The 71827-nt window shown below is 47.1% G+C and overlaps 3 protein-coding genes across 3 annotated transcripts; 1 reads left to right on the forward strand and 2 right to left on the reverse strand.

The window, feature by feature from the left end:
- Positions 1 to 36632: 36632 nt before the first annotated feature.
- Positions 36633 to 38536, reverse strand: dand5 (DAN domain family, member 5). Its single transcript, XM_066710378.1, has 2 exons — positions 37974 to 38536; positions 36633 to 37490 (listed from the first exon to the last, which is right to left on the reverse strand). Exons 1-2 carry the CDS (start codon positions 38457 to 38459, stop codon positions 37221 to 37223), a joined length of 756 nt encoding a protein of 251 aa, XP_066566475.1. The 5' UTR covers positions 38460 to 38536; the 3' UTR covers positions 36633 to 37220.
- Positions 38537 to 44015: 5479 nt separating this feature from the next.
- Positions 44016 to 45729, forward strand: gadd45gip1 (growth arrest and DNA-damage-inducible, gamma interacting protein 1). The gene is made up of 2 exons (XM_066707960.1): positions 44016 to 44449; positions 45086 to 45729. Exons 1-2 carry the CDS (start codon positions 44058 to 44060, stop codon positions 45387 to 45389), a joined length of 696 nt encoding a protein of 231 aa, XP_066564057.1. The 5' UTR covers positions 44016 to 44057; the 3' UTR covers positions 45390 to 45729.
- Positions 45730 to 46303: 574 nt separating this feature from the next.
- On the reverse strand, positions 46304 to 59151 carry LOC136752544 (tetratricopeptide repeat protein 39A). Its single transcript, XM_066707961.1, has 18 exons — positions 58932 to 59151; positions 57173 to 57277; positions 54438 to 54569; positions 53715 to 53791; positions 53461 to 53528; positions 52852 to 52916; positions 52282 to 52381; positions 51910 to 51975; positions 51386 to 51494; positions 50947 to 51014; positions 50739 to 50798; positions 50250 to 50411; positions 49860 to 49951; positions 49414 to 49534; positions 49067 to 49178; positions 48567 to 48681; positions 48303 to 48419; positions 46304 to 48071 (listed from the first exon to the last, which is right to left on the reverse strand). Exons 1-18 carry the CDS (start codon positions 58967 to 58969, stop codon positions 47954 to 47956), a joined length of 1725 nt encoding a protein of 574 aa, XP_066564058.1. The 5' UTR covers positions 58970 to 59151; the 3' UTR covers positions 46304 to 47953.
- Positions 59152 to 71827: the final 12676 nt, after the last annotated feature.

Raw genomic sequence — 71827 nt, forward strand, 5'->3', positions numbered from 1 at the left:
AGTAGAACCATGACTCTCCCCAGGCGAGGGCCTCCATGCTGCCGTGTTGGCGTCTGCTCACTTTTCAGCCTGGCATTCGGTCTCGCACACGCGCACTGGCATAGGTTTAGTAGTGGGACATTCAATTGTCCTCCACACTAACATGTGCCCAACTCCAACATTGACAGCGTTCCCCTCCTGCTCGATAACAATATTGACGTGTCAACCACACCCCAGCTTAATAATTCCCCTCCCTTCACACCACCCCCACTCAACAACTCTGCTCCCCCCTTCGCAGAGGACTCAAAGTGTATGGCCCCCACCAATTATGAAATGAAAGCAAAGCCCTGCACACTCACTCACTGGAGGGTCAAGGGCCGATTGACAGGCAGTGTCTCCCCTCTCTTTCTCTCGGATCCCCCCCCAAACCACTCCAGTGGAGACGGACGCCCAGGTGCCACTTGAAGTCGCCTGTCGATCTTGATTGAAATGTCAGAGGCAATCGGCTCGGCAGGCATGACAGCGGCAGCAGACGCTGACGCCTGAACTGGGTATCAAGAAATTAACCTCCATTTAACTAATCCTTGTTCCCTTAATCGCCATTAATGGGAAGCGGAGGCGGAGACAGGACGGCACTGCACGGGCCTCCCGAGACCCAGCTTCGCACTCCGAACTGTTGCGAGGAACGAGCCGAGAACTTTGACATAAAGAAGAGGAAGAAAAAGATTTAGGAATGCTGCTACTTTGTGATACACACACACACACACACACACAGAGGGACACTCATAAGAGCTGGTAGACTTGTGTAAACAAAACAAAATAGATGAGGAGCTACAAAACAAAAAGTTACGGGTCACCTTAGCTGCCCCATGTTTTAATACTAAAGTGCACTAGAAAGTACATAATTCATTCAGTCAGCATCCCAGGGCCAACATACTTCTTGAGGGGGTGCAAGTTCGACTGTCTTGTGTTCGCAGCACTACACTTAACCATATGTGACTCTCACACTCCGACTTCCTGGTCTCAACCGGAAAGAGGAAAAAAAAGGAAAACAAACAAGGTGTCCTGAATCTGACTGAAAGTGAATCGGTGGCTGGCTCTGTATGTGACTGTGACCCGACCTGTCATTGGTCATACATAACGTGTCCTAACAAGGGCCACCGCTGCAGGTGGGCTGTCCTTGTGTTGGGGGAGGGTCGGCCTGAGGGTCTCAACAAGGGCAACAAGGCCCAGTCCACCCTCTCCCCCGGGCTCTGGGAACCACACAACCTTGACACTGGGGAAATATTCCAGAAGGAAACAACACAACTCTCCCAGCTGATGGAGGGGTCTGTTGTCAAGCTCAGAATGGTTTCTCCCATCAGTGTGTTGTGTGTCTTTTTATTTTATGTGTTTATTTTTTAAACCTGCTTTTCTGGCCCTCTCCCCTCTTCTCTCACTCCTCCCTCCAGCTCCTCCTCTTCTCCCTTCCCTACCTTGTATGAACCACTTCTTCTCTCCCTCTCTTTGTCCCTTTGTGTTTCCTCTCTCGTTCCCTCCTCCTCCTCCTCCTCCTCTACATTTCTCTCCATCTTCCTGTCTCCTATTCTTCTCCTCTCTTCCTCTTCTGTCACTCTCCTCCTCCTCTGTCTGCCCGACTCCCTGCTCTCTCTCTCTATCCCAATGTACCTCTATCGCTCTGTCTCTCCTTCGCTTCCTGTCATCCCCCTCTCTGTCTCTCTCCATCCTTCCTCTCTAGACTGGAAGGCAGGAAGAGGGGCTGGCATATGGAAATGGGCCATAGGGCTGGTGTTCCCAGTCTCCCCCTCCTCCTGCTCCTTTCTCTCTCTCCCCCCTTCTCCCGCACACGTGTTCCAGGGCTAAGGCTGGCCATGGCAGTGCCAGGCTCCTACGCGACGTGGCATCATGAATATTCATGTCCGCTCCCACTCAACAGCAACACTTGGTACAGCACATGGCCCGCCAGCTGTTCAGGCAGAGACGGGCATCTGTGTGCGGGGCGAGGCGGGCAGGCGGGCAACACAACACCTGTGGATTAACTCCTACAGAGCCAGGCTGCACACACTGCACAGCACCTCACAATACTGTACACACTGCACAGTACAATACTGCACACACTACACAGCATCATACTGCACACACTGCATAGCACAATACTGTACACACTGCACAGCACAGAACAATACTGCACACACTGCATAGTACAATACTGCACACACTGCATAGTACAATACTGCACACACTGCATAGTACAATACTGTATACACTGCACAGAACAGAACAATACTGCACACACTACATAGTACAATACTGTACACACTGCACATCACGAAACAATATTGCACACACTGCATAGTACAATACAGCTCACACTGCACAGTACAATACTGCACAGCAGCACACAATACTGCACACACTGCAATACTGCATGATCAGTATACACACTATACTGCTCAAAACTGCATGATACGGCACAGCTCAATACTCTTGCTGCAGTCCAATACTGTTACTACTGTGCAGTCATGTGACCCTCAGCTTAGCAGCAGGCTGTGTAGAGAGGGCAGGGCACACTCAGCATATTTTAATAGGTGTATTGTCTCTTCCTACAAGAGGGGTCAGCTAATTAATTTGTGTGTATTTGCTGCTGCTCAGGAGGCACAGAGAGCGTGCAGTCAGACCCGGGACACGAGCACGGCTGACCGCAGATCCCCGTCTCCCCGTGGGCCTTTCAGTTCAGCACACAGCTGAAGGAAGATCAAGCGGACCTCTAAGGATCCGACTCAGCCAGTGTCTCGGCCTCCATCGTTGGGTGTGCAAAGAGAAAAACAAAAAATGAATTATTAAGAAACGTTGTTTGTTTATTTTAATTCAAGTACTTCCTGGAAGAGCTGAACAGAACAGGTGTGCTGTGAGATATTTTAACTGATGTAAGTGTGCCCTATTGTATTACATCAATAGGTTACCTACATACACAAAGCGTACACATCTTCACAGAATAAAGGAATACAAATTAATGAACCCAACACTTAAATACTGATAAGAATTTCATATTGTGAACTGTGAAATCGCATTGCTCTTCCAAATGGAAAGACTGTAACCAATACACTACTTGAAATTCTGTAGGCCCCAAAAACAGCCTGAACAAAAACCACAGACAAAACCAAAATGTCAACCTAGGCACACACACCTACACTGGATTCAGTTAACTCTGTGGAAAAACAATTCCAACCTCAATGAAGCCAAGGTTTGAACTCAAACCTGGACCAAAATGTAACACTAAACAACACTAGTATGCTCAATTTAAAAAAATTACTAAACAAATTGGGTCTTAAAATAAGTGTAACCATTAGACCATTCCTCTCTCAATCTGTATCCCTAATTACATTTCAGCTTCGTCAATTTATTTACTTTTGGATTATGCATGACTTTTTCTACCATTCCATTCTTCTTAAACATACAAGTCTTCATTTCATACATATATGGACTGAACTGTCAAAAGGAGATTCCTTAAAGTGTAACACCCCTGTACTGTACAAAATCAGTAGGTCACTTTCTCCAAACTGACCCGTTTTCTAATCTACGGGACACACGAGGAAAATCAATAAAAAAATCCGACCAGAATTACAAGACCCTGTATCTCAGGACCAGTTCATCACTGAAAGAAGGTTTGTTTTAAAGTTTCTAATGGGGGTAAAGGAGGGGCTGGTTCGCCACACAAGATTTTATGTTAAGTAGGATTCATGGAGTCTTGAAAAGGCCGGGACACACCGCTTTAGAAAAGGCACTTGATTCACAGTAACAGCACAACATCTGAATACCCTTCAGCTGCCACTGTAATATCTGAGAACAACGGATTTTTCTAAGCTTTCCAATGTATTTTGAAAGGGCAGTTTATAAATCAGAAGAGATCCGGGGCTCATTCTCTCCCGTACATTTGGTTCTGATCTGTCCACTGATCTTCTCGGGTCAGCCGAATGGGTGTTGTGCAAAATCCCTGACAGGCACCAGTAAACAGACAGAGAAGTTTACGTCAGCTCGCTCTCCACCCTCCTTTTCAATTATCCAATTCCTGTCCCTACTTTTGATTCCACGGGATGATTGTGACTCTAATCCCGATCCCAGTCCCGCGAACTCCACTCGGACAGACCTGCGGCTCGTTCACATTCACCGGGAATCAGCACTGGGACTGGAAGTGTGTCGGCGGACGGTGAAGATGTCAGCACAGCGGGGCAGGGCGTGGCACCGCGAGGACAGGGTGACGCTCACGAGGGCAAACCGACGAACGAGTTCTACGGCTCGTCATGAGAAAAATCTTTTCCCAACTCTGTGTTCTTATTCATAAACAATTCAATAGAGAAGAAACAAAGTTGAAAGTGAATTGATGTTTTCTTTGATTAAAACAAAGGGATCGGGGGGTGGGGGAGGTGGTTGTGGGGGTTATAAGGAATCCAGGACAGCGCTGTGGAGTGTGTTTGCCAGGCAGCCTCTGCATGTGGACCCAGCAGGCTGCCTACTCCAATCTGCAGCCCACACTGAGCCTGCCCAGGGTGGCATCCTGATGCCAATGCCCCCCCCCGCCCCCTACATGCCAACCCAGGTCTGAGGAGCCATCTCTGCACAGCCCAGCACCAGGCCTTCTGCTGTCCTAGATAGCTATTTCTGTGTGAGCCTCTCCATGGGGGAGGGCCTCCTTAAATGTGTCGAGGGCCCAGATGCTTTAGATGCTCAGATTGAATTTTTATTTATTTATTTATTTATTTGTGGGAGAGGACTGGCTGCACTGATGTGACACACACACACACGCACACTGACTGAAGGAGAACTGATGCTCAAATCAGGGATAATCCAATATGATGATGATGATGATGATCTTTGTCACTCTTAAACACAACAGCGTGAAGCACACTGTCACCCACACCGACCAGCAGCGTTACAGGCAGCTGTGCGAGCCGAGGTAAAGCAAAGTGCAGCTCAGGTAAGGGAAGGCCGCAGTGGATCTGAAACTCTTTAAGCACTGCCAGTGTCCAGGGCACTGGCACGGCTACAGCACACACACCGGCAGCATCTGACACAGGACCCGTGGGCTTGAGAGCTCGGTTGGAACAAAACCCAGCAGGGTAGGGAGTCCCCAGGACCAGGGTGGAGAACCACTGCTTTATACGACAGCTCAGTTCGATCACCTGTCTCACACACAGCTGCCCGAGACCTGGTGCTCTGAAGAAAGAAATATGACACAGTGGCATATCCCCCGTGGTCAATGTTACTCTTACACTTTAAGCGACTTATCATGAACCCCAGAAGTTAAAACAGATTATATACAAGACATGAAAGTTATGTCTGGTTTAATTCTAAGCAAAAGGTATTAATCTTGTTAATAACAAGGAATGGAAGACAGGCGGATTTAAATTGTCAGCTGAAAATCATTTCTCCGGACTGCAGAAGCTGAACTGAAGAGGAAAACTGTCACCCTGAAGCAGGATCTGCCTGGCTCTCGCACTGTCAGCAGAGCCGTAGATCACAAGAAACAGGGGTTAAAACACCTGGGATTACGTTTTCTGCAGGGCATCAGCCCCCACCGCTGGTGCTGGGCTTACGTGCGTAAAAATCAAGAAAACAAACCGAAACATAAAGAATGTGCGTGTCAGAAGTGAGAACTGTGCACTACAAAACATCCTTCACATGATGTTCCCACAACACACCCCTCTGTCCCGCTCTGTTCTCAAAAGCAGGTTTTTAAAAATGGTTTTGTAAATACATATTTTTTAATCACGTGGTTAATACCAGTTCAGAAGGTGCTGGTGCCATGTATAGTCAACCCAGTTTCTTCAGTAACATGACCTACACAGCGCAGCACGGAGCAGAGACCGCTGCGCTGCAGACGGACGGCACTGTTCAGCAGGTGTATGAAGCTACTGGCTCATAAAACCAATATTTACAGACTCATAATAAAGTGCATCAATATAGCGATAAATCTGAAGAGCTTAAACAGTCATAAAGTAATAAAAACCTTTATGGATGCCTTCTCCAGTGCAGTGCGTGCAGAGTGTGAGTGACATTTTACTCACCGTGTTTCTGTACATGTGTGACAGATTAATTGAGATGTGCTTTCATGCATTACGTTCTGGAGCAGGTTCTGCATTTGACAGAATCCAATCTAGCAAAGTTCCAGAGGTTTAAAAAAGCTTTAATAAACCATAGGGTATCACAGAGTGGTGCCAGGAACAGGGTATGGCACGGCCATCAGCGATATGGGTATAGAGAGTCTCCCCACCGATTCTGCAGCTTTTGTGTTTTTGAGAAGGCGAAGACAACAAGAGAAGAATAAGGAGTAGGTGGAGAACAAGAAGACAAAAAAAGGAGAAGAAGAACAAGAGTAGACAGAAATAAAGCAATGGAACCCCAATTAAGTGAGCAATGCAGCAATGAAGCAGTTAAACTCCTACCATCCACCAGGATCTGGCATAGAAGTCATAGCACAGCTGCCACCTGATCTGGGAGTCAGAGGTTTTCCGCTCCATTCCCGGAGCCAGACGCCTAATCCCAGCCTTCAGATCCCGAGAAAAAAAAAAAAAAAAAAAAAACACGGAGCAGCGAGGCAACGGGAGTCACCAATCAGGACGAGGCAAAGTGGCAGCGATTGTAATGTGTGTGTGCGAGAGAGAGAGAGAGAAACAGAGTGACACAGAGAGAGGGAGGGAGAGAGTGAGGAGGGAGAATACCAACACAAAACACCTAACGCTCCGAGCAGCTGTGACCACGCGGAGCCAAGTCCCGGCCATATGTAATCGCGAACCTACCTCAGGAAGCAGCCAACCAGAGCAGGGCCGCGGTGCCTCGCACTCCCGGAGACATCTGAGGCAGGGTGGCTCCCCCGCGCTCCCCCAGCCGGGCTCCCTGCGAACAACAGGGAGCAGCGGGGGGTTATCAAAAGAGATCACTTCCCCCCCAGCACCCCCCGTGGGGCCTTTTATCGGCTCACAGACAAGTCCCACTTTCTTTCACGGTTTGGTTCTTGTCGTCGATGCTTTCATGCGACTTGGTGTCTCTCTCTCTTTCCGTCTCTTCTCCCCGGCTGCTTTCCCCAAACGGCGCCGTTCCGACACCAGAAGTGTGGCGGGGAAAGGGGCCGCCGGGTTGGGTCAGGAGGTGGTCAATGGCAGGAAGAGATGTTTTGGATTGGGAGGTGGACACTGTCCTAACTGTGATATCTCACATTTTCCTCCCCACGGAGACAAAACGACATGCAGACTTAATTTGCACTGAAATGTATATCTTTTGCAACAACAGGAGGTCATCCTGAGAGAGCAAGGACACTTGCTAAAAAATAAAAATAAATACAAAACAATAATAATTGCCCAAAAAACAACAGTGAGGATAACTTGCATCACTTGGGGAGCAAAGTTCCAGAACATGTTATTTGGCCAGTGTCTCCTCAGACCGTGTGGAAGAGCATCTTTCTGAGCTCAGGGTTGGGTCAATGAGTTGATTGTAATCGCTATTCCTGTCATTAGGAGACTACCATCGGTGGCCTGCCCATGCCACGACGCACCACAAAACCTCTGCCAGGTCAGGGAAGCGAAGCCTACGACTCCCACGGCAGAGTGACATTGGCCTGTAGATACAAAATCCCCAAAAATCCAGAGCCGCTGCCCACGGCCTTGGTCACCAGGCTTTTTTTGCCCACAGCAAAAGGGTTCGGCGCCAGTACTCCTCTCCAGGCCCAGCCAGCTATGGGGAATGAACATCCATCTCCACTGTGTGCAGGAGCGTTCCTCCGTCATGACCCGGACGCTTGTGACCCTAAGGGAGTGCACGGCCCTGGGAGGAGCGGGGAGCCGCGGGGGCCAGGTTGAAGCCAGGGCAGGGATTTCCAGAGCCGCAGTGACCAGATGGTGTGTAGCAGCACAGTGCTCAGCTGCACGGCCAGGCTGCTCGCTTTGCTCAGCCAGAGCGCGGCCTGACCCCCAACGACAGCACAGCTGATCTCTGAGCAACACGGAGACAGATAAAGAGCGAATGCATATGTACAAACACACACACACACACACACAGGCGTGCGCTCCCTTCTCTCGCGCCCGCAGACACGGCGGCCTCGGCACACGTCCTGCCCCATGTGTTCTGGAGGAATGTAGTCCGGGCCCTTTGCCTTTGATGGGCTCGGACACAGGAGTGTTTGCACATGGCGCTCGATCGCTGTGCCGCGGCATGCAGACATGAGGCCTGCGAAACACAAGGCCGACAGAGTGTGCGTGTCTGTGTGTAGCGTGCATCTGCCCGGCTGTCCACACGTCTACACATCCCAGCTTAACATCGACCAACTGCCCCCCCCGGCCCCAACAGATATGAGGACAACCACTGGCCTCTGACCCCTCTCTGTAGTATGGGTCTGCTCGTTAGGGATTAAAGAATGATTGTAGACAGAAACCAGGGCTTGTTGTGTTTGTCCCGATCTCGCAGTGAAGATTCATACTAAAAGGGCCCAAGCCTCCAAAAGCAGGTAGAAAAGACAGACACAGGCAATGCAGCCACCATAAACAACTTAAAACCAAATGCAAGTGCTTTAAGAAGAACAGAGATTTAGGTCTATAGTTATCGATTACATCTCCCTAACAGGAGGCTCTACTTCCTGGAGTGCGTTACGGTCTTACTGCAGAGCACGGGCAGAACAGAGTGTGTTAAAGTTCTCTGAAAGGGTGCAGTTACTCAGAAAACACACTCGATGTGTAGTGTGACACCAAATAATGAGCATCGAATGTAAATGGATGTGGAGAGCTGCAGAAAAAACGTGCGCTGACTTTGTGTTGACTAAGAACTCTGTGTTGGGGACAGTTTTACAAACACACAGACAAATTCAAATTGAAATGAAATGAAATAGACAACAGGGGACGCAGTTGGAGAGAGGCCGGGATATGGCAGAGGTTCAGGGGGTCAGTTAGGTCCTCAAGGGGCTGAACTTGGAAGGTGATCAAGAGGAAGAGAGCCCTTGGTGGGGATGGGAAGCCCGTGCGCAGTGCTGCTGAATCAGCTGCCCCCCAGCACTTCAGCACAGACCCGACCTCTCCGTGCCGCTCCGCACTGAGCGCGTCTCTTGTCCAATTCCCCGGGATGTCTGTCCGTAAAATGAGTCTGAGATATGAGCCGATCAGCCAATATGACGCCAGTCTCGTTAAAGGGAAGGTTCACTGAATTTTATGCCCGTCACCTTTATTTTTAAAGCATTTTAGATTGTAACGGGCCTGTGTGCAGTTTAAGACAACGGGCCAAATGTCAGTGCACCACCTGCCTGCTGATATAACCTGCTTTCCAGGTCCTACGCACAGAACAGAGCCGTTTGCTTGTTGCAGGATGTTTGCTGTTGATGAATATGCAATGCAGGAAAAAAAAAACTGCAGTGTGGCGGGTTGTGAGCACAAGAAATAAACACCAATTTATCATGTGACCCTGTGGCAAGGTGGGTCGTTTTTACCTGCACGTACTTTGGCTTACTGCACTGTAACTAACCAAGCACACGGCTGCATTTGCCTCGACTCACACACTGCTGTGCCGCACTGAGCACACATCACTCTGGGAACCTGAACCCTTGGGCACCGCAGTCACTGACTTCTGCTGCTTTGTCAGGTTTTCAACCAGGATGACACGCACACATACAACCAATCAATAAATAAATACACAAATACATAAAAAAAAGAAGCTGAAGGGGCGCACCCTGGCCTGGTTGGAGGTGCCGGGTGGGTTGTGAGGAGAGCGATGGCGTGATTGCTGTGCGAAAGCCCTGTTGGCACTAACTCCTAATTTAAGGGAATTAAAAAGCACTAGACGGGACCCTTTTGTGCAGCTCCCATTTAAAACCGGCCTTAATCTTGCAACGCCTCGCTGGGCTCCGTGCAGGAAAGTGGCTGGCTGCCTAGATGACCCAGGGTAAAATGGAAATCACCAGAGAAACTCCTCCCCACCCCCCCCATCTCTCCTTCACAGCCCAGCTCTCCCGACAGAGGACTCTCCGCTGCCCCCTCTCGGCCCCCACTGCGGGGAGCTCAGGGCGCATGCGAGAGACACAGCCGGCTCCGTGCCCCTGGCCCACGCACAACCACACCGCGTCAAAATGCTCCCCTCGCAATTCGCAAGGCAGGCCTGTTGTGGTTTGCTCTTGGTTTGTGTGTGTGTTTGTTTGTTTGTTTGTGGTATTCATTGCTACAGAACCCCAAAGAGCTGAACCACCCATCCATCTATTTCGGTTCCTCGGAGGTCTCGTGGCACTTGTGTGTGTTTTCTTTCCAGGCGTAGCCGCGCTGCATCGGGCTGAAATCTTGTGGCTCGTTTGCTGGAGCCGCTCCCTTCTCATGCCGCCCCGTCTATGCCTGGGGGTTATAGCACAGTGCAATGTTGCATTTTCTGCAGGAAGACCAGTTTGCCATTGTGGTAAGCTGGCGGAGGACAAAGCTGTTGTTTGTGTGTGTGTGTGTGTATTTTTTAGTGTCCTCTGCACCAAGCCACTTTTGTTTGCACTGTGCACCATTTACAGTTCCTGGGTAGTTTATCATTTGATCGTATTTCTGGAGGTGATTACGGCTCAGGATGGCGCACTACAGTCACATGGCAGATTCGAGCCACTGACAACTACCAAACGTTTCAAGTACAACAAACACGGAGAGGAAAAATACAGCAAACTGCAACACAGATTAGAAGGGTGTACTCCCAAACAGTGGGCAACATCACGCCCGGGCCCATTGATAAAATACCTCGGAATCCCTCACAGAGTGCAGATGTGCCGAATCTCCACGGAGGAACCACAGCCATACGTGTAAAAGCATTAGTGGAAAACCTTGCAGCCATAAGCTGTGTGTGTGAGTGTGTGTGTGTGAGAGTGTGTGTGAGAGTGTGAGTGTGTGTGTGTGTGTGTGTGTGTGTCTGCTGCGTGTGCGTGTCTCCCCTGCCGTGTTCTGAGCCAGTCCACTATAATACCTCACTCGATCCCCAGCTGTGAAGAAAACACACCTGGCTGAGCGTCTGAGTGCTCAGCACGCTCCGAGAGAAGAGGAAACGGTCCGTCAAAATCAAGAGAAAGAGGAGGTGGGATAATTAGAGATGAAAGGGAAAACGAGAGGACGGGAAATAAAAAAAACAAGGAAAAAATAACCACCGATTTATGTATTTTTACTTCAACGATTAATAAAAAAACACCTAAACAAACAGAATTGGATTAGCCACGGTATCACAGCCTGGCTGTCGAGCCAAGACGACGTATAAAGGAGACGGGCAGGGAGTGAAAGAGGTTGCGAGGAGCCGGATTCCCAGGCCGCCCATTCTGACCCGGGCACCTGTCTGTCTGAGACGCAGCGCCCCGGCAGCCTGAAAGGGTTAAACGCCAGAGCCCCGCCAGGCCCCCTTACCTCCTTCATGTTTGCATTATTCGTAGGAAGACCAGTTTGCCATTGTGGTAAGGTGGCTGAGGACAAAGTTGTTGTGTGTGTGTGTGTGTGTATTTTTGTTGTTGTTTTAAGGGTGCAAAATGTAAGCCTTAGAAACAGGATACAGAGAACATTCAAGTTTCTCTCTCTCTCTCTCTCTCTCTCTCTCTCTTTTTCCCCTCCTTCTTCTACTTCTTCTTCTTCTCCCTCCCTCTCTCCCTACCCACTGGTTTCACTTATTAAGTTTCAAAGGTTTCTGGGCAACGTGGTAAAAAGTAACCATGGCATTTTTTTGGCACCGCACTGCTCCCCTCGATGGGACTTGGGGTTGCCATGGCATCAGAGGGCACCTTATGAAGCGAGGCATTGTTGCCATTTTTTTTGTAAGAAACTCTGTGCCAGCCTTCTAAATACCCAGACTAGGGCTGCAGAACCCAGCTCTCTCATAGCCATGCCAGGCTGAATACATTATGCCAGTCCTCTCTTAAAGGGTCCCAGCCTGCCTAATGCTTTTAACATTGCGAGAGTGTGTGTGTGTGTGTGTGAGAGAGAGAATCGTGTGGGGCATCGATGTGGCATCTAACACAAAACCGTTTTCTCCGTGCCAAGCTCAGTCGTTCGATCGCACGCTCGTTTGCTCTCTCTCTCTCTCCCGCTTTCTGCAGACTCTATAGCAAGGGTCCCTGCATCGCATTCTCCCATGGGGCCTGTTTCTGCCCCCCACCCCAGCCCCCTAAACCACTGAACGAGCCCTGTACCTTGACCTTTGCTTTGCCAGAGCAGCTTCCCCTAACGTGTACTAATCACATTGGACGATAACAGCACCGGGCTGCTAATGGACTATTTAACTGTAATTGTTTAAGCTGTGTGTTAAATACACAGCAGCCATTCTGCACTACTTTTCACACCGCATTCAGAGAAAGGGGTGTGTAGTGGGGGGGGGAGGTGCATTAGGGCACAAAGCCTTCCACTTTGTGGCAACATTTCCATGCCAGTGAGGAACCACAGCTCTCTGGGCACCACCTGCTGGACGAAGACCGACCTGCCGGCAGTAGCGGTGTCGGGTCGGGTTTGTGCCGGTTCGACACAGAGACACACAGCCAATCTGCCACCGCTTCCCTCGGCCTCGGCAATTTCACGAGTTTCATTTCTTTTTTAATGTTTGTTTGTCATTTTTATTTCTGGGTGGTTGTGAACTTGAGTTTTTTTCTTTTTTTGGTTTTGTTTGTTTGTTTGCTTTTTGTAACCTGCCACCAGAACCAATGACGTCCACCGTGGCAGTTCTAGTAACGGCACAGGCAGACGCCGCCAGCCAATCGGAAGGCAGCACGTCATAACTGAAGACACAGCATCTGCAAACCTGGGAGGCTCTGGCCCAGCCACCGGTAAGCCTCCCCGCAGCCAATCAGCAGCGAGGACAGCAATGAATAGGGTGTGTGGGTTTTGTCCTTATTTTTTTGATTATTATTATTATTATGATTATTATTATTATTCAAATCCCCAGAGCCAGTATAGAAACCAACCTCTTTTACTAATTGAAGAGCAGACTTTCGCTACAGCGAGATATTTCTCTCCGTCAGCATGACTTCTATGGCCGGCCGGGACGTGGGCAGCCAGGCCAGTACAGCAGCCCCCCTACAAAGACGGGGAGCGCGCCGCCTGCCACCATTGCACCCCCCTTCACGCCGGCCCGGCCAAAGCACTGGGAATGCGTGCCTTACAGCTTGTGTTTTGTTTTTCTTCGTTTTCCATCGTAGAAGCCTAAATCTTATGTAGTAAACAAACATCAACAAAAGAAAGGGGAAGGGAAAAGACAATGCTGTAAGAATAAATGTCCAGTATCAGCACATTGCACACAATCGCAATCTGGTTTGTCGTTGGCCACGTAGACCGACACAACAACAACCCGATTCTGCGATTTCAATGTCTCACTACAAGCTGAAAACTTAAAACTAAGAACGTGTTCCAGCGTGATTTCTTCACTGAGGTCCTGAAGCCGAGTGGAGAGACAATGCTGAGCTCTGGCTGCTCTTCGATACGCTGGCTATGAACCTCAGAAATAGAAGGCCGAACGTTTCCCCCACAGCCACCATCCCGACCCTGGCAGAGAGGACGTCCCGGGGTGAGTCTGGAAGCCAAGATGGCCGACCAGTCCGTACCGTGTGTATAACCCAGTGCTCACGCTGACCTTAAACAACCTCCGGCTCTCGATGCTAAATTTCACGCCGATTTTTCCATTTAAAAATAAAAAATAAAAAGCGTGGCAATACAATTATTCTGTAGCTTCGTGCATTTTGACTGGTTCCTTTTTTTTGGGGCGTGTGGGGGGGTATTTTCTCACCCCCTTGACAGAATACGAAAGGGGGGGTGGTTATTTCTAAGAGCAGAAAGGATCAAGTGTGTGTGTCGCCGTGTCCTCAGCTGTGGCATACAGACCCCGGACAGCTGACGGGATTTCTGGGCGATGACTCATCTGAAGTTGCACAGAGAGTTACATTTCCATGCCGGCCCTGTTGCCACGGCCCCGGTTCCCCGCGGACGGCCACCGACTCATCCTGTATCCGCTCGGTCTTCTGTTTGCAAATGAACTTCTAGTCTGTGGGTCTCAGGGGCGGCCTTGAATGACCCTCCAAAACTACCGTTCAGCTCATGGGAAGCGCCGACTCAAGCTACATCGACTGGTATGATTGAATATCTTAAAGACGACAACATATTTTTAATAGTAATATTGGAAAACAAAAGCGCTAACCTTATAGCTACAGCAACAGTTACTTTCCTTTCTTTAGGTCAGTGCATTAAGCGATCCACAAAAATAATTGAGATGACATCAGAGCAGTGGCGCAGCAAGGAGAGGTCAGAGGTCAATATTGTGCTATAGATTATTATTTGATGATTTTAAAGTCAGTTAAAAACAACCTCTCACCTGAGACAGACCGAAGTCCCGACTCCCACAGATCCGCCACGAGGTCACGGGAGATGCCCCCCCCACACTTAGTCTTTTAACGCTGCAGGTGCAAAGACAAAGAGATAGTTTGTGAATCGCTACGATCTTCAACTGCATCGGAATACTTATCACAGGGAAATCTACTTTCCTGTTTAAATCTTTTGAAGAATATATATAAACCAAAAACATCAGCTGTGGTTTCATATCAGATGGAGGACATACAAATGTCTAAATAAATCTATCTGTCAGCGACTTGCAAAATCTGTCTTCGGCACTTTATTAAGAATATAATTAGTGCATGAGACTTGGTTTAATTTAATCATTCTTGGGGTACAGACACCAGACATCTCCAGCAGGATGTGTTGGTTGTGGAAGCCGAGGGGGGCCGGCCACCCGTGTAATGGCGCAGAAGAACACTAATTAAATATAAAATATGAGCTGGTAATTCCCTGCACAGGGTCATATGGAAACTCTTGTCGAGTGTTCATGGGGAACGCAGAACATCGGCTAAACCCACAGAGTAATTCGTCAGTGTTTGCTCTAGACCTACAGTAAAGCTACAAGATTCTCAGCTGCATCCCCCCCCTCCTTCTCGTTTAGTTTCAGTATGTAAATAATAAAAGACAAAATAGCCCCGGGAAAAAATCTTTGTGTTGTTGTTTCTTTTCCCTGCCCATTAGTAAAAACAAGCGTATAATTTTGGTTTGTTTATGATTATTTCGGTTCCAAATTGCCTCCAAACACTGAGTTACTATGTGTGAAAGTCTGGAAATGATTTGCGGTACCAAATCACAGAGTAGCTATTTCAGGTACAAACGTTTGATAAGTGTTAAAACGTTTCGGGGAGAATAACCTTTGACAGGTGCCTGTTCGTTTGTCCGCCTGCAAGATCCAAACGGACCTGACGTGTCGTTCTGGGTCACCGGCAAATCGCGGCCCCTTTTAAATTGGAAACAGCAGCCCTGTCACACGAGCCGAGGCGAGGACTCTGGCGCCCTCGGGTGGGAGCCACCGCTCATTACAGGCACTGCAGTTTTAAGTGATGAAATACACTGAACTGGAGTGGATGAGTGCAGGAAGGGGTGGGGGGAATTACCTATGCAAAAGGTTGTGGAATTTTATCATTTCTACCATATAGCCTTCCATCTTATTTTAACAAAGGTTTTCTGTCTCAGCCGTGTGAAGCAGGGTCCGTGTTACAGCCTGCCTGTATGGGAGTTTAGAGGAAGATGTCACTGCTGTTTTAGCAGGGAAAGCAGATATGGAAACAGAGTCCTTTTGTGGTCCCAGCCAAACGGGACAGTCAGATCCTGACTGCTTTAAATTCAATAAAAAATGTGAGTTCAGCCATCCGTCCAGAAGTGTCACCATCTGGTCTGTGTGCCGCTTCCTGAAACACAGGACGACAGCGAGCCACAGAGACGGCTGCCCCTCGCCACTCGACTGAGGCCACTGACCTCAGCTGCTCTACATGGTGCGGTACAGCTACCATCCATGCCTAAACTATAATGGCCCGTTTTACTACAACCCGCACCACCACCACCGCCCCTACTCCCAGGAATCCAACTAGGGCCACTAGACTGACACTGGAAGAAGGAAGAGAAGGAGAAAATGTGGATGCACGCACCCCTCGTCTAGTGATGGCATGTATGCGACTGTCTGTATTATTATTACTTAGAAATATCCTACATAGCTGCCAGAGCCGTGTTATAATTTAGCGAGAGCCCAGACATAATGTCCGTTAAACCCCCTCTGAGCAGAGCCAGCACAGGCGAGAGGGGCTGGGAGGGGACGGGGGCTCGCTGCGCTCGGGGTTTTGGACAGCGGCAGCAGGAGCAGCTCCACACGATGTATCAATGACGCAAATTTCTGCAAAGAGCATTACATGCTGGTATCCACCAAAATCCCTGGAAGGATTAAAAACTCCAAGTCAATAAACAATTAAAAATCCCTGCTGCCAAAAAAACAAAAAAAACAACAGGGAAAAACAAAACACAGAAATAAAGAACCATGTCTTTTCTGGTTGCTAGCGGAGGATGGAGTCAACAGACAGATCCACTCAGATCTGCAGATGAACAATCTTACAGTGTTTCTAGGCCAGGCTTAAAGCGCAGCACCGCAACAATACCCTCAGCTCGCCAGGGCGGTCTGCGTGCATCTCCACAACGCTTCTCATGGCAGTTTTGTGTGGCAACACCAAGTTGGCGGTGACTCACTCCAGGAACACTTAGCACCCCGGGCAGGGCGCGTCCAGAGGAGCCGGTAACACCCAGGACTGCTCACCCCCACCGCAAACAGCGACATCATCTCATGACTGCCGCAGCTAACGAGAACCTGGGCTTGCACCGCCACGGGCGCCAAATAAACGATTTTATGCAAATGGACACCTTGAAAGTCATATATTACTAGCAGGAGACAACTAAGGCAATGTCTTCTAATGAGATGCACAGAGGTTGTTTTGAAAGGGTGTGCACGCTCTCCTGTGGGTTTGATAATTAACACGATGCTGCTGCTCACTGACATGGAGGTGAAATGAGGACAAAGCAGGTCAGGTCAAGTTGGGTTGGGGGAGGAAAAGAAGAAGGGGAAGAAAGGTGAAGAAAAAGTAGCAGCAGAAGGAAGAGGGAGAGGAAGAATGCACTTGAATATTCAGCCTGCCTCCCTGTCAGTGACCATGCTTCAAAAGGCTTATTTTTACATCTTTATGAAGATACTATTAAAAATATAAAGCATCCTCCAAACACAGCCACCACATTATGCTTACTATGTGAGACAAAATAACTGCTCTGTTTTATATATATACTGTACGATGTCAGCTATGAAGGACTGAGATATAGAAGCCGATCTGGTTTATTTTTCCTGTAGTAAAAAAAAAAAAAAAAAGGACCAAAACAAGACAACACACAAAGATGGTGCCATAACGCAGGAAGAGGAGAAGGGCGATGCGATGCCGTCGGGCAGCTTGAGGTGTTTCGATTTGGCGCAGAGAGGGGCCAGCTTGGCTTTCCAAGAGTACAATTTATGGGACGCCAAAAAAACACCAAAAGATTATCTTTAACTGGCTCACCAAAAACAGACGCCAGATGTAAAACACATACGCTCGCAGTTCAAAGATGGCATTCTTCAGATTTTGTTAGGAGCAAAAAGAACAAGAAAAAAAACACACACACACAAACAAAACACGCCATAAGAAACTAGCGTAAATAACAACAACCCCGAAGAGACAGCGCCCCATAAGAGTCCCATTGTGCCGGCGTGCGAGCCGCTCCAAGCGGCCCTGTTAGCTCGATTGGTTCCGGTGTGTTGTGCGGCCTGTGGGAGAGATCCAGCAGGTGTGGCTCTCCCTCCGAGGGATAATGGGCCCTTTATAAGGAACCCGCTCGGGTATCTCCCAGCCTCAGACCATCTGCATTTACCTTCCCTCGTCTGCGCGGTCTCGACTCGCAGCCAGCCTTCAGAGTGCAGTTTTGTTCAGTTTTGTTCTCACTCTTTTAATTGCGAAGACAAAGCGGCCCTGTTTCAGCATCTTCTCGGGCTTTCAGCTCTCAGATAGGAAGGAAAGAGAGGAGTGGGAATGCAGGCACAGGCCACGTATATCAGATACTTTTGGTTAATTTTCTTTTTATGAAAACATATACTATTGTGTTCAAAGGAGCCATTTTCATAGGCTCCCTTCCATACAAAGCTCATACAAAGAGCTAAAAAGGTCAATGAATGAACTGTGGGAGAAAACGAGTCTGCAGGGAGATCAACAGCAGCCTGGCAGGGTTTCCTCTGACAGCCAGAGAAGCGTCTCTGTATGCAGGCAGGACAGAGCAGTGTATACAGGCCGTAACTTACACAAACATAATTCAGATACATGCCTTATAAGGTGATCGTATAGCAGTTTCCTTATAGAAACTAATCGAAAAGCAACAAGCACAGAAGTAACACAAGGTCAAAGATAGCTAGTTTACTGACAGTTTGCAATTTGGTAGTTGCGAAAACAGAGAATCTGTCTCACCCAGTCCTCAATGTCCCCCGTACCCGTCCACTCACACACAAGGTCCAACAAGATCTGAGGACGAGTCACTCAGGTTTAGTAAACAACTAAGTCATAGAGCAGACCGCCATTCTACCACACAGCAACGCACACAAGCCTTGCCGTGTGAAAACTTGGCCCTCACAGACACGGAGGCCTCTGCCCCTCTCCCCCACAGCACTGGGCAGGGACGGGAGCCTGAGTCGGGCCCCGGATGAGCCGTGGAGGCCGAGCTCCTGGGGTCAAGTTCTTGCGTCTAGTGCCTGCTCAGTTTGGTGCTTGGCGTTTGGTTTCTGTCGTGAATGTGGGTAAGGAGCGTAAGAAAAGCGAGTTCTAATATTGATTTATTTGGGAGGTTCTGCGCTGCCCCAGAGGCACCCTGCGGCAGCTTCACTGTGAAGGGCCAGACCCGAAGTCCGCTGTGACGGCAGGGGGCTGGAGAGGACAGGGGGGTGGGGGGGGCGAAAGGGTTAACGCTGGGCTCTTAGCATGGGATGGCTGGCTTTTTTATCTGTGTAGAAAACAGCTCCGAACAGCAGCGAACAGATTTTTGAGCAGGACGGCAGCCAACACAACCATCTGCTTTGAGTTTCTCTCCCCCACCACCACCAGGCCCCAGTGCCCAGCCCCCAGCCCCCTCCTCCGCCTCCGCCTCCTCGGCCGCCGTGTCTGTGTGCGAGGCGCGGGGAGGCTGTGTACACCCCTGCAGGCTGGCACACACTTCTAAAAGGTACCTGGCTGAAACCGAGGAAAGGGGAGATGGGGAGGGGGAAGTATATAAAAAAAAAAAAACTAAAAACAGCCTGACTGAGATACGAAGCAAAAGGAGGCAGTCAGGCTTCACAAACACAAACATTAACGGCTTTGTGTCGTAGCTGCTCGGCGCTGCTTTTAGTTCTTAGGGGGGGAGGGAGAGGGTGAGTTGCTTTATGCGATAGGAATGTAAAATCCTGAGCTCTGGGGTCCTGGTGCCAACGCTGGGCACCCTGGCATCAGCAGGGACACGGCAGTGAGAGGAATCCCCAGGGAACGGCGGCCTGTAACCAGCTGGGCACTCTCACTCTCTCTCTCTCTCTCTCTCTCTCTCTCTCCCCCCTTCCCTCCCCCTCCCTCTCCGCTCACACGCATCCTCCCTGCCAACCGCAATCCGGCAGCCGCCAACGCCAAGGCAAGCTTTCTCCTCTTTCCTCTCTCTTTTTCATTCTTTTTTTTCTCATAAAAAAAAAACAAAAAACTAAATGTGGTGTAAATCCTCCCCTCTCTGGGACCCCATCCAGAAGGGAAAAGCAGGGACGTTCACAGTGTTTTTTTAATAGATTTTTTTAAAGACCGTACAGAATAGTTGTGAAGCAGACACTCTTTCATCCTCACACACACACACACACTTTCCGAGCCTAACGTAAAGTTCGACTGAGGATTATTCCCCCACGAGGGTCTTTTACGCTTCCGTCGCAGTTGTTCTGATTCAAGGAAGCCAAACCGGTGTCAAGGCCTGTGTCTAGAGGACTGTGGGGCCTCGACTCGGCTGGACACAAACAAAGCAACAACAACGAAAAAAAAAACATTCATCCTCATGCGTCCTTGCGAATGTACATGTGCAGAACCGCTCGGCACCCTGCAGTGTTCAGTACCTGTCTAATAAGGGGTTAATACTGCGAGCGCAAGATAAGGCGGTGCACGGCATACGACCTGGCCGCAGACTCGCCTCCGCTCACAGCACTGGTGGGAAAGCGGGCAGCTGTTGGCCTTAAAAGAGAGCGCTGGAGAAAACAGTCGCCGGGGCTGCCAAAGAGTTCAGCTCCGTCGTTACAGGGTTTGTTGTTCTATTTCTTCTTCTGCTTCTCTTACAATCCTCGGCGCCCTGGCGTTAATCTCTGGCTCTTCCTCGTCCTGGGGTGACCCTGGAGCCATGGAAAGGGATTTGCAACGGAGACATGCACACGCCTAGGGATCCTGGCCGCGGGGGGTGGGGGGGAGTAGCCGTTTGACAGCCAGGAGAGCAGGAAGACACAACGAAGGGGGCAAGGACTGACACTCACCTGGAGGAAGCAAAGCAGCTGCGGGGGGTGGCTTTCCTGCCTGCCTTAAAGTACATGAGAAAGTGTCCAGTCGAGAGGAGGCCATTCGCCCCATAGTTGACTTTTTATCTTTCACACATCATTTATCATTTTTACACATACCTCAATACTTAATGAAATATCAGCATAAGAACATAAGAAAGTGTCCAATGGAGAGCAGCCCATTTGCCCCATTGTGCTCGTTTGGTGTCCATTAATAACTAAGTGATCAAGGGTCCTATCCAGTCTGTTTTTGAATGTTCCCACATTGTCTCTTCAGCCACATCGCTGGGGAGTTTGTTCAGATTGTGACGCCTCTCTGTGTGAAGAAGTGTCTCCTGTTTTCTGTCTTGAATGCCTTGAAGCCCAATTTCCATTTGTGTCCCCGGGTGCGTGTGTCCCTGCAGATCTTTAGCTCACACTGAGGACCTCACCACAAATATACGCACTGGTTACCTCTTGAACTATATAATCTATATTCAACTTCTGCCATTTTTATAGTTTTTAAATTGTACCTGAATTTATTGAATCTTGCATTTCTGTCTACCAAGAAATAAGAATAATAAGTAATAAATAAACCAAAGAGAAACAAGGACAGCCTCTCTCAAAATAAGGTCGAGTGACAGTAGTGCCACACGCATGTGGAGAGTGTGGCAGAGCACAGGGTGTAACACCAAGCATGGGTGGTCCTTAGATTCTCAGGTGACCGGACCGGAGTTTGATAGGGCACGTAACACCCTCAAAAAGTACATTTTACTCCCCCGAGTTACACCGATTCATTGAATTACCAGTTGAGTTACAGCCAGAGGGGCGCGGGTGGGATTGTGCAAGGAGACCCTGGTGCACGTCTGTCTGGAGGAGGACAGAGGCGGCCCGACACCGCCAGTTTACATGACAGATTCGACGGTGCCGACACGAGCCATATTGAAAAAAAACAGTTGAAAAAGCGGGCCTTTTATCCAGGCAGCCCGCTTCCTTTCTACCTTTCAATGAATACGGAAAACGCATCCAACTTTCTTCTTTTCTTTCTACTCGCCCCCCCCCCCTTCATACAAGTCTGCAACATACAATCTGCTCTGGCTGGCTATTGATTACACAAGCCTGGAAGCCCCTTAAGATACACACAAAGTGCCTGGGACCGCCGTGAGCTTTGAGTTAGCAATGGGGTAGAAAATTAAAAAAACACACACAAGGTAACACATTGTGTGGGGATGGAGGCATCTATGACACCCCTCCTCTTTTTGTTTTTTGTTTCTGTCTCGCTCCCCCCCCCCCCAGAAGAACGACTGCCAGAAATTGGGGACTACTAACAGGATTTAAAAGTATGTGAAGGAGTTTCTGTCACCTAGCAGGTGTTTCTTTTTAAACAGCACTCAAAGCCAGCTTTTTTTCTTTTTTACTTTTTTTTTGGCTGATCTTGACTGGGCCTTCTGGGAGTTTCCTTTTTCACTCTCTCTCTGTCTGTCTCTGTCTCTCTCTCTCACACACATACACTCTCCTTTTCATTCATGGAGACGGTGTGAAAGAAGACCTTTAAGGTTCGCCAAAGGGAGACGGGAAAGAGAGGGGGGGAGGGAGAAACAAACAAACAAACAAGGCACAACAACTCAGCGATGGGCCGATGGATCCACAGAGGAAATGTTTGAGTTCTGTAGCGGCCGGGACGAGGGGGAATCTAAATTTAGGAGCTGTGAGTTTTACGGCTGGCGATCCTCGAGACACGCTGGCAGGCCTCGGTGCCTCAGCGCTCTGTCAAGGCCTGCGCTCGGGGCTCTTTACGAACACTGCATTTCACCAGACGTGGAGTTACGCTGCTTTCTGGCTTTAATTCTGTATCTATTTATTTCTCTCTGTCTTTGGGGAAGAAAAAAGTTCCCAGCTTTGTTTTTACTGTTGCAATCGACACTTGAGAAGAAACAAAAACCCCTATGTTCAGCTCCCTCCTACCACAACATCTTTCCCAATAAACCACAGTGCAGTGGGCATTCTCCAGCGCTAGAGAGTGGCCACGGGCTCTTCTGTTTTCCATTTCAGACTTCTGCTTTCAATCGACTGAAACCTTCTCATTATCTGCTCGGGAGGACATATTTAATATTTGTTTTGTTATGATCGGTTACAGATGACGAGTGCACAGCAGCTGCAGAAATGCAAAGCGAAGGCACGGGAACAGGAATATGCCCTCCAGCTGATGGGATCTGCCCGTTAACCACGCGACCGCAATATAGTCATTGGACAATCCCTGGGAAGGGCCATGGTCAGCGTGTTTTGTGCTCCAGCAGACATCTACAATGTATTCCTATATAGTGCCTTTCATCTCAACTCAGAATCCCCAGGGTCTTCACTACAACCCCCCAGCCTCACACTTTATCCAGAGTTAAGGTGTGTGTGTGGGGGGGGGTGTTGGCAGGCGTTGTTTTGTTACAGATACATGAAGGTTCACATTTCTGTTCTTACAATAAATACATCAATAATGCATGGAGATCTACAATGGGATTAGACAGACATGATATAATGCACCATCTCCAGTCCAGGCCCTGTCCCCATCCCTCCAGCCCCATCCCCATCCTCAATCCCAGTCCAGGCCCTGTCCCCGTCCCTCTAGCTCTGTCCAGGCCCTGTCCCCGTCCCTCCAGCCCCGTCCCCCCAGCCCCGTCCCCATCCCCATTCCCAGTCCAGACCCTTTCCCTGTCCCTCCAGCCCTGTCCAGACCCTGTCCCTCCAGCCCTGTCCCCATCCTCGATCCCAGTCCAGGCCCTGTCCCTGTCCCTCCAGCCCCGTCCCCATCCCCGTTCCCAGTCCAGACCCTGTCCCTGTCCCTCCAGCCCTGTCCCCATCCTCGATCCCAGTCCAGGCCCTGTCCCTCCAGCCCTGTCCAGGCCCTGTCCCCGTCCCTCCAGCCCCATCCCCATCCCCATTCCCAGTCCAGACCCTGTCCCTGTCCCTCCAGCCCTGTCCCCATCCCCATTCCCAATCCAGGCCCTGTCCCTGTCCTTTCCTGTCCACAGCCCAGGCTCATTCCTGGAGCCCAGAATCTCCAGGAGGTGCAGCAGGGGCCATAGGCCAACTGAATACATAGAAAGAAAAGAAGGATGAAAACATCTGACAGAAAACAATAAGCACCCCTGCGGTGATGGGAGACGCGATGGATCATCCTTCAAAACATTGTTAAATGTCCCTGCAGCTCTGTACAAAACAGTCCCAACTGAGACCAAGTCCCAAAAAAGCAACAAAAGCAACGCACAGAGCAATGCACAGTATAACATTCCTAAATACTGAAATAAAGGCTTCTTTAGGTACAACATATGCAGGTACATGCACACACAAATATATAGCCTATATATATATATATATATATATATATATATACCACACACACACACACACACACACACACACATATATATACATATACAAACACACAGACATATTTTTCCCTCTCTGTCTCTAAGGTACGGCAGCCTGATCAGTATTTACCCTGCTGGGCGGTCAAAGCGCAATGTGTGCTCCAGATGCTACCACTGATTTCCAATCAACTGGACAGAGGGCTTCCAATGAACCGAGCAGATGGCTTCAGAGATGTGTGTGTGTGTGCGTGTGTGTGTGTGTGCGTGTGTGTGTGTGTGTGTGAGACAGAGAGAGAGAGAGACCGACAGGCGCTCCCAAACAGCTGTGTGAAGCGGATTGCGAACACAGATGTGGATTCCGGTGCTGTTGCGTTGTTGTTGTTGTTGTTGTTTTATACCAGACAAAGCTTTGCATATTAGCAGCCGAATTAAACTCCTGGTGCTGCGTTTTAATGAGGGAACAGAAAGAAGCGTGTCACAACAAAGCAGACTTTTTCAACACATGCCTCTGAAAGGATGTTTCGTGGAAACGCAAGGCCGAACACCGGTCCTAAATGTACTGACTTCTCGGGGCACAGAACAAATCTGTGAAATTATGTCCTACTGTGTCCTACAACTAACATGTCCAAAGAACTCACTGGCATCCTTATATTTCTGACCATCTGGAGCTAAACCGCTACACTGTCTCAGTCAACGTCACTCACAGCACTCGAACCAGGGGAGGCGGGGCCGTGCGCAGTCGTTTGTCCAGTTCGTTAATTATATTAGAGATTGTTTTAAGGCACACTGCTATTTTGAGTAGCATTCATAATAATCTCCTATTAATCCAGCTCAGAGCTTCCATCGTATGTCTGTGTCGGTCTGTGTCGCTGTGGACGCCTTGTTACACAAGGTGCACCCGCCCTCTAGTGGCCATGCCACAAAACTACAGTACAAAAATTAAAAGCCCATTCAAAGATGCACACAAAAACCATATTCTAGGTATTGCGTGCTTATTGCATCATTTGCAATAAATGTGCGCAGACAGACATATGCATGTACAGTTATGCATCCAAACCCATCTGCAGGTATGCGATTGTGCTCCTCGGTGGTGCCTGTATGCCGAGAGCCAGACAGCTTGTGAAATGCGGAAACGAATCGATGCGCAATGCAACAAGCGACAAGAAAAGACACACAAGCTGTGACTGAGCGCTTCTGGTTGCTCGACCTACAGGGAGACCCGCTCTGCAGCTACGCAAAGGTAACCAGGCAGCACTGGGGTGACCCCTCAGAGCTCGGAGCCACAGAAGCATGTGCTCAGCGCTGGCCTGGCCAAGGTGCAGGACAGCTGCGGCCCAGTCCGTTCCTCAGCACCACACCTGCTGCTGCAAACCCCCCCCCACACACACACAGGCCGGGGGCTCCAGCACCGACATAAAACTGCCAGCCCACAACAGTCCTCCCAAGTGCTTCTCATCGCTCCAGAATCGGCCAGCCACTGGACGTGGGACCCCACTGAGGATAAGCCTCTCCTTGACCCGTCTCTGAACACTGCCTTCCCCAAAGCCAGGACTGGGGACCTTGCCCACTCAACTGGGCAGTGTCTTGCCAGTCAGTACAAGGAGCTCCAGTGACTTAGGACACCTTGCAGTATCAACGTTCACAAAACATTCCTCTCGTCTCGCGCAGTTCTCCACTCCTGCACAAAACACGCAGAGTACAGATTTTAAGGGAAGCGAGTTCAAGTCTCACCTCCCGTGCTGGTAATGAACCACAGCTCCTGGGCCAATCAGATGCAAGTTTCTGTTAACGGGAGAGCGGTTCGAGTGAAACCAGGAGAATAGGGCCGAAAACATTTCACCGCCGGATCCCAATCCTTCCCTGAAGCCCACTGAACACCTCTGGTAGCGCTTTTCCACCGACAAGGAGCCGGTGCCTAATCTGGAACCGTTCTGCGATTTTTCCACCGCAAAAGAACTGGCTCCCGGCCACACGGAGCCGCCTTTTCTAGCACCAAAAACTTGCTGGTCTGGAACCAAAGAACCAGTGACGTCAGGGGCCGGGGGGCGGGGTAAAGTCGTCTCCACCAAAAGTGATTTGCTGGAGTTCAGCCGCCATGTATAAAATGCCAGCAGAGACGCGAGCAGTGAGGAGAGTTTTGATTAAAAATGTGCTAAATCAGCAGCGAACAGCGGTCTGTCGAGGAGAGAGACACTACAGTAACAATATGGTCTCACCAGGTCACCTAACTAGTTAGGAGTTGGCAAATGGAAGCAATGAGCTCACCTATGCATGTTAACTCTATCTTGTATTTTATTCAATACAGTAAAAGTGTCTGAAATAGCAAATTAGTGTAAATCCCTTAATGCATCAATACAAATAAATAAAAATAAAAGGCTGAGTTATCTTTGCATATTCGTATAGCTGTATTTTCGTTTCTGCTTGTCTACATGTGATCTCGCGTTGTATTGTTTTGTTTTTACAGTGTATCTGACGCTGAATGAGTTTAATTTTGATGGTTAAATATGGTTTCAAAGACGCAGTCGCCTCGGTGCTGATTATTATTGCCGAGTGTTTCTCCACTTCCACTCCGTGCTTGGGAACGCACACATCCAGTGATGTCAGCGTTCGGTTCCAAAACCGGTGGAAAAGCGGACCGGTTCGCAAAAAGCTCTGCTGGTTCCAAGGCTCTGGCACCAGCACCGGCTCCTTGTCAGTGGAAAAGCGTTATGGGATTAACTGGAATGGCAGGTAGGGTGAAGACAGCAGGAAGCAACTTTTCTTCTCACGGGAGAAACCGCGCCACGAGGAGGAAGAGGCACCGTATTCCCGCCCGGCCAGTTATCCCAGCCACAAGGAGAGGGTGAAAGCCAGCCCCCGATTCAACAGTCAGGAATGATCAGTCGTCCCATGACTTTTGGCACCACAGTGTACTGCAGTCAGTGGAATCTGCACCCCCACGTCTGTCATAAGATCAGCAGGCAGCCCTGAGCTTTAACTCAAGTTCAATTCTTCCTTTCCAATTCTGTTTCCATTCAGCAGGTTAGAGTCTTTTGGGGAGGGGGCAAGAGCTGATTAGGCATACAGAGTACATTACCCTCTACCCAAAGCGTCGCTCCCACCGGGGAGAGGTTAGGAAGATTGGCAGGAGACGCCGCCACCACTGAACCACACACAGGCCCTGGCACGCCGGCACCTTTTCCATCTGTAAATCCTTTAAAGAAACATCACAGTCGTATCTGGTCCATTCGTCCACCCGACAGACAAACAAACAAATACATTGAACACACACAGTGCACAAACAGTGCTGGGATTGTGTATAAAGATAGCTCAAAACCACGAACGGCAACGTGCGCCCAGGTTCTCCACACGCGTGAACGCGGACACACAGAGAAAGCCCCCCCCACCCCCCCGTTTTCAAGTCACAACGCACTCTTCAAGAAGCGGCATTTTATTTTTTGTGCGAGTAAGAAAAGCCAAACAGGTGCACAGCTAGTGAGTTCAGTCGCACACCTGCCTGACTAAAGGGAATACGGATTGTTTTTTATTTTAAATGAAAAAACGGGTGAGAGATAGAAGAAGAAGAAGAGGAGGAGAAAAAATAGAAAGCAGAAGAGTGCCATCTGTTTGGAGAGCCATGTAGAGGGGGGGGGAGACGACAGGCCTGTAAAACAAGAAAAAAAAGCGAGGATAGCCTTCAACAGGACTCAACAGGAAAAGGGGGGGCGAGCAGCATTTGGCACAGAGAAATCAGCCCAGCATTATGAATAAATTGTTCTACATTGACTGTCAGCCCAGCTGAGGCATCGTTCTTAAAGTGGCACTGCTATTTTGACGTAGGTTGTTTGTGTTTTTTTATTTTTTACTTTCTTCACCCGCCCTCCCCTCCCTCTCTCGCTCTCTCCTTCTCTGGTTTGCGGCTGGTGTTGTTCTAATGGAGATGCCAAACTCGTTACTCTAACGCTGGGTGACAAGGGCACCTTGGGTTGCAGATGTTCGCGCCGATGACAGATGGTGCTGGCAAGCCAGGGACAGGGGACGAGCCCGTGCCAGCTTTGTGCCACCTGCAACCCCCACCCCTCCCCCCTACCCTCACCCCCTCCCGTCTCAAGCTGCGAGAGGATTTGCAGCCCCTGTGGGCTGTAACGGGAGGCGTCCCGGGGAGCGCGTCCGGCTCACTGGGCTCTGCGGTGAGGTGAGGAGAGGCCGGCGTGTCGCTGACGTGGGGGAGCGCTCTGTCAGCACCGAGCAGGGGGGAGCAGGGCTGTGCAGCTCCCTGCAAAGCCCTTCAGGATTATATCAATAGAAGGGCAGACATACGCACATAGATGGATAGATGGATGAGCAGGCAGGCAGACAGATATATAACTAGGCAGAGAGGCAGTTAGACAGGCAGGCAGACAGGCAGACTGACAGATACATAACTAGATAGACAGACAGGCAGACAGACAAATGGATAGATAGGTAGGTAGGTAGAGTGTACTACATTCATTATGAAAATTAAAGTGATACTCAGTGAAGTGTTTCTAACATGAAATTCTACGTAAAATGAAGACTTGCCACTAGGAAACTGCAGTCCAGCACTAAACCCACTGTATTGACGCACGGTCGGGACCTCTCAGTGGAGGGCAGTTATCGGGGAACTGTCACAGGCAGGCGATCGTGGCAAACACAGGGCATCCTGCCATTCGCCCTGACAATACCCCCTCTCTAGGGTTTGGACTCAGAGTAACTGGTAGGAGGGTTCACATTTAAACATCAATGCGTGGATTAGTCAGGAGATTTCAAAGTGTCTGCCCATGGAGTGTGAGTGGTCACTTGGGATAAGAGTTAAAGAAAAAAGAAAAAGAAAGAGACTAAAGAACAGCCAAACGGCCAGCACCAACATTTAAAGATGTAACTACCCCACTTCCTAGTTTAACCTCTACCCCTGACCCTTAGCCCAAAACACAATGGAACACCAGCTCACTCTCCCAAGTTCACTCTCGGCCCGAACTTGACAAAATTCATCAGAATTAAACTCATGTAATCGAACCCCAGCCCGGGCCACTCCTTCCGCCCGGCACAAATCTGACCCTATAGCCAAGCCATAAGCTTACAGGCACTGTGAGGACAGACACAGGGATAGGAACTGGGTCAGCCATCGACGTCATATTCATGGGAGAGAACCGGGGAATAGGATAGGATTGGGACAGTTTTATTATGTTAGTTTTATTAATTTCTCAGCGGACACCCTTGACTTACAGCCGTCTTGAGAAACATTTTGCAGGTACAGAACAGAGTCAAGCTGTCCTGATTGTATTTTTGCACTTTAAAATGTTTCGTATGTCGGCTGGATGAGGGGACGTCCTTCACCTCCCACTCTCTCTCCCCCCCCCTCTCTCTCTCAGAGCGCGGTCACAACGTGAAAGGCGGGCGGCGTTCGTGACTCGAGGGCTTGGTGCATTTATCACAGCCTGTTTAGAGCTCCCTGCCCTCCCCGCACAGCTCCCCCCGACCTGGCAGCCAGCGCTTCCTGTTCCCAGCGAAACAACTGCCTGTTAAGAGGCTTTTAAGTGGCCCATTTGGAAGTTTCTCGAGATTCATGTATTTTTTAACATTGATTCACGGCGGTAATTAGAACAACAGGCCCATTCTGCACCTTCCACTTCTACACCCCGAGCTGTCGGACTGAAAGAGCGGCCCCCACCCCCACCCCCTGACACACACACACACACACACACTGGAGACAAAAGGCTGAAAGCTTACAGCTGGATAGGTTTAGAGGGATAATTTAAGTCAAGCTGCACATGGGGCTCAGAGTCCATTATGAACAGCGCTGTGGTTTTCTTCTGCGACTCGGCGTGCAGGATGAGGGGGCGGCAGCCATAATTAGCGCCAGTCACCCGGGGTCCTCTTAGAGAGCTGGAGAGACCTCACATACCCGCAGATCTAGCAACACCCGAATGATTTAAATAAGCAAAAGGAAGATAACAGTCTGTCCTGAGATGGGACTGGCAAAATAATCTTCTTCTCTAAAGCGTCAATCTGGAACTACACAACTTCGAAGAACAACATGCAAACCACAGATGCCGAAGGACGATATTTAAGCAGGCCGAATCGGCCTGCTTAAATATCGTCCTTCGGCATCTGTGGTTTGCATGTTGTTCTTCGTGCGGTTTTCAGAAATGACAAAAGGAACAGGGACGGGCAGACGCCATTTTTCTGACCCGTGAGGAACGTCATTGCGGATTCCTGGATCCCAAAATGAGCTTCCATTTAGAACCATCCTCGCCAGCAAAGGTTAAGATCAGGATCGTAGATTATTATAATTCTTTCCTTTTGTCGTTCCAGCCGCGTCGCTTTTGTATCTGTTTCTGCCCGCCACACAATAAGTCGTTGTCTGCCTTTTCTCTCCGAACGCGCGCAGGGACAGGTTTAATTGCGCTGCGATATGCCAAGCGCATCCTCCATTATGCCGTTGTTTCCCCCGCTCTGTTATTGCCGCGCCGTAATTCTATGTCCCGGCGCTGGCATCCTGCTCTGCCAGCTCTGTGCCGGCTGATGATAATGCCCGGGCCGCGCAGATGCAGGTGGAGACGGAGCCGCGCGTGGCAGCTGTGAGGGAGACGGCGCTGGGGAGGGTCTGCGGGTTACAGCTGGATCGGCAGGCCGGCTCGGTGCCTCCACAGGAAGCAGCTATTGTTTTTCTATTTTTTGGGGGGGAGCTCTCGAAGGAGCGTATACCTGTGCTGATGTCACAATATTATCTGCCCGTTCTTTATCAGGCACAGATATTCGCTCTCGTAGCAGATCATGTTTGTAAGAGTCATCTCTTCTGCTCACGTGATATGAGCGTCCCGTGTCCTAAAGGTCAAAGGTTAGAGCTTTATTTCTCCTCTTCCCGAGTTGTTTAATTTTTTAGCGTCTTTATGCTGGTAACGCTGGTTCTAAGCTTACACTGACATCCACAAGACCCCTCACCGCTGATGCTTTATTTTGACATGGATTTATGTGGGTAGATTTGAAAAATGAATTACCTCTTTCACCCGGACCACTGCGTCTCTGCTGCCCGGTGGGGAACACCCGTGGGAGCACCTCGGCTGGACGTCGCAGTCAAGACGTTCTTCTGTTCCAGAAGAGCTGCAAATGATATAAACCATATTTTACCTTAACCGATACACGCACACGGTGAAAATAAACACCATGAAACCATACCTGCTGCCATTTCGACATTAATGGAGGAAGAGGAAGTTCCTCCCAGGTACCTCAGACAGAGACCTGCGTCAATCACCGTGAAATAAAAAGCTAAACTGTCCTACCACTTGGTCACAGATAAGGTTTCCAGATTCTTAGGTGCTAAGTTCAGTGTCCCCTTCTGTTCTAGAGAACGACCTCTGACTTGGGAAGGAAAGAGCCACTGGCCAACCCCAGGGCCGTGCTCAGAGCTGGAGACCGCACTGGCGGTGGCGGACCACTTCCCCCACATCCCAGTCCTCAGTCCAAGTTTCATATAATTTTTTTCCCAACGGCTGTGAAGAAACTGTAAAGGAAAAGTTAAAACTGGGGTGGGGGGTTGTCTTTGGCATCGAATTCAGGATGAAGGGTTTAGGGGTCCCATGTTGCACCACTTTGCATTCATTTAATAAAATACAAGAGGGGAGGAGGGGGACATGACAGATTAAAAACCAAAACTAAAAACTTTTAACGATCTTAAAAGCGGGTTTAAATGTTTAATAGCGGGCCATATGGATGCATGCGGAGCAGCGCTTCACTCTGAACGTTTTCAATTTTCCCCACAAACGCCTCTCCGGCCCAGGAGAGGGCTGAGTCATGGTCTTGGCCGGATATTCTCCATTAGGCCCAACCTGGGGACTGGCGGTTACGACACAGTGAGAAAGCCCAGCGGCAACGGGACCTGGCAAGCGGAGCCGGGTCGGTGCAGAACGGATTCAAGCCAGCAGAGCAAAGTGGCGAAGGCACTCTTGCAACATCCAGCGTACGGAAGTGTTTAGCGGGGCAGATGTGGAGATGCTTCTGACCAGACAATGAACCACATTTCAAAAATGAAATGAAGCGAAATGACGTCCTTCGGCATCTGTGGTTTGCATGTTGTTCTTCGAAGTTGTGTAGTTCTAGATTGACGCTTTAGAGAAGAAGATTATTTTGCCAGTCCCATCTCAGGACAGACTGTTATCTTCCTTTTGCTTATTTAAATCATTCGGGTGTTGCTAGATCTACGGGTATGTGAGGTCTCTCCAGCTCTCTAAGAGGACCCCGGGTGACTGGCGCTAATTATGGCTGCCGCCCACTCATCCTAACTCTAACTCTGCCTGAATCACAGCCAGGTCCTCTTGTTTCACCACTGTACCCTTTAGGTTTAAGTTATGGTTGATTTTTCTCAATTAAATAATTAAGAATGAGTTCCACCCCACCTTTTTTAATTTTATGAAGCATTTGAAAACTTGCACTAAAGTTAAAAAAGCCCACACATCTTTCCACCAAAGCTGTGCTTTTTTGAATGTTTTTCCTGGTTTCTGGGTCGTGGGTGGGGAGATACAACATACAATAGTGTGAAAGTATACATGTGCAAATAAAACTGCAGTTTGTTTATTATGACAAAACATTCTCAGTAGTAGGACTTCAGTGTTCTGAGCATCTGGATTTGAAGACTCTCTATCCACCTTATTTTGAACTAAACTAAATGAGACAAAACAGGGTCCAGGCATACGCACAGGCGGGTCTGAGTGCCAGGACCGCACACACGGCTCTCAGGGAAGGCCCTGCCTCGGGCCAGGCTGGAAGGCCCCCTCCTCAGGCTCCCTTTGCCCATGGCTGTCAGACAGCCCTGTTTTTCCATCGCGTGCCACTGCAGGTGGTCAGCTGTAAATTAGCCGTGCTGACCTCCGAGTGGCATTTCAGCCTGGAGCACCAGAGGCTTGGGGCCGCATCCCCGAGAGCCACCTCGAAGGTCAGCACCGAGCGGCCGCTGTGACGTCACTGCCGAGGCCGGGCCCGGTGCCGTGAACCTGCCCGGGGCCGGTTCGCAACTCGCCACGAGAGAGTGGAGGCTGCGCTCCGACAGGGGGGTAAGGAAACGAAAAAAACAAGAGTAAGGAGAAAGTGTCATGGGGAACAAATTAGAACCACTTTCATAATGCCCTGCTCTGAGCACGAGGGCTGCGAAGCCACGGTGACACCCTCCGACTGGGAGAACGCCCTTTGAGACTGACAGCAGGACGACGTCATCCAGGGCGTATCGGGGGGCTAGACGATCTCTTTCTGTGGTTTTCCAGACATCATCTTGTTCAGTACGATGGGCAGTTTAATTCCCCTCAAACAAGGTCCCACATGGCATTCCTCAGCCGCTTGAAGGCATTTTCCACTTTGCTCCCACCGCACAGTGACTCGAGTCCCATCAGCCAGGCGGCTCTCACGGCACGCGACGCTCTGAAGCACCGCAGCGCTGATGGGAGATGTCACAGCGAGTGCGTGGAAGAGCGCGCGTCTGCCGCGTTGGCTCCGGAGCCACAATTATTAACAGCTCCTCCTCCCGCGGACCCGGTCACATTTAAGCTCTCAAACCTGGCAGAGTCGTTTCCCCAGCCAAACAAACCCTCTCCCCCCCCAAACCAGGGAACAGTGCATCTTTAATGACGCTGGAGTGCCTGCGCAGCGAGGGAATAAAAAGCTGTGACATCTGTCTCAGTGAGTTCTGCACTCCAGTACGCCTCGTTTGTTGTACCGCTCACTCTCGAGGAGGTATAAAAGAGAGAGCGGGTGGGGGGGGCACATCACAGAGCCGCACAAGCCCCCAAGCTCCTTCCCTTTTCTTCTGCGCACTTTTTTCTTCTGGAGTTCACTTAGCTGATATTCCCAAATGCCATTTAGCGTCGGGCGGTGCCAAGAAGGGACGCCCCCCCTCCACCCCCCTGCCTGCCCGATCATGCGAAAGCCACCTGCCCGTCCTACAGCCCCGCCGTACCACTACTCACACCCCCCCCACCTCAGCTAACTGACGAAACGAACCTCTCCGCCGGCCGCTGGGATGCCATTGTGTTGCAAGGCACGATTGTGGGCCAATGCCTGGGCAGTCTGTCGCAATCACAGGGAGCACTTTAATGCAGGTGGAATAATCTTACACAGCTCAGAGGGCCTGTGTGGGTTGAATAATAATATATATATATATTTTTAATGACAATAATAAAGGACTGAAATTAATATTATAATAGATTGAACGTGTTTTATTTTTCAAATGTAAATACATACAAATAAGGCATGTTCTCATTGTCATGGGATGAAGAAAGCCTATTACACATCATGGGAAAGGCTTATAATTAGTGGAATGACAGGACGGATTCTTGTTGTATTATTGTTGTTGATGTTAACAGTTATAGATGTAGGTGTAGCAGTATTTAATTAGAGTGTTTAAATGTGGTAATAATCTGACTGCTAGAAAATTCAGGATGGGTTAATTGGCCGAGCTACAGTTTGATGCTCACACCTGTACTCTGCACACTGCCATATGAACATGAGCGACAGTGAACGCACAAGACCGAACACAAAACCGAGCAGGCACCAGCACCTTGGTTTCTGTCTGTTTTCCCACGCTGCAGGCCCTGGGGAGACTGGGCGGTGTGGCTATATTGGGGTTGCACATTTACAATGGGACTTACATGTACACATGAACAGGTACACGTAACAGAAAACGCACAACCCAAGAGTGAGCCGATCTAGTGACGTGACCAGTGACACACACATGACGTCACGCCTAGCTCATGCCCCCTCCAGATGAATCCATTCTGCTTTTAACACAGTGATTTATCTAACGTCATCTGCTGGGTATCAAATGAAAGAGAGCTCCACACAGTGAATGAAAAGGGGGAATGCATATTAAGACACATAGGCCTATATTCTCTTACAACGTTTTATGAAATTATTATTATTATTATTATTATTAAGATTTGTATTTCTTGGCAGAAGTGTTTATCCAGGGCGACTTATAACATAATAAATGAATGAGAGGAACAGGAGTTAGAGTTGTGAATGCCAGATATATTTCTATTTAAGGGTCGGTTATTTCTCGCTGGATGAAACTGGTCAAATACAGAGATTTGAATGTTGGAGAAAGTTAAAAGTGTAATATGCGACACGTCGGAACTGATGAATAATGTCAAAACTATGAAAACAAGCTGGTGTTGGTGAATAAATGTAGACTCACCCGAGCTGCAGCTCCGAGAAATAAACGGGAAATAAGAAAATGTGCAGCAGCTGCGGCAGCACTTCTAACTTTCTGTGCGGCGCCTCCAAAAACACGCCACAGCTTCTTATTTCTCCTCTGTGATTGGCTGACAGTGACAGATCTGCGCGACTCCGCCAATGGGATCGGTGGAATTCTGCAGATCTGCGCAGATCTGCGGCGCTACAAGCCAATGGCTTCCTCTCAGTGGAAATACTTTGACAGAGTAAATTAAAACACTGTTAAGAGTATAATATGTGCAGTGCAATTAATATACCACACATCTACAGCTGGTGTGTTAACCCACCTAAAAGCCAAACACCCTTGTGCGACACTATGACAGAAAAGGAAGGAGGAGCAACAAACAAACTAATATCATTAAAACACACACAGCCAGCTATTGCTAAATGTGTTTTCACTGGGACTTGAGCGCACAGGTAAGTTGTTGTGTTAGATTTTAAAATAAAGTGCAGAACTAATTGCAATTGCAAAAATGGTCACATTGCATTATTTGGCATTTAAATATTTTTGTTATTGCGTTTCCAAGACATTGCAGCAGAGTCCGGGCGAGCTCGTTTCCACCCGATGACATTTTTGAGCTGCAAGTTATTCTTATGTATTTATGTGACTGTCATGATCGGCTCATATAAACTGCTGTGTGTTTTGATGTGACACTTGCAGACACTGGGCCTGACAGTCCTCTCTGGTCGGCCAGGACTGGAGATGGAAGAATCCAGTAACAGACAGTTTCCCTCTGAGAGCCGGGCAGTGTGTTTAGTGTGTCAGACTGACACACCGCAGTGTCAAACCCCTCGGGGGTCTTACCCGTTCAGCTCTCCCCCCTCTGGGTCTAATACAACAGAATCAAAATGTTTCTTGTTTTAATAATAAGTACCGTGTGTTCATTGTATTTTCTTGCACTCTGAGTGTTTTACATTTGAAGTTTGAAAAAGTGTGGGGACCACTGCGCTACGGAGCCCCGGAGGGGACACGGGGGGAAAGTGCTCATTATTTTACGTTCTCTCTCAAAACGTATATCTTCCCAATTTAGAGAATGATTTCAGCCAATGATTAGTGTATTGGTTTCGGTACACAATGCGTCTCTTAACTTTCTCGCTCATCATGATTTACTATTCTGTGTGGTTATCCTAGCCATGGGAGCATCCGCATTACTGTAGACGTGTTTAGAAACATATTCTTATTTACAATGCAAGTGACTCAATAACTGGGAACCATTGTTGGGAGGGGAATGAAGTGCACAGACACTGGTCCCGCAGTGGAAAGGCAACGCAAAGTGTGGTGCGAGGTTTAAGTCAGGCTTTTATATCCACAGGCACAGCAGCTCTCTCTCTTGCAAAGATGCGTTTCACTGAATCACTACCCAGGACAATCGTTTTTCTTCTATTCAGTTTATATATTATTGGGGAAACTGATGTCAAAATGATGCATCACCAAACGTATTAAGTCATGTATGCACAATAATAATAATAATAATAATAATAATAATAATAATAATAATAATAATAATAATGTATTTAGATTAATTATTATAATACAACTCAAAACGTTGGTATGTATACACGCGAAATAACTGTCCTCAATAGAGACAGCCGCTTTAATAGGTTACCGATACATCCCCCCCTTCCTTATTACGCCATCGCTCATTGATGTTGTTACATAATTTTATTACGTAACAGTCTGGGTTACAACAATACATACAACAGTGAGCTGCAGGCGACATTAAAATGTGCTTTGCGTTAATCATCCGTCACATATCACATAACACGACAGAACATACATTGCAATTTCCACATGTTTCAAGGACGTGATTGAAACCATTTTCAGTTAGAAGCGTCTTTCATCGGAAAGTGCAACACTAAGAGCATCCACACGGGGGCGTGATAGAGCCTCCGACAGACAAACTGGCACAAGAGTGAGCCCGTCACACAGGCGCTGTTTTCGGGGCCCAGCTCAGCAACAGCTCTGCAAAGTGTGTCCTTTTCAAAACAAACAGCACGCTGGGTAAGATACCCATTGTCAGTGCAACACAACTGCACCATTGCACGACACTCAACTGTATGTGAGCCAATGGCCAGGCCACCCGTCTGAGACTGAACACAGTTGTATCATATACTGCAAGAATAGTATCTGTTAGTATATATTAAACATGATTCTTGTCTGTCTGCCAGTTGGCTTAATTCAATATTGATAGGTTTAGAGAAGGGGGTCTTTTATTGGACATCCCTCCATGTCATAATTAAGTCATGCAGTCAGTCAAGCTTTAACCCTTTGTGCCTCGGTGTTTGAGGTGCGGGGGCCTGGCCGCCGGTCTCACACTTGCACTCCTCCACCAGGACGACGCGCTTCTCCCGCAGGCCCGGAGCTCCGCGGCAGCGCAGCGGCACCGACACGACCCGGGTCTTCACCGGCGCGCAGCGGGAGCAGGGGGCTGCCCCGGGGGGCACGTACAGGGACAGGCACAGGCCGACGCACAGCCTGTTGGGCACCGTGACCGCGTCGCAGCCTGGCGCCGAGACGCGCTGTGGGGAGGGAAACAGCATTACACTCACGTCACCATGCATGATAATATACACATTTTAAGCATCAAGGCATGCCATTGCATATATATTTTTAAAACATTCCCCCAAGACCAGTGGTTCTCAACCCTTCCCTGCTGGTTTTGTTATAAGTACTTAATTGAACACTTAATTTTCTAACATTAGACTTTTTAAATTGTGTAACTGACACAAATATGGTTCCTTAATAAGATTATAAATTCCTTACGTTTACACATAACATGAGCAAAATACTCTGATTTAGGAAATTATTACTTAAGGTTATTAAGTAATGGAGAGATCGGTTGGAACATGAAAGTCGCAGGCAGGGGGTTCTCCAGGCCCAGGGTTGAGATCCATCGCCCTACATACTATGCACTCCACAGCATCTTCGTGTTGGTGGGGGCAGGGCGTCTGCGGGGGTTAATATGAGCTCATCAGACAGGTGCCCTGCAGGGACGCCGTTACCTGTGTGAAGGGCACCGCGGCGCAGCTCTGCTTGCTGCTGTCCATCAGGCTAATGGGCACGGGCAGCGCCTCCCTGGCACCGCCGCTCTTCTCCATGGCTCTCCTCCACATGTCCAGCCCTTGTCTCTTCATGGCCTCCGTGTCTCCCTTCCCCTCTAGCTGGGGCCGTGGCCCGGGCAGAGCTCCGGAGTTGGAGACAGCAGGTCCCGGTCGCCCCAGCGCCAAGAATGGGGGCAAGAGTCCTCTGTGATGCGGGGGGACCCTGAACGGTGTCCCCCTACGGAAAAAACCCGACTGTTGGAGGAACTGTGGGCTGACCTGGACCACCTTCACGGTCCCCCGGACGGGCTCGTCGCTGCCGGGCCCGCTGCCCGACGCCTCGGCGGCTCTGTGCCGGGCCAGGACGCTCTCCAGCGCGTTGTGCGGAAAGCTGTCCACAGTGGCGCAGAGAAGAGCGCAAAGCAGGGCGGCAACGCAAAGAAACATTGTCTGCGTTTCGTTAGTTTGTTCTTGGGATTCTACCTTTAATCGCCTGTTCGAGTTGAAAGACTCTCTTCGTATCGCTTTAAAGATTTACTGTGAATATGTTTCGGTTCAAGGTACGCCAGGTAACCTTGCTGTCGGCTGTGTGGCCAGAGGCCGGTCCGGCTTCTTTTATACGCCTCTCGATGGCTAAACCCAAACATATTAGCCGAGGTGCCAGTTTTCCCATCCTGACGCCTTTAGGTTGGTCTTCACAAGTACCACCTGGTTAACAGGTTAATAGCAAAAGTACCTTTTTATGACTGGTGACCTTTGTATGAGGGGTAATCAGGATCTGTCAGGACTCGACTAGACAGCAGTGTGTATTGCGCTGACCCTAATGGCAACTGATAGTGCATTAGAGCGGTCATTTCACCTATCAGCTGTGGTTATGCAGAGTACATTTTATATTCAACTGTTCAACTGTGCGTTAATACGCGATTTTAATGACAATACCTTTTTAATGGCTTAGAAATACATCTTTACTGACGTATACAGTATCAATGACAATTAAACCATATAAAAGCGCATCTCCGGCACAATTACAATACAAATGTATCTGTTTTTTCATAGGAATTCCAAGAAGGGAGTCAACACTGGCTTCACATGGGAAATTAAATTATTGTTTTAATAAGTTATAATCATAATATCAAATGCACGTTGTCATCAGCACAATTTTCATTAACAGAAAAATATATATCTGGGAATTAAACCAATCCTGGACATACTTAAAATAATAATAATCAAAAAGGAAAAGTGTTGACATAGCATTCATTTTGAAGATTTCCAGGAGGGAGGTGGGTCAATGCATTTTGCTTGTAGAACAAGGTAACTGTTTCTTAACTACACTTAAAAAATTGAATAGAACTGCATTTAGTGTGAATTTGTTGGAGTACATTTTGCATTGCAACAAAGCCTGTAATATCCATCCTTAAAAGAGACAAGCAATGAATAGGGATCAGTGTAGTGTGTAAAAACCTTAATCAAAGCTTACTCCACCACTTTGTTCTCTTTCCCGAACCTGCCTCCCTGTAAAGTTTCCCAGGGTCAGGGCACCTTCTCGGAGGTGTGTCGGGACACCTGTCAGTCCCATTTGGGTGTGAGTTTTGTGGTCCCTCTCCACTTCCACTCCCGTGGTCTAGGGGCTGCCATGTAATGGTCGTTCTTTCATTCAGCACTCAGCGAGGGATGCGGCACCCTGGGGCTGGGGGCGCACCGTCCTGCTGGTTTGTGTTCCAGCTGAACCCTCAATTCAATAATTGCCAAATTAAATGAACAAATAATTTGCTTGATGTACATTTAAACTGATTGGCTTACAAATCATTAAATAATTCCAGTGGGTTAAATGATTTGGAATGTAACCACCAACACTTTCAAATGTTGAATAAGCGCTGATTATGCTAGATATTAGTTCAATTAAATAATTTAGAGTTTATTCAGGAACAAAAACTCATAGTACATTGGGTCTGCAGCACCACTACTCAATACAGAGCCCTGGCACAATACAGGAAGCAGCTCTTCGAAACAGTGCAATGGACGGCTCTTCCTCACAGTCACTCTGCACCAGCCAACAGGTAGGGCTGTGTCTGAGCCAGGGTTCACCTAAACCCATCAGATAATAAAATCAACAATAATTTCAGGAGCACAAGACAGTCAATCAAATCAACACTTCAGTTCAGTCGCTTTCAACAAGTATACAACTTGGAAAGCAGTGTGTGTGTTGGACGTTGTGTTGAACTTTTACTGAAACTGGAAGAATTCAGTGAACTGGTTGACATTGAAACACCACAAATAAACACTTTTTTAAATTGTAATGTTTTGTTCTACATACTTGCGACTGGGGGATGCTCATCTGTTAGACTCGTATGTTGGATTATTACAGAAATGTAACAGATAAGAGACTGCAGTACACTGGAATAACAACCATACAGAGCTAAGAATTGAATATAGTGGCTTGTAAATCGACATCATCATCATCATCATAATAAGTAATAATAATAATAATAATAATAATACCCTCCACTTAAAACAGGTCATGTGTGTCCCAGAGAAGCCACAGGAATGCGTAAAGTGAAGCCTATTGAGTGATTCACCTCTGAGGCGCAGGTGGTGTTTGTTAATGGCACTTGGGGTCAGGTATGAACAGTGCTAATGACACCCAGAGTGAAAAGGCCATTATTCTTCAAAGCACAAGGTGTCTCCTGTGTCTCGATTGAAGTGGCAATTGTTTATTTTAAAAAATGTTGAATTGCACACAAAGTAATATTCCCATTTTGACAGTTTAGTTTTCCCACGTTTACAGCATCCTGTCTCGGATTGAACTGCAGGGTGGGTCATTCCTGTTATCCGGCAACATTTTGGCCTCTTAACTTTTGGGGAAAAAATGATAGATTTTTCATGTTTTTAGTATTATATCAGAATAATGACATGTTTAACTGTCAGGAAAAGATATTGGTCAAGCTCAGGCACTCAAATAATAATAATTATTGGTGGATTTTTCAGATATAGACTGTGAAGGTATTCCACCCTGTTAGGGACATAGACATAGTTATCACAGAATGTTAAAAATGTAAATATTTAACAATATTAAGATGTTCTTAGATATTATATGTCCCTTATTCCATCATATTATTTTTTATTCTTCAAATAATAACAAAACAATTATAGATGAGTGGAATGTGTCTTGCTTTTTTAGAACTGGCACTTTTTTGCACACATTTCCCCCCCAAAATGGTAAATAATAACAGAATTTTGCACAAACAAATATGTGTGCTGTTAATCCTCTCCATCTCTTCAAATTAACACAAAAACATGGAAAACATATAACATTGTTTTCATATTATTATTTAAAATGACCTGTCTAACAGGGTGGAATTGAGCATAACAGGGTGGAACTACCACCAATAAATGACTTGTTAAATGACCTGTAAAATGTTGGAAAAAATGATTAGACAGAAAATAGAGGAGCATCTTAATGAAAACCATATTCTTGGAGATAGTCAACATGGGTTTAGATGAGGCAGATCATGTCTTACTAATTTATTAGAATTTTTTGAACATGCAACTGCAGCTGTAGATCCGGTGAAAGCATATGATATGATATACTTAGATTTCCAAAAAGCTTTTGATAACGTTCCTCACCAAAGACTGATCCTCAAATTGGAAGCTGTAGGCATTCAGGGTAATGTAAGTAGATGGATTATGAACTGGTTGATGTCTAGGAAACAGAGGGTGTCGATTAGAGGAGTCGCTTCTAACTGGAGTGAGGTTGTTAGTGGAGTTCCACAGGGATCAGTACTAGGGCCTGTGCTTTTTCTATATTAATGATCTGGACTCTGGGATAGTTAGCAAACTTGTCACATTTGCAGATGATACTAAAATAGGTGGCTCAGCAGATACAATCTCGGCAAACACAATGTTAGGGTATATTGTCAAAAGTGTAGAATTGAGAACAAGGGCAGTGATGTTCAGATTGTACAATGTGCCAGTTAGAGCTCATCTGGATACTGTTTGCAGTTCTGACGAGAATGTCCTACTGAGAGACTGAGGAACTGAACCTTTTCACCCTGGAACAGAGGAGACTACGGGAGGACTTGATTCAAGTCTTCAAAATCATGAAAGGCATCGACCACATCAAACCAGAGCAGCTTTTCCAGATCAGCAGGGACACGCGCACCCGGGGACACAAATGGAAATTGGGCTTCAAGGCATTCAAGACAGAAAACAGGAGACACACAGAGAGGCGTCACAATCTGAACAAACTCCCCGCGATGTGGCTGAAGAGACAATTTGGGAACATTCAAAAACAGACTGGATAGGATCCTTGAACACTGAGTTATTAATGGACACCAAACGAGCGCGATGGGGCGAATGGCCTCCTCTCGATTGGACACTGTCTTATGTTCTTATGTTAGATATGGATAGGAAAATGTTGAATAGAGTCTTAGTAAATCAATACTACTACTTAATAAAGCCTGTATTGGGTACTTATACGTTCCCTGTTCTAAAGTGTTACGACAAATATTAACATATAAACATAAACCATTGAACAGTGATGCACAGTGATGCCCTTCCCTCAATGAACACAGCTCTGCAGCACTCCTGCCCCAACCGCCTAAATCCATGTCCTGCATTTCCTCCAGTTTCAAGTGATTAGGCTACATCTGTTCTTCAATGTATCTCCATGTTGAGAGGTCCAGTTGCACAGACCTTTTATTGAGTTATGCATGGAACAATTCAACGTACTGTAAACTGTTACCAAATAACTCAATCCTACTATAGACTTGTCCTAACCTTGAAGGCCCTGCCACTGGTTCCAGCTCAGGGGGTAAGTGTTGGGTTGCTGGGGGAGAGGGTATAGCTGTCCTGGCCTTTTTTGGCTTTCACCACTCTTTGCCTTTCTCTTCGTTGCTTTCGTTGGGCACGCTTTCTACGCTCACAGAGGTCTTCTATTATTTTCTTTTTCCCTGTCTCTCTGCCATTTCTCTCTCTTTCTGCAGATATTTTGCTCTCCTCTCAGGGTCTGCATCTCTCTTTGCCCTGTAGCGACGATCTCAGCTGTGCTTAGTGGAGCCATTTCCTAAGAAATATCTATAATGATTTTATTTTTCATCAGTACAATATGCATAAATGTACTTATTCCATGGTGTTGGTAAGTAGCTGTGGAATAAGCGGGATAATGTATGGCCATGTGGTCACTATCGTAAAATAAGCCCTTTCAGAGTGATACAAACCCCTCCACTTCACGGGTCGTCAAATGGTCTGTGCTTATTTTGTGATAGTGACCACATGGCCAGTTGTTATCCCTTACTGAAATTATATTGATAGTTTAAACCACAAATAAATATATATCAAAATATAAATGCATCTCATTGTAAATAATTTATTTTCTAAATTTTCTATTAGAATCTTCATAACATAGCCTAACAGGGTGTAACTTTAAGAGTGTGACAAGCAGGTTAACATCATAAAACTAGGAAATAAAAAATATGAGTGAAAGTTTATGCTCACCTCACTTTGCTCCTTTGAATTCCCTTCAAAATAATGATGTCACTTCCTGAAAATGGTCAATGGAATTATAGTCTGTTTTATGGAAGGCGAAAACTACAAACTAACAGGGTGGAAGATGACTTCAAAAATAATTAAATCATAGTTTGAGTATTTTATCATTTGATGGCTTATAGTTCTTGTGGAAGTTTGTACTTTGTACTGGGGACATGGTAAAATGGAACACATGTACCAAAATAAAGGTGAGTAAAATACAAAAAAGATTTTTTTAATGTGCATTATTATGTGTTTATGTGATAAAGAAGACCTACATCTATAATTTAAACCATTTGTTATAAATATTTGACACATTTTACAGAAAATATGAGGAAGTAAGTCATGGGGACAGAAAAGTCACTGTATGACAGGAATGACCCGGGTAGCAAAGTATAATTAATTAACCTGCCTGCAATAGGGAGCCCACACGGTTGTTTTTTTGTATCAGGCAGCTCACTGGCCGCCTATCGCAGAAGTTCTCTAGGACCCATCGCTGTCAGGTCAAGTGAGGCAACAAAGATGGCGGCCCCCGTGTTTGGCAGGAGGACGGCGCTGCTCTGCGGGGTGTTACGAGGGATTTCACCCCTAAATGCCCTGACACCCCGGTGCGTTTCCCTGCCGCAGGTCGCCTCCTATAACCCCAAGCCCCTGTGGCTCAATATTAAGGACCCTTACGTGCCCGACAAGGAGAGCGCCAAGACGCCGGAATGGCAGAAAACGGACAAGTACGACCGCAAGCTGTTCGGCCGCTACGGCTCGGCCTCGGGGGTCGATCCCGCCCGCCTGTGGCCCAGCGCCGGGAAGCTGGCCGAGATGGTGGCGGAGGAGAGAGAGTGGTTCCCGTCCCTGCAGGAGATGATCAGAAACACCGAGGCCAGAGAGAAGGAGCGCGCTAAGAGACTGCAGGCGAGGTAAGAGCGGACGAGTGTCGGACGTGTCACAATTGCGTGTTTTTAATACTGTTGAATTCAGACCCATTTATTATTAAAGAAAAGAGGCATGCAAAACCCCAGATATGTACAGATGTACAATGACAGTGATGGCTCAATGTTTTCTTAGTGTTTAACCAGTAGTGTAATGCATTGGACCGTGCAGTGACAGCCAAAGTGACTGTGCTGTTTATCATATTCAGCTCCGCAGACTCCCGCAGTTCTGCGCAGATCTGCACAATCCCTCCGATCCCTTTGGTGGAGCAGTGCAGAACTGCGGAATCTGCGGTACACAAACGCGACCATGCTTCGATATGCAAGAGGAAGCTTTGGTTGTAATATCGCTGCTGTGAGCATACATTATACATATACGACAGTCATCATAGTTCTCTATATGTACTGTTATAGTGCTAAAATGTTTTCTACGTGTGTGTATATATATCGCACTTTTGGACTGAATATCTACAGGATTTAAGGTCCCTTTTACAGAGACAGATATTTTTGGGCTAGGCGGGGGCTAAGGTTTGGGCTGCAGAAACACATTTAGTGTGGCTTCTCATACCAAGTTATTTGCAGTGCTGTACTGACTTTCTTGTTGCTTGCTTTCTTTGCTCTCAGAGAGAAACTGATCGCCGCAAACATGGCCAAGATGCCCAAGATGCTGGCGGACTGGCGCCGGGAGACCCGCACCCTGAGGGAGAAGCTCCGGGAGGACAAGGTCCGGCGGCAGCGGCTGCTGGCAGAGGCCCGGGAGCGCTTCGGCTACGCGCTCGACCCCCGCAGCCACAAGTTCCAGGAGATGTTGAAAGATATCGAGGAGGAGGAGAAGAAAAAGAAAAAGCTAATGAAAAGGAGAAAGAAAGAGCAGGACACGGGGCCAGTGGCGGCAGCACCAACAGCGGAGACCTCCACATCGGCGTGATTTTTAACTGTAATGCGAATTGTGACAGACTGGTGAATTAAAAACTGAGTCCAGAAACATGGCTTGTCCCATTTTGGAGGCACGCCGTTGTCAGCTCTTGATGTCTGCTTGTAGTAAAAGGAAGATGTTCGAGCTCAGTGAGAGGGACTGCCAAACCAGTTGTCGCGCTTGTAAATTTCACAGAAGTCCATGTTCCACCTCACCCAAGCAACCGGTTAAAGATCCGCCTCAGAGGGACACGTGTAATGAAGACATTCTGCACAAGACCTGCAGTCACCTGTGATAATGCTGGTTTTAAAGGAGAAAATATAAATAAACGCTGACTTTTCTTTCTGTGTAACTTGCTGGTGTTATTGGTTTTCACTGTGTTTATTTACGAGAGCATTCTGCAGAATGTCTAACCCAGGGGTTTCCAAACCGGTCCTGGGGGACCCCCTACCCTGTTGGTTTTTGTTCCAACCCCGCTCTCAATTACTTAATTGAACTATTAATTTCCTAAATCAGAGACTTTTAATTATTTTAAACAGTAGGGGGTTTAAGTATAGAATTATATTAAAAAACGTATAGAAGAAACAACTATTTTCTTACACAATTTAAAAAGTAAAATCTAAGCATATTGTTACTTCAATTAAGGTTAAATTAAGTAATTGAGAGCTTGGTTGGAATAAGAACCAGCAGGGTAGGGGGTCCCCCAGGACCGGTTTGGGAACCACTGGTCTAACCCTAACATACAGCTCTTAGATCCTGGAGTATAAATACCTTTCAGACCCCACTTGTAGAAAAATATAAACAGACAAAGCACTGCAGGGAGTGATTAAAGCATTAATTAATTAGCAAAACTAATTTCCAGAGCACTATGCTTTTCTTAAAAAAATTAAATCCTTAAGAATGAAAACATTGGAGACGCAGGAAAGAACAGTTTAAAGGTTAAATAGAACAATTTTTATTACAGTATCGTGTCTTTAACAATAGAAAGCACCCTCGATACAAGGCTAAAACACTGAAGTGTACAGCCTTGACGCAGTAAGGCTGTGCTGTAGTGTGTGACCCAGCCCTGAGCCACTGCAGAAAGGCACTGTATCCACAATTGAGCCCTTTGTAAAGGGGAGCATCGCTGAGAAATCTCACCCCAGCACGGAGATGTGGAAGGCACGCTGGGTGTATATGTATTTCGTGCATATGGCTTTCATTCGTGGGGTGTTCATTCCCACACCCCCTGTCCTGCTTTCTGGCTTGCAGGACCGGTTTGAATATGAAATATTTTTTTCTAAACATTTAAAAAGGTCTTGGAGGATTTCAGTCTGTCTTCCCTTCACACACAACTTACCCCCACTGTCCTGCGCCACCGGTTATCACCGCATGCCAGGTTGAGATGAGCTAAGCTCCTACAGTCTCTATGCACCCTGTGGTTTAGAGCTCTTATTGCAGCTGGAATGTGGATTGTTTGGCACAGTGGAATTGTGTAGTCTCTATATGTATTATATTTGCATGTGGAGGTACTAAGGTGGGCTAATCCGTTCTGAGCTGGGGGGTGATAGTGAATGACCAGTAGGTCTCAGATGGTTTATGGTTAAGTAGCATGGCATGAGGAGGCCCCATAATGAGAAGTTCTGAATAGGAGTAAAAAGTGCTTTACTGCACTGTGTCTATGGGACGTTTGGGGATACACTATCTCGTTGCTAAATTACAACCTACACGCTCCGCCCGGTGTCTCCAGGACAGGTGTTGAGGCAGAGCTGAGTCCACTGGAACCAGGCTTGTAAGAACCGTAAACATCTAAAAACACTTGGTTCTCTCGGTGAATACCCACGCTAGTGCACAATTAAAAACGCATAGAAAAACAGCGAGGTTGGCACGTTTCAAAGGGATGGGGAGGAGCCAGGCTCTCACAGGATCCACAGTGTCAATAGACCCACTTGACCCGAGTGGGTTTTTCCCAGAGGTCTGTATGGCATGGTCTCCCACCGAGCCGCTTCTGTGAACACTGTTCACGTACAGACCAACACACACAGACGGGTGGAGAGGGGCTTCCTGTTGGTCAGTTCACACTACAGATGGATATGTTGTTTTTCAATCATGTACAAAACTTGTTAAAAAGGGACACAAAAAGAATAGTATCCCAAAACCTTTTTAACTGGACGGCTAAAGGAGCGCCGCCAACACGAAAATGGGAAAGACACCGCAAATCGCGGTAAACACAAGCAGGGAGGAGAGGGAACAAAAGGAATTCAAAATAGTCTGCTATTGCAGTCCTCTCAGAAAAATGACATCACCTCGCCCCATTAACTGTTCCCCAGGTGGGATGATGATGATGAAATTTAAACTTCTGTATACAATTTAACAAACTAAACACTAGAGAGGTGTCTGGCAGGAATAAAAGTTCGGGGGGAAGCAAGGGGTTAAAGATTGTCGCTGGCAGCTCATCCGCTAGCGGTGCAGACCAATCAGGAGCAGGCTGACGGGACTGACCCGCCCTCAGCCTGGCTAAACTGCTGTAGGTGCGTGGCTCTCTTGTCAAACGGGGGGCGGAAGGGAGATCGGGACGGGAGTGGCAGGTCTGTCCGTCACAGCTGTGTGCTGGAGGCCTCCTCTGTGTCGTCGGTGTTGGCTCTGAGTTTGGAGAGAGCAGCGTGAATCCGGAACTGAGTCCTCGACTCCATGGAGTAGTCCTTGTAGTGGGTCCTGTACGGAAGGCCACACAACACAGGAGGAATGAGAAGGGGAGGAGGCTGAACAAGCTTTGCTAAGACTTCTACCCCAGCCGTTACTGTCAAAGGCTGCCCCCTACTGTCCCCTTAAGGGCCGTGTTTTTAAAGCAGGTGTGAGAGGACGCTTCGGTCTGGGAGCCCCCGCAGCTCGCGTGTTTGGTGTGAAATGAGACATGGCCACCGGGGGCGACGCACGGGGACTCACTTGGCACGCTGCAGCAGCTTGACGGCCTCCTCCTTGCGGCCCATCTCGATGTACAGCAGGCTGAGCTCCAGCAAGGCGTTGGGCACCAGGTAGCTGTCGTATTTGATCTTCTTCTCACTGCAAGGACAGCAATTGACATAATTCAGACACCATACTTAACCACTCCGGGGTAAAATAAATGAAAAAGCAGCCACTGTCCTGACCGAGCAGGTAGTGCGGTCACTGAGGGCTGACCAGAGACTCGGCCTGTGAGGAGCCACTTACCTCTTGTAGACCTGAAGGAAACACTCCTCCGCAGCCCTGGTCTGTCCCTCGTTCTTCAGACAAAGTCCCTTCAGCAGCAGGATCACACTGCGGTCGTCCACAGAGTAGTCATTCGCTGCAGTGACAGAGGGACGGACACACACACACACACACACACACACACACACACACACACACACACAGAGTGAGACGGACCCACAGAGACAGACAGACAGACAGACATTATTGTTCTGCTACGTTAAATAAATGTAGCAATCAAATTCCCAAGTACTTTCTGTTAATAAAATAATATAGAGAGACAGACAGACAGACAGACATGGCAGAAAAGTGTAAACTGAACTGAGAGAGAGAGAGAGCTTAGTTATCATTGGTTAGTTGGTTTCAAGTGTGGGACTCCTTCCAAACAAATAAAGTATGTGAACAGCATGTTGTGAAACTACACTCTCCCGATTGTGACCGTGCTGTAACGGGGCAATGGAGGGGTAGAGACTGTGCGATACCTGGTGCTTCCTGCAGGGTGCGCTGTGCCTCCAGAAGCGTCTCCATCATTCCCCTCGTCAGCTCCGGCCGCTTCCTGATCATGGTGAAGCCGTTCCACATGTACATCATCTCCTGCAACGCAAGGGAGAAATGAAGAACGGCACGAGGCACAGAATCCGCAACAGACACACGATTCACGGCAGATCGAGCGGGCGATCTTCAGACACCGACGCGCCACACCGAAACCTAAATTGTGTGGAGCGACGTGAAGAGTGCTGCCGACAGAATCATGATTCAGAAGAAGTGTGAATGTAATTCTGTACAATAATAACAAACCCCTCTACCCTGAACTCTCTCAGACTCTTACCAGCACAGGCACTGGCAACAGGACGGGTGAGCTGGCCTTGTAGCGGCGCGCCTTACGAATGGCGAATTTCTCGGTTGGGGGGGATTTCCCAGCTATCTTCTGTTTGAAGGAGTCCACCTGTCTGAAACAGAGAGAGAGGAGGAGGGGGGAGGAGGAGAGACGGGACAAATGTAGTGGACGAAATCACAGTCCAATTAATTTCATTTTTACTAAATTCCCTGTAACTAAAAGCCGGCGGCCGATATGGTAACGGTACTGTTTGGATGCAATGAAATAGACATACAATGCCAGGATCTGGTAAAAAAAAAAAACACACACACAAAGGCATAGGGTGTGGATACCCACCCCTCCCCCACCCCCCATGAGTGCTTTTCAGGGATTGGCTGTGCTCCAGAGACACAGGGCAGCGAGTGTGTAGGCGTGTGTGTGTGTGACAGTCCGTTTACCTGAAGAGCTCCACTTCCTGTTCCCCAAAGGGCCGGGCTTCGTCCACAGGCAGCATGCTGAGGTAGGCGGCTTTCATGTACACGTACATGGCCTGGAGGGAGAGAGGGAGAGAGCGAGAGAGGACGGGTGAGTCCACTGAAGACAGGAATGCAGTGAGACGCATACCCTGGTTATGTTCTCGGGGGGCACCTGTCAGCCCACTGAAGTGTTCCACTCCTTCTAGCTGAACGCCCCGCTGTGGTCACACTGCAGCATTCATTCACACACTCATTCATTCATTTGTAAGCTGCAGCTCTTATTGAAAGGGTTGTTCCCCACTGCTAGCCCTGCATGGCTGCAGACTCTGTGCTGCAGGGGTCTCCCTCTGCACCCCAGCATCTCACACCAACCTTGGACCAGCGGCTCTCCTTGCTCAGCAGGTCGGCGTAGAAGTAGGCCATCTTCCACGCCCTCTTGAAGGTGTAGCACCACATCAGCTCCCAGTAGCACATGTGGTGGAACTGCTTCCACGCCTGCTGGGCCTTGCAGCCTTCGTCGAACAGCGCCACCGCCTGGCCACACAGACACACAGCACCCACAGGGGTTAATGGCGGACCTGACCACCAGGCTTCACGAGCAATGCGTTACAAGCTTCATGGGTAGAGACAACCCGGAGGCAGCACTGTGGAGTACTTCACTTAGATTGCTCCAGTAAAATGCCCAGCTGTATAAATGGGTAAGAGCATCTGCTAAATGACAAATAATGTAATGTAATGTAATGCGTCGTTATACATCATTGTGGGGTGACCCAATATCCCACACAGGAGAGGGCCAGGCCTGTACAGTACAGTGGTGGCACATATGCAACCAGAAACCATCCTCTCATACACCAGCCTCACCTCGTCTATGTTCCCTTTTATCTCCTCGGCTCGGCCTGCGAAAAACAGGAATATGGCCCCCTGAGAGACGGAGAGACACAGTGTGAGAGGTTTGCGATTGCTGCTGTACACACAAGCACGCACACATGCATGGAAGAACACAGGGTGGCATTGGTGTGGGATGTCAATATGGCTCTCCAGTGTGACCACGTCCCTCTTCCTGACTCACCCGAGGGTATCGAACCAGGAACGGCTTCAGCAATCTCTCAGCTTCAGTCACCTCCCCTTCTCCCGTCCCTGCAGAGAGAGAGCGAGAGAGAGAATCTTACTCACTGATATTACAGTCTAAAATGCACATCCCTTGCCTACCCTCTCCCACAGGAACAGCAAACACAGACTGAACCAGAGCCCTCAGAAGGATAACCCCCAAGCACCCCAACTTTTGTTTCTAGGCATTTTATGAAAGACTTATCTGAGTGACACACCCATCCCTGGATCTCTGACTAAATCTACACACACTCCCCCAGCAGCCCCCGTGCAGCATTCCAGCCCCCGTCACACGAAGAGAGGGGTGACGTCCCCGACACAAAGTCAGACCCCAGGATCCCCGGAGTGTGTGTGTGTGTGTGTGTGTGTGTGTGTGCCGAGGTGTGCGGAGATGCCAGTACCCAGAATGAAGGACAGGAAGGTGTAGTAGCAGAGCAGCAGCAGGGCACACAGCATGGAGCGCAGGTTCAGGGAGGTGGCTCCTTCATGCAGCTGGGAGAGTCCGTAGTCCTGCAGAGAAGACGGAGAGAGAGGGAGAGAATAAAATTACAAAAATATTTCCAGCTGGTGCCCACCGTGTGTGAACCTGTGCCAGTCCGGTTCCCAGGCCACTGGACCCTCCCCCTTCACTTCTCTCCCTAGGTTACTCTGCTCTCCACAGCCATGCGTCCCCCGTTCCTACGTGACCCGAGTGGCTTCAAAACGCCCTCCGTCACAAACCCGACCTGGAAATCCCTGCACCCTGTAGTTCTGTGGAGAGTGCTGGGCATCTTTTAAGAGTATACGCCATCTGAACGCAGGCACACCAGACAGCCACCTTGTTTTTGTGATTCCACCCTGTTTTTAGTTTCGTTTTTAAAATAATAGATTTCCTTGCTTTTATTGGCACCACAAATTGGCACCCAGTAGATGGGAGAGCTGGTACCTTATCCCCAGAGAAGCCAGCAAATTCCAAGAGCCGGAGAATGCGGGGCGGGACGAGCGACAGCGTCTGGAGGAGAGAGAGCAGAATTAACAATGTTGTGTTGGGGTGGGGAATACATAACACAAAACAGCACTGAATTCTGAAAGCATGACGATCCATCAAAGTTATAAAATCAGTTAAACATCCTACATGTACACTACAATACAATCTAAAAATAAAGACTTACAGAATATTCTTAAACAGGCCAGTTATAATATTTGTACATTCTCTTAAAATAAATATATGCAAGGTTCTAACGATATACAAGGTGCTGTGTGTTGAAGGGGCCTGTCCGAGCCCCCGGGGTTCCTCGACCCGAGATGCAGAACGTACCAAGTTGAAGGCGCCGATCCCCAGAGACACTGCCCCCTCCAAGTGGGTGTGGCTGGGTCCCCTGTGGAAACCGTGCGCCTGCGTGAAGCCGTGCAGCTCCCTGGACACGGACAAGCAGCACGAGAGTCGTTAGTACAGCAGCTCTCGCTTTCACAACACCTTCAATTGATCAGCATTATCTTCAGCCTGGGGGGGAGGGGGCTGGGGGCAAACCGCAGGGCCTTGGACCCCCAGAGACGTGAGGATCTCCTGGGGAGGGTTTTGTTTTTCTCTCCTCTGTGCCTGCTAGTTAAACTGACTCTTACGGGTCTCAATGCCTGTAGAGTAACTGCAGTCACTGTTCTGGCTCTTGTGTTAAATCTGTGAAAGTCCGCGCCCTGCAACACTCGTGAAGAGTCGCAACAGCAAATACAATCAGACTAATCGACTGATTGAGTGATTAATTGATTGATTGGCAACCTCCCCAATAACTACAGTAATGACAACCTGTTTTTTTAAACCAAAGCACACACACACATATATATAAATATACGCACATCTCTAATTTCTACGTCTTCAGCACACACTTACTTGTATATCATGTAACTATTGCGCACCTTGATGCCTCCCTTGATGAAACCCATCATGTTCTCATCCTGGTGAGAGTATAAGAAGGAAAAAAATACAGCTGTTTCCAAAACAGAGAAAAGGTTCTGTGAGAGGGGCGATGTGACATTAACACTCCTACCCTTGCCTGTACTCCCCAATTAAATCTTAGCTTCGTCAAATTTTCCTTTCTAACAATTCCCATCATTTTTTCATCCGTTCGATTGGTAAAACTTGCGAATATTAATTTCATACATACATGGGAATGAATTAGACCAGACGACATCATATTGAGAAGCTAATTGTGAAGTGTGATGCTACACTGCAGGGTGGAAAGGAGAGAACTTAGACTACAGACTGTTGGATGACATCAGTAGGTCTCCTGCCCCTTATTTAAATAGTGACTCCCTCTGTACATCTGGAAAAGAAAAGGATTCTCCCTGGAAGGAAGTTTATGAGGCGGGCAGGAGGGGTCGTGTGCCTCAAGACAATGAACACGAATAGAAAATGATCTTATGTAGCTGTGATCTGGGCTTCAGAGGTTTGGGAAACACCGGTGTGGCAGCAGTGGTGCAGTACCCCCCCCGGCCTCACCTGTAGGAAGGTCAGCGCGGCTCTCTGCAGCAGGCACTCGGCGTAGCAGGCCTCGGCGTGGAGCTCCTCTGCAAACACACACAGGAGCGTTAGAGCACAGTGCTGCATGCAGACAGCAGGAGGCCTTACTGCTCATAGACACTTAATATTATTATTATTAAATATATATATGAAAGTTCCAGGGGAGGATGTTGACTCTCATGAGCGACATCACAATCCCATGCCCACCTCGCCGGACTCCCCAGCCCACTGACCTTCAGTGAAGTCATCTCCAGAAGACTTGCTGACCACACTTGTGATGGAGCCGACCACGGTGGACTTCTTCCGAAACCTTGGGGGCGGGATCAAAGAGAAAAGGAAAAACGATGCGTCAAATAGGAGAATAGGAGAGCTGAATGGGTCTTCAATGCCGGTTAAATTACTTGAGAGAGAGGGAGGGAGGGAGAAGGTAGAAGGAGAATAAAATAAAATAAAAAGGTTAAAGGCAGTGGGTGTCTCGGCACTCTTGCAAACGCCTGGGCTCTCCTGATGAGGCCACAGATGGGGCGCACTCTGTGCGCAGTAGACTGCATTGTCAGACCCTGCTCAGAGCGCCCATAGTCCACAGCCATCCAGCTCTCATGCAAATGCAGTCAAATTCCAACCAGATGAATGGCGAGAACAGGCAGGCATGGAAATGCACTCATTTGCCTGATCCAGAAGTTAAAAGGGGATCTTTCATAATAGCCCTGCAGCTGGGGTCAGATCCGAGGGCATCTAAACGGACTGCGTCTGCTTGTGCCGACTCATGGAGCCAATAACAGCAACCATCAACTCCAGGTGTCACGAAATCAAAAGGAAAACTCTGCCCTCTGTGATGAGTGACAACCGCTTGAGAGAGGCGTGAAAGTGGTCCAGATAAGGAAGCTCAAAGCGTCCACCCCGGCCATACAGAGGCAGCAGAAACCCTGACACCACGGGGGGCGGTGGGGCCGTACCTCTGGCACACCTCCTGCGCGCTCTTCATGGTGCTGCCGGCGCTGGCGATGTCGTCCTGCTCGAAGGTCATCATGGCCTGCATCTCCAGGATGGTAGCGTAGATGAGGGCGTGGTACATGCTGTCCCGGATCCTGCAGTGGGCACATACGACACGCGGGCTCAGACTGTGCTGGTTAACATATACTATATAGATTCCTCATACTGTAGTAGCTTTATAATAATATAAATAATACAAAGATTAAAATAGATATTTGACATCGTCCTGCTGTACTAGAATGAGCTCAGACAGCTCCTTTGTGTGGTTTTCTTTCAGGGTTATCTTGATTCCTGCTGCTTTTAATAGGACCCCTTAGCAAGAACCAAGTGAGGGAATTCCAACCCCTGGGTGCGTTTACACTGCCATTTCTGATCCGGATTAAATACACTGGTACATTTGATCTGGTTCAGTGGTGTCACGTCTCCACTGACGTGATCAGGATCAACTAAAAAAACATAAAAAGCCATTTAGTGTTAATATTAAAAATATTTTATTCAAAATGAGGGAAATAGGGAAGTGTTCTCTTTTCTGCTCCACTGATGCAAAGTGTTTGTCTGCTGCCTGCCTTTAAAACAAACACCGCCGCAACCGCATCGCTGGGGAGTTTGTTCCAGATTTTGACAACTCTCTGTGTGAAACTTCAGATGTCCAGAATTGAGTGCCTAAATACCGAAGTATTCCAGTTGGATTTTCTATACGGGGATCAGAAACCAGTTCGAATAACAACTGAACTTAATGACGTCATTAAATCGAGTATAAACACACACGTAATGAACAATAATGAGAATTGTCACTCCTGATGTACCTCACAGTTCGGATGTAATGCAGAGACTGAAGGAGCATGCTTTATAAAGAAGTGTACGCACTGTAGCTTCTTTGTTTTATTATAGATCTTGTTATTAAACTCTGATACACAGGGTATTTCAAAATGAGTCACACTAAATCAACCTTTAAAAGGGGAAGGGAAAACACGATGCAAAACGCCTCTAAATGGTGCTGAGAACGGATACACACTGGAGGGGGGGTAGAAGATTCAGTTTGCTTTTGGTATGATAAATACATAGAATAATCAAAGTAAAAATTCCCACTTCCGACCGTCTTACGTCACGAGCCGCTTCACTGCGACAGCGGATGGGGGGTGGAATTAAATTTTGGTGGAAGAGATTGCGCTGTTGCTATGTGGGGAGGGACGAGGTGTCGGACTGACTGAGCTCACACGCAGCCTGGGACACGGACAGGGAATCTGGGGGGGGGGAAGGGCCTCAGTCCCACCCTTATTTGCCTCCTGCCTGAGCGCAGAGTAAGCAGAGAGCTAGACCTGCACCTGGGCGTCACCTGAGCAAACACGCCGTATCCTGGTGGCGCAGAAACCTTCCTTCAAGACCTGCCCGTCTCTCTCACATCAATGATTAACAGGCAAACAGCTCTGTGATTACACTGTCCGGCAGCAGAGGAGCCACATTCAGACTTTGAAATGTACAAAACACGCACATTTAGTTAAAGGGTTTCACCCAGATGGGTATCTTCACGAATGACAACGCCACACGTTTCTGTGCATCTCTGCGGCGTCTGCTGTACAGTATTTCCTGGCAGCCTCTTTCTCAGCTGTTCATGAATGTGGGAACCGAATATCGGGTCGAGTATCTGTGTCATCGTGCATCACCTCTGCATCACGTCCTGCTTTCAGTCTGATCTCAACCATTTAGTTTCAGGCAGGCCCAGTCCCCTCCTGCACAATCTCACCCGACTCCTCTTCCGGCCTCTAATTTGACTACTTAAGAGATTTGATGGGACTCTAAATACTGACAGTGTGAAAAATGCCCGGTTTAATAACATCAGTCTAAAAGGTAGACAGGTCAGCTCCGTGCATCTGCACCCTCAGCATCAATTCAGCTCTTTCTTGTACATCGTCACAGCCGGCCCTTACAAGGGGATCCCTGGTGGATCTTAGACCCTGTGAGGGGGAGTGAAAAACCTACAGTTATGTTTTTGCTAGGCCAGTTTATTACGTTTCCACTGTGTAATGTATTAAGCTCATATTATTAATCTGTAATGAATCTTGTTGTCGATTTTATAATGAATCGATAACAGGAGGCAGAAGCGCTCCTTAAGGAAACCAGTGACAGGAAACTGAAATGGGTCCAACTGCTGAGCGATTGCAATGATTTCATTCATGTCCAGTGTGAACAGTAAACCGAGTGGAGCTCTCATTCAGAGAAGCTTCACAGACGATCGCAGGGGGAAGCACACTAGTCATGTGACCAATACATTACAGTGGCTATTACAGTCACTGAACCAGCCTTCACAGATACATTGAGTGTGGCATCTTAATCCCTATCTTTGGAGCCCTGTGCCTCCTGGTTTCCTACTGTTGTCTCTTAAGCTTTGCCCACTTCCCAAGACACATATATTTTGCAGTCGTTATGAAAGGGCTCCTTTTTATAGCCGCTCAAATCAATGTGCAAGGCTTTATTCAACACATTCAGAATTTGACAATATGTTCAGTGAAGGGACTGAGAGTTCACCTGGAAAGAGCTCTAGAGAACAGCGAGGTGCCAATCCATGACCTCGGGCAGAGTTCCTCCTTAGACTCGTTCAAGCACGCCACATCTAAAAGCCACTGTCCGAGAGCGTCTACGGCTCGTTAGCAGGGGGCATCGGGCAGTGTTCCCCCGCGGTGCCGGGGTCGGTACTCACCGTGGCCGCAGCTTGTCCAGGCTCTCGCTGAACTTGTTGTTGAGGAACAGGTCCAAGGCCTCCATGCATTCCTCTAAGGACGACTGCAGGTCGATGGGAGGAGAGCTGTGGAGAGACACAGTACACTGACTGACAGAGGTTCAGCACACGTGCACGCACAGACGCACACACAAAAAACACACAGCACAGTAACAGTACAGCACACACACTGAACCAATGTAGAACATCACAGTACCAACACGCACTGAACTAGAACAGTAAGCATTCAGCTCACAAACCGGGCCCAGTTACACACTCAAACAGTGGCGTATGCCCACAGTACATGACATGAATGTGGTCCAGTAAGCAGCACACCAGAACCCAGTACAGCTCCGGCATGACGCACTGACCTCAGAGCTACACTCTTAGCAATCAGAGGAGTGAGCTGTCACACCTTGTTTTAAAATAAAATATAAATATACCCATTCACTTTCTTTTGAGAAGAAGGGCCTATCTGATCATTAGCTCTCATGAGAAGGAATTTGCACATTATAACAATAATGGCCCTGTGAATGCCTGCCTCCAAAGCTGCTCATCAGCTGTTATCGGAGGCCCGTGAATGTGATCTCTCGACTGCAGCGGCAGAGGGAAGCTTCGTCTTATCGGGCCCTTGTGCACACAGTGTGCCTGTGAATGGCTTTGCACGGGAGGTGTTGACAGATCCACACGTGAGGGGCCTGGAGCTGCTCCTAACCAAGCAAATACATACACAACAACACGCGGCAGCCAGAGTCTGCCCCCCGGGATGAGGAAAGCACCCAGAGGGGCAATCCCTGCGGCCACTGAACACGGGCACCGGGGACGCACGCTGAGGCGGCCGTGCCGAGTTTCACAGGATAGTACCAGCAGAAGGGGAATATGTTTGAGACAGAGAAGGGAGTCGCACAGAGCTAATGAAACAACACTCTCCTGTATAATGGCAACACACATCACTTTCAATAGCTCTCTGAATGACTTAGGAAAGACTTGGTCTGAAATGTCATCTCAGTAACGTGCCTGACTGCCCTTTTACAGTAACTGACAATTCTGCCCCAGGAACAATGTCCTATTGCTCTGTTCTCATCATTTTGAATCTACTGACCTGTAAGGCTCGCAGGTATTCATGACTGAAGGAACAATAACTCATTGTTTTATGGAATGGTTGTCTGGGCTACTCGATTGCTAACAGTGTATTTCACTGCAGAACTGAAATCCAAACCAAAACGGAAAACCGTCTTGTTGTTACTGTTGGTTTCAAACGTCTGGATTAATTCCTCAGTCGTGTTACACACGCACTCCACACCCAAACCCCCAAAACAACGTGGTGGAAACCTGGGAACAGCTCCCACCACACAACCATGAAGTAATGGCATCGAGACCGAAGTAACTCCGCTCTGTACGTGTCCGGATGGCAGAACACGCGTGTAACATACATGTACAGTACGGAGTGCGTGACGTCACGAAGCCAAATCATCATTGTTCACGTTGAACTGGGAATATTAATAATTATTAAAAAACAAACAGACACGTCAGCGTCACGGTATAACAGTATAACTGTACATAGTTAACGTTCACGGAAACGCACCGGTTTTCATTATTGTAATTACTTTGCATAACAACAAACACAACATATTCACATATGGTGTCTCGGTGTGGAAATGGTTTCCACAATGTCGACGCGCTCAGTCTAACGGCGGAGGACGCGGGTCCGGGCGCTGAGCGCCGCCAGCTGCGCACTTACTCCCCGCAGGCGGGCGGCTCTTTCCCGTTGCTCGACATGGTGGCCGCGCTGACCCCCAGGTGAGGAGCGGGTCTTCAGAGCCGGCAGGACAGCGCAGCTGCGGGGCAGAGAGGCGGCCGGCACTGGAAGCCCGTCCGGACAGGGTGCTGGCGGCCGAGCGGCGGAGCGGCGGAGGAGGCGCTCTGAGGGAATGCGGAGTGTCGCCGGGACAGGTACCTGCACTTCCGCTGCAGCGCGGCGACAGCGGGGCTCCTCCCAGCGCCACCGGACCTCAGCCCGCCCAGCCCTGCGTGCGGGAGCCCGGCGCACCGCCGGCTCTGCCACGGCATCTCGACAGGTTGTTCGTGTGGCGCAGACCCCGCAGCTCTGCGCAGATCTGCAGAGTCGCAGCGATCCCCTGGTGCTGCAGCGCAGACCAGAGCAAACCTGCGGATCCGGGCAGGAGGATGCGCAGCTGTGCGCGCTGATTGGACCGCAGCCACAGCCACCAACCCGCAGCGCTGCGTGGGTCCAATCTGATCAGTGTAATTAATCATACAGACATGCGTTTTCTAAGTGCAGTACCAAACGTAAGCCCACCATATAATGTGATGCTGTACTGGTAACACATGTCCCTCTTCAATCACTATCACTCAATCCACCGACATCATCCTGAAAAATACTTGTTCACCCACCAGCTCCGCACCTGTTGCTACAGTAATTGCCAATGATTTCTCCCAGCATTTCCCGTTCACACTACAGGGGATTTAAACAGAATTCCCTGTCAATAGTACTACAGACGCTTTTGTTTGTTTTCTTCAGGATGAGAGGATTATACATGAAGTGAAAAGAACATCATAGATGAATCTCAAGGTGAACATTACTCTTTCTGAGCCGCTATCAAAAGTGTGCAACCATCACAGTTCCACCATCCCCTCATTCCCTCCCAGACTGAACTGGTCACCATGTGGGGCTGGAGGTTTTTAATGTTTTTAATGTATTTTACTGCTTACTGTCCATTCAAGATTTTGGATGGAATTGGATTGATTGGAGTACCATCACTGAAGTATTCAGATGTGTGGTTGCTTGTGCAGGGATCAAACAATCAGCTCAGCATGCTGGAGAATTCAGGAGGACCACTGCTGTCTCTGCTGTGGCTTCACAGACGGGGCAGTAAAGACGACGTGCGTCAACATGTTCAGAATCCCAACGCTCTACTTGCCACCCTTCACCCTGATCGCAGTTTAGCCGCTCCTTTGAGCAGATAAACCCCACAAAAGTCCAAATACACTACTTAATTGACCAAGCAAACATTTAAGAGTTTTTTGTGTGGTGGAGAAGTCAAATAAGCTACAAAAGGGTAGCACTGAAACGCATGGACACAGGAGTGACAGAGGAAAACCCACAAGACAAACAGCAATAAAGTTTCCAGCTTGTGTCATTCATTGTTGCATAACTTCCTTGCCTTTAATGTAAAGGTCTCCTCTGTAGGTGTACCTGGCTGATGTTAAACAACAGATTGGAACCACGATAGAGTATCATTTGTACTTTGTGATTTGTGGTTAGAGCCCTCCTTGGTTAAAATCTGCATCTCCTCTTTGAACAGCGATGGGCCGAGCGAGAGCATGTGTCCTTTTCTGAGCCTAGTCTTCAAAAGGTTAGGAGAGTCAAAGCATCAGTCAAAGTACAATCCTCAGGCGGCTCTGAGGGCCGTGCCAAGCGAAGCGTCAGCTGCTGAAACTCACAGAACGGGAAATTCTCGTACTCAGCGCTGTTAGGTGCCACAGCAGGAATTTAACCCTTCAAACAGCAGCCTGGGGCTCTGAAGATGCAGCAGCGGCCTGTGAGGAAATGCGTCGAGATACAGGAATGACAGTGCCAGTCAAGATCCATGACTGAAAGAAACAAGAACTGTAATGTCACAAGTTCTATATAGGAGAAAAGAAAGAACGAGTTTTTTACATCTACGGCCGCAGCAGTCAGTCCCTACGTGAGTTTAAAACTCGTGTGTAATGTTGAGCACTACTGTTACACACATGCTGCTCCACAACAGCAAAGCGCAGCTGGAGTTTATTCACACACGCGTTCCCATTCTCCTGCCTTCAGACGGGGGTCAGATCAGCGGCTCCAATATGCACTGATCTCTCATCTGGTTTTGTCCACCTTTTTCTTTCTGTAGTGCACTTTCATTGAGAAGAGCCTGACAGGCGAACTGAGGGAAGGGGGCTGTGCTTCAAGGCTCTGGGTTCTCAGCTCTCTGGTCTTTCTACAGAGCCCTGTGCTCACAATGGGAGGCGGGACTCGGACAGCTCTTATGACACAGGATCAGCTGTGAGAACGAGGACGGCACAATCCTCTCTGACACTGAGCTGCTGGACACCCACACCCTGCTGCTCAGTGTGAACACAGCCCCGGGCATGTGTGTGTGTGTGTGGTGGCAGGGTGTGTGCGCTACAGGTGTACATAGAAACCTCTTAGACGGCAACTTCATGCTTTTTTTAATATTATTTTTGTTATTTCTTGGCAGATGCCCTTATCCAGGGCGACTCACAAAATATACAGTTCAGTACAAACATTACAAATTCAAATGTACATAATATGTAATTTACACGTAATAAGTAATACAAAAAAAAACAACCAGGAAGGAATACACAAATATATGCAATAGACACCTCACACACACACACGCATATAAATATAAGACAGTGTATTACTATAAATAGATATATGTAGGCTTGTCTTCCAGGGCAAAGGTCTTCTGGTTTTCATTCCAGCACAATCTCGAACACAAATTAAAAAGCATCATCTAAGAATGACATGGAAATAACATGGAATAAACATTTAGGACATGGGGAAAAAAAAATTGTGAAAAACATGTATGAAGCTAACAGATGGACAAGTGAATTACCATATATCGGCACATGGTGGCGATGGTGTCACATTTACTCTACAAAATGTCTTAAAACAGAACATTTATTTTTTATTTTTACTGTCTTACTGTAATATGTTTTACCAACCAAATCACAAATAATAATAATAAATACTACTACATTTTTTTAACGTTTTAGACATTTGCTTTAGTATAAGATTTATTATTATTATTATTATTATTATTATTATTATTAGGCTGTGATTATTCACTATTATTCACATTTCCTATAGCTGAGGGACACTCATTCAAGTCACGGGTTAGTTTGTTACCCCAACACACTGTGCTATTGCACTGAGAGAGACACCCTCACTGGACAGATTCGCAGAGGGGAAAAAGGACAGAAGAATGGAAACAGCCTCTCAGTGAATGTGTCTTTAAAGGTGTAGAGAGGTGTGCTGTCCCTGGGGTCAGACAATGACACCTCCCCCCTGTCATAGTCCAGCTGCACTCTGATCTTCTGGGGTTTCCTCTTCACAGTGAGGCGTGTCAGTGGTGAGGTCAGTGCTGTGTACTCCTCTCCAAACAGACATATAGTCCAGAATCCTCCTGCTGGGTTCACAGTCAAGACTCCTTTCCTGCTGCTGGACTCTTTGCTCACACCCAACCAGCAGAAATATCCGTCCCCCACATCAACATCCCAGCAGTGCCTTCCTGAGCTGAACCCCTCAGAGCCCAGGACACAAGAATACCAATCAAACCTCTCTGGGTTGTCAGGAAGCTGCTGTCTCTCAGCTCTGACTCTCACACTGGTTAGATCCTCAGACAGTGAGAGATGGGGGTCTGCTGTATTGGGGTCCAGCGTCACAGGAGCTGAAAGAGAAAGAGAGAAAGGATTAGAAATCAACACTGAGCTACACAAAGACATTCAAACATGTCTTACATATGATGTAATGGTAATTCAAATAAATAAAGATGATACATTAAATAGTAAAATTAATACATCTTCACTTTGCCAAATTAATGGAAATTCAAATACATTTCTGGGATTGTCATCTCAAATTCTAGAAAATATTTCCAGATGAGAAATTCGTACATAATACAGAATAGGCGAATCGCTCATCACAGAGGTGTCCTCTTCAGCGTCATGACAAGCCGTTGAGACATTTAATCCATAATTGCTGATATCAAAAATACAATTGCTAATATCAGCAATTAATTTAATCTTAACCAGATGTTAATTAGTTTGCATTTTTGACATTGTTGTGGCAATGCTGTGTGTTATCTGGGTACTAATTAGCATCCGGTTCTATTTTTTATATCAAACATGCATACTAATTAGCATCCGGTTTCGGCTGCTTTCTGTGTTACAGTCACTCCCCTTCTTCAGAAAAGCCCCAGGCGGATGTGAATAACTCAGAGCACTCACAATGGCCATCCTGTCAGTGTTACTGTCTGAGACCGCCCTGCTCACTGTTGAACAGCCTCAGCCTCAGCCATTCTCTACTGGTTTATGTGCGTTTCTAAGCTTCAGAGCCCACAGACCTCAGGATCACTCGACCCACACTTAACAATGGAAGTAGATCTGATAGAGATGCTCAGGCTCGACCACAACAGGGAAGTCCACACTGACTAGGATGATCTCTCAGTGTGACACATATGTACAGGGCATGAAGGCCACACTGTTGGAAGCCCTTTCTCTGAGACTCTTGACACACATCCCAGTTCTGGTCAATTATCAGGCTGGCGTTACCTTGGTCCCTCAGTCAGCATCCACTGACTCACAGCAACACCGTCCTTCTCTGGCTGAGATTGGCAGTGTCTCTCTGGCTGGTGTAAATGCCCTCAGGTAACTGAAGCTCCTGTGTCTCTCCTCTCTTCTGCAGCAGAGACACTCTCACCCCCATCCTGAGACGGGGGTGCTGATGCAGACCTCCAGCCGTCCGTCTCTGCTCTGTCTAATCTGGGGGCCTGCTGCTTCTCACTGGACACTGATACAGGACAGTCGTGTGTGTGTGTGTGTGAAAGCTATTGTAAAGAGAGAGTGTTGTTAGCAGATCACTTTGATATCAGTGTGAAGCCCTTTTACCCCAGTATTTTTCAGTGTTTGTGCTCTAAGGTGTTTGCAGCAATACCAGTCAAGTCAAGATAGGAAGAGATAAAAGCATGTACTATCTCCAGATCCTTGAAAAAGCTATAAAAGCTACAATTTCAGGGCAGAATCAAAGATGACACCAAGAGTTTCGGCATGAATATGAAATATGAAATTTGGGGACAGAGCCCCAAAGTTATTGGCTATACCTTCGGTAGTCAGAGGGGCCAAATACTACAAGTCTTACTCTCATTTAGCTGGAGAACGTTTTTTGACATCCAGTATTTAATGTCCTGATGTCAATCAAAGAGGGACTTCAAGGAATGATCATCACCAGCTTTCAAGGCAAGGTACAGCTGTGTATCATCAGTGTAACAGTTATAAGAAATGTTATGTTTCTGCAAAATCCCAGGGCGAACCCAGGGCGAGCATATATAAAGAAAAGAAAATAGGGCCCAAGATAGAACCTTGAGGTACCTGTGGTGGAAGAAAGATTTGGAGTCAGGAGTTCTAGTCAGAATTTATTACGTGCACGGGAGGAACAGCGCAACACAGAACTCAAAGGATTTTAGGCTTCCATGACACTGTTCCCCAAAAGTTTTGAGACAGAACAAAGCTTTTATACCCCCTCTGGGCCATACGCCCAAGGGGCCTTAACATTTTACAAACAGTGTCTGAATGGTCATTTCTAATAACTAGCAGTGATTTCATTGGCATTCTAAATTATGCCTTCCCATTTCATCAATATTATGATTATTACTCATGAATAATAATCATTAACCTCTACATGCCAATTGCATTAGAAGGTACTTTGCAGTTAATACGTTGCAAGAAAGGAATGTGAGCTGCTGATAACCAAGTGAGGAGTAACAGCACACCAAGGAAAAAGGCAGGATAGGATTTCTATATTTTTCCCCCACATACCCCACAGGGGATGGATGCCGAGGAAAAAGAGAAGTTACCAAAGTTAACAGAGAATGTTCTGTCTTTTAGGTTGGAATTAAACCACTTTAGGACAGTTCGTCATGTCCTAGGTCCATTCATCCCCAAGTCCACCGCCAGATGTCACCCTTACCACAATTCTGTCTGGCTCCTTCCCATCATCTGATTATCATATTATCATCCCCAGCTCATCAAACACTTACCACACCTGTCCTTCATTAACCCAGCTCTCTATTTATACTCCTTATCTTGTCTTGCCTCTGCAGCATTACTGAGCATTTCCCTTGTGAGTTTTCCTGATTTCCTGTATTATTGACCCTCGCCTGTTTCTCTATGTCTCCATCCTGGGATTATCCTTCTGCACTCTATCTGCTTGATCGATTGACCTGTTGACTGTGACTCCAACTATGCCCTTTGCCTACTCTACATTGCCCTGTTTGCCAGTTTCCTGACTTCTGCTTGTATCCTGACCTGCCTCTGTTGCCCACACATGGGTCCTCCACACCACTGTCTGCTCCAGTGTGTCTAGTCCTGACTACAGTGCCCAGAATGCCAACCCCTTGCTTGAGATGGTCCAGGAGGATGGCATGATTGATCATGTAAAAGCCAGCACTAATACAGTCCCTTATTGTAACTCAATGTTTTAATAATTTCTATGTTTTCCTTTGCTCTTTGTGTGTAGCTCTATGGGGTGCCAAAAGCAAAACAGCACACACTTTTTTTTCCACGTGTCTTTTTTCACACATTTAACTTAAATCTAATGTTTCTTTCCCAGATTTAGTATATACTTAAGGCATTTTTTCCACATTTATAAAGATTTCAATTTTTAAAATAAATAATTAAATAAATGCTTAATCTCTGTTTTTGAAAAATAAATACTTATCATTAGATTAAATATTTAACTAAATCTCTGAGTCACAATATAAATATATAGCTTTAAAATAAATATTTATATAAATGTTAAATATAAATGCAAATGATAAATATAAGTATAAATGCTAAATATAAATCTAAATGTTAAATATAAAAGTTAAATCTAAATGTTACATATAAATGTTATAAATATAAATATAAACGTTAATAAATGTAGAGTTTGCAAAATAAATATATAGCTAACATGCAAACACAACCCCGCCCCTACTTCAGTAATAACTTTGTAATGTCATTTTGATGCATCATCAGGGCATCAAATTGTCTGATTGTCTTTTTTCGTGATGTGGTCAGTGGAGCTAGTGGTCACTGATCTACTGAGTGGACACTGGCTCCCAACTTCCCCCTTTGATACACTGGCCCACAATCACACCAGCATATTGGATTTTTATTAAATAAGATATAGTCCTGGTTATCAGTGGTCCACTCTCTGACCCAGTGCACTGTGATAGTGGCTGGGTCATGCCTGTAACCAGATGCATTGTGGGATGCTTGTGTATAAAACACTCAATATAGGAAAGATCGTGAGATTCAGACAGTTTAATTTAGAATGCATCGTAAGACATGCATTTATGAAGTTTCAACATGTTTTTTATTTCCCCCGAAGTCAATTTCATAACAGAAAAACTAAGCTTTGAGCTGCGCTTCCTAAGCACTGATGAAAGCTGAAACGTTTGCTGCTTTTTTTTCTTGAGCGTTTAAGACCTGATTCCAGAAAACAAAATGTCTGACTTTGTTCCCTTTTCAAGTTCTCTCTGTCTCTATATTGAACTCGCTGTCACCACACTTCAGCCACCGCCATTTACAGGGATCATGCCCCGTCCCCACTGCTGTGAGAGGCTGACCTGACTAGAGGGACGGGACTGTATTTACATGTTAGCTATATATTTATTTTGCAAACACCACATTTAACATTTATATTATATTTAACATTTGGATTTAGATTTAACATTTAGATTGAACATGTTGATTTATATTTAACATTTGCATTTATAGTTTACATTTATACTTATACTAAATATTTATTTCAAAGTTAAATGTTTAGATTGCAAAGCCCATATTTAGGATTTAGCTAAATATTTAATTAAACGATATTTATTTTTCAGAAACGGAGATTCAGCATTTATTTAAGTATTTATTTTAAAAAACGCAATTTTTATCAATGTGGAAAAAAACCCCATAAGATTTAAGTTAAATGTGAGAAAAAAGCTGAGAAAAAAAGTGTGCACTGTTTTACATTTGGCACCCCATAGAGCTCTGTCTGCTGCTTTAATTTCATTGTGCAGCTTCACAGTAGTCTGTAGAGATAGATGTTCAGGCACTAAAACTTTATATATTGTTTTTTCATGGTCTTACTGTGTGATGCTTCTGGAAATGTCTACATTGTGTCACAACTACAAGGCACTTTGGGTAAAGGATTTTGCGTAGAAATACTTACAGTGCCATTAAGTCCATTCATATTATCTGTATTGGTTTTTAATCTCAATTCAGAGTAAGAAGCATGTCAGAAAAACATTTGAGAGACAGTAAGTATTTGCATGTGTTTATAATCCCCATTGTAAATGTACACTGAGAGGCACAACCCGGATCAGTCCATTCCAGTTGGCCTTGTTTCTCAGAAGGAGCTGTGCCGAGCCTGCCCTCTAGTGGAATAAGTGCTGATACTGAGAGTGCAGTGATGAAATAAGACAGGAATATGTTTGTTGCAGAGTTTTGTTTATATATTATCAAGTGGCTGTTGTGAAATCTATAAAATTTCCTTATCCCCAAAAACTGAACAAATGATTTCCACAAACCTGAAAAAATATCTAGTGCACCTCTGAACATTATTCACATTTCCTATAGCTAAGGGAACTTTGTGCCATTCAGCCCAATAAAGGATCCTGTGATGAGCATTCAAGTCAAAGGTTAATTAGTTCATCATCAACTGCAATTGAGATTCAAGTCTTCAGAGTTTTAACCAGTACATTGCAATTGTATTCTGCATGGACTCCCTTTGCTGCAGTGAAATTGACCCTTCTCTGAATTACCCAAGATCTGTCCCTGGGGTCAGAGATTGACACCTCCCCCCTGTCATAGTCCAGCTGGACTCTGATCTTCTGGGGTTTCCTCTTCACAGTGAGTCGTGTCTCTGGTGAGGTCAGTGCTGTGTATTTGTCTCCACACAGAGCTATAGTCCCCTCCAAACAGACTTATAGTCCAGAATCCTCTTGCTGGGCTCAGAGTGAGTCCTCCCTTCTTGTTGCTGGACTCTTTGCTCACACCCAACCAGCAGTAAGATCTGTCATCCACATCAACATCCCAGCAGTGCATGCCTGAGCTGAACCCCTCAGAGCCCAGAACACACTCACACACATCAAACCTCTCTGGATTGTCAGGAAGCTGCTGTATCTCAGCTCTGTCTTTCACACTGGTTAGATCCTCAGACAGTGAGAGACGGGGGGATGCTGTATTGGGGTCTAGAGTCACAGGAGCTGAAAGAGAAAGAGAGAAAGCATTAGAAATCAACACTGAGCTGCACAAAGACAATCACACGTGTCTTACATATGCTGTAATGGAAGCTAAAATAAATAAATACATCAATAAAAGATTAATGAAATAATAAATGTAAAACATTGTAGCGTTAAGGGGGGGTATATTTTGATAGAGCATTCTAGCTCTGAGCTGAAGCTCTGATCTAAAGAAGATTTAAGTTACCAGAATTCCTGAGCTCATCGACCCATGAACTGTTCTACATCAAAGTGGCAGTTTTGAGAGGATGGCATTGAGAATGGGCCAAATGGCTTGGAATCCCTGCTGTGAAAATGTCTGGGGAATATGGCGTGGAGGTCATAAAACTCTTTGAAGTAGGCGAGAGCCAAAATCCCAAAACAGAGCTAGGAACCCAGGCCAACCGGCATTTCCAAAAGATGGCATGGATTGACATCAGTCATAAATCAAGCCTCCTCCAATAGGACACTGGGGGCTGAAAGCGAAGTCCACTCTCGCAAACTCAAGAACCTATCATCTATGATCTGACAGGCGTATAAAAGCTAGCGTATGGCATCTTTTGTTCTCTCTCTCACCCGAATCAGTAATCCGCTGCCACAGCTCAACTTGTAGCTCTGTTGCCAGAACCGAAACCGGAAACCAACTAAGTCTTTGCCGGCAACAGAAGAGTTAAAGTGGGAGAAGGAGATTGAGCCGTACGAAGAATTCTTTTAAAGGACTTTATTAAGTAAGGAACTTTAGAAACTGCGCTGCCCGCCTGTACCCACCTGATCAGTGGAGTGTATGCAGCTGGTCGACTGCAATACAAAAGTGTTCAGTCATTTAAATAGCTATTGAGTCTTAAAAAACTTGACCCTTGGAAATGAACAGGGCCCTGCTTTCCTCAAAGACTTTGTCTTCAAGTAACTACGGTGGAAACCCTGCTTGCAAAGAAGATTTTGTTCACAACCTTGGAGCCTTCAAACCAGTGGAAAATCTGTTTGGAAAAGACTCTACATTCGCAAAACCCCAACTTCCAGGTGCATCGACTGAGTGGAAGTTCTTGGACGAAGCCGAACCGGACTGCCTTTGTTCCAACCACACGGACCTCGTGCCGTGTGCTGTTATCTGAGCCCGAAGCCAGAGAGGCCTCTCTGCGACGAAGTTCAGATAAGTTTAACAGTTTGGAGTTCATGATTCATGACATTTGAGAAATCAGTTAGAAATGTTAATCTGTGATTCATAACTCTAGAATGTGTAATATCATTTAGTTTTGCTTAAATATAAATGTGTGTTGCATTAAACTGTTTAGTTGATAATTTTAGAAATAAAATCTGTCAACGCCGAGAAATATCTTCTCATTCCTGTTTAACTGTTTAGTCTGAAATTGACACAAGTTAATAGACACCAGATTATTGGTGGCCCTGCCTATCCTTAATCATTGAATAATAATCAGTTAACTGATTAACAGTTAACTAATTGTGGTAACAAGTAATGATAGGATCTTTCTCGGGACCTAAACGTGAATGAGACTGATATATATATAACGAGAAGTTACCTGACATAAATACTAACCTGTGTAGTTATTTAATGTCTGACTAACAATACTAATGAGAGACTCACCTTCGTCTTACTAACCGGTATTGTAGTCAATGTGTTTATAACCTTTTTTTTTTAACGATTTGTGTTATCATATGTGATCCCATGGTCTTTGATTTGGTCACGGAAGTGATTTGTCTTTGATTTGTTGATCTAGAGTTGAATTTTAATTAGTTTTTCCCTTTTGTATAATTAGTGTAGTGCTACATTTAGTCTTTGTTTTTGAATAAATTTGACAATTTATATATTTGGAATTGGTGTCTGCGTCCAATTATTACAGAAATTGAGTTCTACAAGATTCCAGGATTCGTGATAAGGTGATACTATAAATTCACTTCTTTAATTGAAATTTATAAGTGTACCTTACGCTACACATTCCTGCAGGTGAGGACTGTTTACTCTGTGAATGCAGACTGACATCACTGCTCAATCACATTCACAGACTCATGTCAGTGTTTGTGTGTCAATATTTAGTAACCGGTCATGTTGTTGTTTTCCAGAACTACAAGAAGACAAAGAGCAGGTATATGAACTCCAGCCCGTCTTCCTCTTTTCTATTGTATTGAATCCAGAGCCACAGCAGCCCTGACTCCTGAATATTATTGCAGAGCCCAGTGCGCAGTGCAGGATCCAGAGGGGGTTTCAGGAGCGCTGATAGATGTTGCCCAGCACCTGGGCTCTCTGAAGTACAGAGTGTGGGAGAAGATGCTGGGGATTGTTCACTACAGTGAGTACTGGGGGCAGGGCCACAAGGGGGGAGGGGGATTTACAGACTTTCACAATACAGGAGCAACACTGAGCAGCATTCTTCCACTTAAATTAACCCAGAGCCAATGTCTGGTGTAACTGTAACATGGTTTTACATTCTTTTCCAAAATTATATCATCAATAACAAAACCAACTGAGTTTCTAAGCTGGTTTTCAGTTTCTAATCAGGATCATTCTGTATGAATTTCTCAACTGAGAAATAATTCTAAAATGATTCTAAATGATGACAATCCTAGAAATATATCTTAATTTTAAATTTCCATTCACTTCATAAAGTGAAGATGTATTAATTTTTCATTTTTTTTCAGCTATTTATTTATTTTAACTACCATTACAACATATGTAAGACACATGTGAATGTCTTTGTGCAGCTCAGTGTTGAATATTAATCCTCTCTTTCTCTTTCAGCTCCTGTGACTCTGGACCCCAATACAGCATCCCTCCATCTCTCACTGTCTGAAGATCTAACCAGTGTGAGAGTCAGAGCTTCAAGTCTGAAGCTTCCTAACAACCCAGAGAGGTTTCAGTGGTGTTGTTGTGTGCTGGGCTCTGAGGGGTTCAGCTCAGGAAGGCACTGCTGGGATGTTGACATGGGGGACAGATCTGACTGGTGGTTGGGTGTGACCAAAGAATCCAGCAAAAGATAAAATCACTTTTATCCCAGCAGAAGGTTCTGGACTCTATGGCATTCTGAGGGGGCCTGTGTGTCTCCCAGTGAGAGAGTTCAGCACAGTGGGGAATATGTCAGCCTTCATTCCCTATAGACTAGTTGTGATGTTTTAGGGAAGAGAACATGCCCCCTTCTGATAACAGAGTCTCCTCCTGCCTCTTCATTTCTGAATGGGAGAAGAATTTGCTACCAGTCATATATTCATTTATTTTGCATTATTTGCTACTTATTTCCCAGAGGGAGTGGAGGCAGACGATATGATTAACTTCTTAAGGACAAATATTCCAATTATTCTGGACCTTGGGGAGGTCTACAGAGATCTGAAAATGGCACACATCATTCCATGGGGCCCAGTCCTGTGCCAGACAGGTGTCTGAGGCTTGTCATTATGAGATTGCTGCACTTTTGAGTCCGGGAATTGATTCTATGAGCCACCAGGAAGAAGGGAAAGATTGGAGAGTGCTTTGAGGATTGTTTTTTCCCCACAATGTTTAATTGTTTAATGAGTTATCTTTTTTGTCATGTTAATATGTTCAATGATTACAGCTCCTAAAAATCCTAATCAGTTATATAAAACC

This window comes from Amia ocellicauda, chromosome 7 (assembly GCF_036373705.1).
Source record: "Amia ocellicauda isolate fAmiCal2 chromosome 7, fAmiCal2.hap1, whole genome shotgun sequence".
Lineage (NCBI taxonomy): Eukaryota > Metazoa > Chordata > Actinopteri > Amiiformes > Amiidae > Amia > Amia ocellicauda.

Excerpts from the sequence above, each read along its gene's own strand:
- gadd45gip1 (XM_066707960.1), top strand. The coding sequence starts at position 44,058 with ATGGCGGCCCCCGTGTTTGGCAGGAGGACGGCGCTGCTCTGCGGGGTG. Across the intron at positions 44,450-45,085 it reads GCTAAGAGACTGCAGGCGAG|AGAGAAACTGATCGCCGCAA; the intron begins GTAAGAGCGGAC and ends CTTTGCTCTCAG.
- LOC136752544 (XM_066707961.1), bottom strand. The coding sequence starts at position 58,969 with ATGTCGAGCAACGGGAAAGAGCCGCCCGCCTGCGGGGA. Across the intron at positions 53,529-53,714 it reads TGGAGATGACTTCACTGAAG|AGGAGCTCCACGCCGAGGCC; the intron begins GTCAGTGGGCTG and ends GTGTGTTTGCAG. Across the intron at positions 51,015-51,385 it reads CTTCCTGTCCTTCATTCTGG|GGACGGGAGAAGGGGAGGTG; the intron begins GTACTGGCATCT and ends CTCTCTCTGCAG.
- dand5 (XM_066710378.1), bottom strand. The coding sequence starts at position 38,459 with ATGTTTCTTTGCGTTGCCGCCCTGCTTTGCGCTCTTCTCTGCGCCACT. Across the intron at positions 37,491-37,973 it reads CCGCGGTGCCCTTCACACAG|CGCGTCTCGGCGCCAGGCTG; the intron begins GTAACGGCGTCC and ends CCCTCCCCACAG.